The following is a 71,213-nucleotide window of genomic DNA, read 5'->3' on the forward strand; positions in this document are numbered from 1 at the left end:
GTAAGTCTCCACAAATTACTTGTTCACCAAGGTGCAGAGCTTTCTGACCTCTGTTGGCTGGAGACTGTGGTTGGAATTGAAAATGTTTAAGCAATTGTAATCTTGATTAATGTTTGAACAGAGTACATCTGCCTGGCTCCCACCTGACCTGGCACTGAGAACTGCCTGGGCTCTGGCCATTGGGCTGGGCCAAGAAAAGTGAGCCAGCTCCAACTGGAAGTTGGTGGGGTGGAGTACACTGGAAACTGCTTAAAGAGAAAATGATTCTTTAATGGGAAAATTGTGATTTTTCCAAGTAATTTGACCCGAGTGGAAACAAAGCTTGTCAGAGGCTGTATTACGTGAAAATGTTTGCAGAATGATGTCAGTGTGTTAGCACTGTTAGCAGACAGTTGGAGCTTTATTCACAAAAAGGGCACATTTTCACTGCATGTAGTAGGTTCATAAATGAGACTTTCTGTGCACAAGTGAGCTCCATGAAAATACAGCCCTTCCATTTTGACGAAAAACACATTTTTTGCATAGATGGGCCAAATTATTTCGTGGAACTCTGAATGCAAGTTATCAAAAGGCCTTCCAAGGTTTCTTCTCGGATGTGGATCCCTCTGAGCAAAGGTGCAGGGACAAGATTGGAGCAGAGGCTCCAAGGCACTTGCCAGGGATCAGGTTCAGCCCACTGCTCTCATCGAGGTGGCTCAGGTCACAGATCCCCTACCTCTGCCTCCCGTGTCCTTGGCGCTTATTTAGAGAAATGTGTAAGAAGCAAGGAATGCATGAAGTGATCCGTTCTCAGATATACTGCTGGCCCCTGACAGTGTCCACAGCAACCACACCACACAATCCTCTCCATAAGACAAATGGAAAAGGATGGTTTATTTGGGTGTTACCAGACCTTCTAGCTCAGTGATGTTTTCTGCTGGAGATGATAAACTTGAACACAGTGTGGACAAGCAGCAAGCACAGAGTGAGGGAATTGGAGGGATGCTTTGAAGAATCTGGGAAGTCTGGAGTCAGTCTCAAGCTGGGAGGCAGGCAGCCAGTACTTGGGAATATTTTGGCCATGCTCAGCCATCCATGTACACGTGAGTGGGAGTCTGTGAGTGCAGATTCACACAGGATGGAATTCACAGTGCTGGGTAGGGGAGGCAGAGGCTACTTGGTCAGCTACTGTCTTGGTCACTTATTTCAGTGCTCCTACTGTTCTTTGCCTCAAAACCAGCATTAAGGAGCTGTGGAGGAATTCTTCCAGGAAAATCTTCAGTAAAGCCTTTTAATTTTCTGAGCTGGCCCTTGCTCCTCCCTTTGGGAATGAGGAATGAATATTTCCTGTATCATTTTCAGCTTGCTGCCCTCAGTTTCTGTGGAATTAAATAATCCCCTTTCCCCTCTCCTCCAACTTTTCTGAAAAGAAATGATATATAATCTGCAGGTGGTCTGTGGGACGGTCCCTTGCCAGTGATTTCATTTTTGTTGCGGTGCAATACATTGCTATTGTTATTTGCACATCTTCAGTAGTAACATGCCAGGGAGATACAGATATTTTTATTAGAACAGGCTGAAGCATCTTAGCATTTGGGAATGATTTGGCTTTATGGTACTTGCTGTGCCACAGATTCAGTGCACACGTGTGCAAGCACATCTCTGACAGAAGGTAAAACTTACTTCTCCAGCATGATTCCTATGGATGATTCCTCCCATACAGGTTCCTATCCTGCTCTGTCCACTGGGGTCTGAAGCCAGTAGTGCATTAAGTGATGTGACTAACAGCTGTCATGAGTTGTGCTGCAAAGGAAAGTGTGTGTAGCAGATTTAAATTCCTCCTAAATGCACATGTATTTCATTTAAAAGTCTGACAAAAAAAAGTCAGCATATTCCTACCGTCACGGTTTAATTAGTTCTTATTGTATTCATAACCCATTTCCACTTCATTATTCAAAACTGTCAGTTCACTTTTTTTCTTTCCTTGTTTAATTAAAATTGTTTAAGAGAAATCAGAGCTAGGCAAGGGTGCCTGACTTCCAGGCTTGGGGACCAAATTCTTACTGCATAGGTCAAGTACAATATAGGCAGCTGCAGTGAAAGATGATCTCTAATAATCTGCCACAGACTATGATTAAGGGAAAAAAACTAAAGTAAAACTGCCTCAGAACTAATTTCTCCAGCCAAATTTCTTCTTCCTACCCTGGTTTGACTTGTGCCTGTTGATACCTGTGTTCAGTGCGTCAGGACTGTGCAGGAGAGCCTTGGCTCTCTGCTTTCCTCACATCTTCCTGAAAGACAGTATAAAACAAGCAAAAGTCAAACAGAAACCTGCACAGCAACCTCTTGGCAGAAATCATGAGCCAACAGGCTTCTGACAAAAACCAGATCTCTTTACTTGTATCTCTGTTGATCTGTGGCACAACTCTCATGGAGGCTGGAAGTCTGCTTCCCTGGAGAGAGGGCCCTGAAAATGGCAGCAGCGATTGCCCAGGAGTTAGCTGTGCTTCACAGGAGCCAGCTCCGCTTCTCTTCTTTGCTTTGTTTGCCAGGCATTTGGGGACACCACATCAGGAATACCCAGGTGAGATTTCTGCCTGTGTCACCAAGAGCAGCTGGTGCAGATGCAGGGCTCACCCCCTGCCCCCAGAGCTGGCCTGGAGCTCAGTGGGCAGCAGAGCAAAGGAGACAGACAGAGACAGGGCTGGGGGAGCCTGGGGAGAGGGCCTTGGGATGGGGCACTGCAGGGTGGCTCATCCTGTGCCACCAAGGCAGCAGGGCAAAGGAGACAGCCAGTGACAGGGCTGGGGGAGCCTGGGGAGAGGGCCTTGGGATCGGGCACTTGTCCACCTTGCATTCCCTGTGGGGCACTGAGAGGTGTTTCCAGGCAGGGCAGCCTGCAGGGTGCTCTTGGTCATTGATAACAGGATGAGAAGCTGTGAGCAGAGATAGCTAGGGGCAGAAAGGTGAGCCCAGCCTCTCAGGGTGACACCAGAGAAAAAGGATCTCTTCCTCTGTTAGTGCAGAGGAACAGTAGGAATGGGTTTGCTGGGGAGAGGATTGCAAGACTGTATGCAGGGTCTGGGATGGAGGGAGGGAGGGGAAAATGTGCAAAAATATGCGTGGGAGAGGACAACCATTGCTTTGCATGCAGCTCCCTCAGTCCTCCAGGGAGCAGCTCACACCAGTTTGTTGCCCATTTCCAAGCCTGGTTGACTGGCCAGAGAAATTGCCTGTGCTGTACCACATGTCTCTGTGGTATTGTAGCAGCTGAGGCAAAGATTTCATCTCAGCATCTGGGGGAAAGCATCCCTAGTGAAGAATCTTTATCTACTTTCATTTTCTCCTTCCTAAAATCTGAATGCGCCTGGTCCAGTAATACTGATAAAGTTTTATTGAGGGATAAGGGTAGCAATAGTTTATTGGCATAGGAGAGATTTGAAGGATTTGGGGGCGAGCAGGATTTAAATATTTTCTTATAACTTTGAGCTCCTCAAAACTAACAAGACTCTGGAGTCAGCACATTTCTTTGACCTCAAAAAGTCAATGAAACTGTTACCATTGTAAAGAGCTAAACTAGGACATTACTTGGCTTGTGTATTTTACAGTGAACGCCTTTTTTTGTGCCTTTTGCGCTGGCATAATTGGGCCGCTGTTCAGGTGCATATTGCTCTTCAGGAAGGACACATAAGCATGTGTTTAAGACCTATGAAATCACTAGCCTTTTTTGCCTTTCCTAAATCAACAGGACTTAAGCATGTGCCTAAAGTGCTTTTTCCGAAATGGGGCCTTAAAGAGCTGAGTTAGCTTATCCACCTTCCTATTTAAAAGATGGATGTGGAAAATTTCCCAGATTATACATCTGCTCTTCCAATTTACATCGCGGAGGGTAAGGCTGAGTACAGAGGGAGCAGAAAAGGGGAAAGAAAAGTAAAAACAATCCTGAGCTGGCTGCCTGGCAAAAAGAAAGTGAAACAGCTGCCTGCCAGATTGGGAGGGCTGCATACTGTGTGCACCATGGCAGGGCCATCTGCACGCCAGGCTTGCACCAGGTGCTGCATTTAGAATAGAAGGAGAGAGCATGTAGAGAGAAAGCAAACCAGTTTACAGTCAAAGGCTGTCTAACTTTTCAGCCTAACCTTGATGTTTGGCCTCAATCTGATACATTCCTTGCTTTTTCCCTGCAAACTCTTGCAATGTTAGCAGTCACAGAGAGAAATATGAGGAGGGCTTCTGCCTTGGTTTTGCTTTTTTCTCACCAGCGCCGTGTTGTAGCAGACCATGGAAGCACGAAGAGAACTCCTGGAATTTGAAGATGTGAAATTTGGGGTGCCCCACAGCCAAAAAGATTAATCTGCTACAAACCCAGCCTTTTTGGAGGAGTGGCTCCTCCTGGGGGTGGTGGCGCAGCTCAGGTGTGAGGAGCAAAGGCAGCTCTGTGCCTGTGGCTCTGCACACACTGCCCACAGCCTGCACCTTGGTCCCCTGCATGGGGAGCCTGCATCCCTGCATCCATGCTGCTGCATGGCCCAGGTGTGCTGATCTCCCTGCACTGGGAGGGAGGATGTGTCTGCTCCAGCTGTCACAGCCCTGCGTGGGTCAAGCCTCTAGAGAACAAGACACCCTAGATACAGTCTTTGATCCTCCAGCTTTGACCCTGATGTGGTTCTCATCCCAGACAGTTCCAGTGAAAGTTTTTTTGTTTACTTTCACTGTATTTCCACCCCCATTCCTGAAAATTTTCTTTCAATGCAATGAGGATTTGGCTAGTTTTTCACTGAGACTGAGACAAAATAAAATGGGGATCAATCCAAATTATGCCATAGTCAGTCTGAGTTCAATGTAGTCTGATAGGGCAAAATTTAGTGACCCAGAGCATGAACAAGAATGACACTCTGGCATCTCCTCTGCCCTTTAGCCTGGGGAATTTATGAGCCTTATCTTGGCTCCTAGGCCATCCTTCTCTTCCTTTACTTGTGCTTTACTTCCTTCCTATAAGTTTTAAAACTTTATCTGAACCTAGGCTGCTCTTTACATCACATACTCCCTCTTTGATTTCAAAGATGGAAGGGAAGTTATTTAAAAATAGGCTCCATCATTCCAGCATTCTGGCAATTAAGCACGGAGCTAGACCTCGTGAGTACATCTGTGACTATGAAGGAGGTCAGCATGGTTTCACTTTTGAGGCAGGGAAGAAAATCAAACTGTTCCACCATTTGTCTGGTGAGAGCCAGAGATCCCTTTATATGAATATCTCCATTTTGTTGTGCAGTTTGGGATTTTGTATTCAGGTTTCCATGTACTCTGACGAGGTAGTAGGATCAGATGGAATTCCAGGGAAGAGCACTCAGTGCTGATGGGGCTGTGTGGCTGCTTGGTGCTGTGGCTGCATTTGTACAGTTCCCCAAGAGTGACCAGAGTGCTGCTCTGAGGACACTTGTCTATTTGAAGCTGAGCTGAAACTGCCAATCTGATCTCTCACTAAACACCAGTTGGTCTCTCATTGTTCTCCTTTAATTATGCTGACTACGCACCGGGGCTGACTTTCTTTTTGATGCAGTATAAATCACTGAAACCAACCAACGTGTTTCTCCATCCTTTGCTTTTGCAGTAGCAAGGGGTTGTGGAGGAGTCAGCAATGTCAGATGGCAGGCTTTTGGTCCCAGCACAGGTCACTCAGCAGGATACTGCTCAAGCCAAGTTTTGCCACTAGGCTCCAGCTTGACCCATGGGATGAATCAGCTCACCTTTTGTGCCTCCATTTCCCATCTGCAACATAACATCAAGTGCTTTGCAATCAAAGATTGGACAGCTTCATAAAACAGACATAGATTATTACTGCTTTGCACATGGCACAAGCAGCAAAGAATCAGTCCCAGGGAAACAGTGGAGGTGAGAGCAACACGTGGCTATCTGTATGTCATTAGCTCTCCCCAGAGCCTCTGGTACTCCCAAAGCTCATAAATGGCAATATGAATGTTTCAAAAGTAACTTTTTAAAAATGTAAAAGGCTACTTTAATTAAATGAACATATCTTTTCTCTTAGATCATAACCTTGGATCTCAATAAGTATGTTGGGAATTCAGAAGCATTTCAAATAATTTAAAAAAATAAAGAGTGAGTATGATGTTCTTTTATAGTTGGCAATTTTACAGGCTTCTTATATTAAACTAGATTTTCATTTTTTTTAAAACAAGCTGAAAAGCTTTTGTAATAAGATATTAAAAAGTGTTTAGCATGCTGGGTCATCAACAGCAATGCTTGAACACAGACTTTAAGACTTTTTAAAAAAAGCAGCGCATATATATATATATATATATATATATATATATATATATAAAAGTTGCTTCAGCTTATATATAAGCTTTTTGTTTGACAGAACAGGATCTTGCAAAAATAAAGCTGTTGTGTGCCAATTTATTATTCAGTCTGAATAATAAATAGAAAAATTTGTCTTACTTTTTCATTGCTTAATCTACTGCCATCCTCAATGTAAAGATGATGAGCCATGAGGTGGTGGGCCCAGGTCCCCATGGTGGTGATCTCATAGGGCTGGGACAGCACCGAGTGGCCAAGCTGCCAGAGTGACACCCAGCACAGGCCAGGCCCTGCACATGGCTTTGTTCTGTTACAGCATCAGCTTGGAACATCTTGGGAAACAGAGAAATTCCACTTTGTTACCAACCTATAGCTCCTTTCCTTCCAGATCTAGAAGATCTGCTGCTGTCAGCCCCTTAAAAATTATAATAATGGTCAAAAGATGCTTGCTTCTTTGCCTCCTACTGAAACCACATGGTAGCCCTTTCTGTCTTTCACTGCACCACAATGAGACAAGAATCCTCTTGTTGCAGGCAGTAAGGCCTTGTCATCTGCATTTGCTTTCCTAATATTTATTTACTTATAGGCTGTCAAACTGCATTCTTTGCTGTGAAAACCTGGGAAGTATATGTGAACACTGAATACAACATTTCTGTGGGCTTCCCTATCTCATCAGGATTCAGGTCTGCACAACACACAAACAGGAGTGTTAAACTGATAATGTTATACTGTTGATATTTTTTAGGTGACCAGTAAAAGTAAGAGGCTTGTCAAGGTGGGTCTTATTTCCAGTTTAATTTTGGCTGAGCATTCCTCTTGTGTGTTCAGGATGCTCTCAACTATGTGTGGAAATTGAGGTGACTTATTTAGTGCATATCTTGACCCGGAAAAATCCCCTAATTGTACAGTCCAATTTTGATAGCTTGCTTAATATCTACTGTTAAGATGTCCAGAGACGTCTCCCTATAGACACCAAGAAATTGCAATCAGATTTGGATTATCCTGAAGGGCCTTGTTTCCCACTAAGTGGGTCATTACTCCCCTAAGTGTACCCTTCCATCAGGTACCTCCCTCCTTCATCAAGAAAGGCTAATGAATCATGATGCCTGGGACCTCTTTAAAGCCTGAACATCAGCATCATGCTTCTCTCCTGCTGGCAATCTGCTGTTCAGGACACAGATCTTTTTGTTCATCTTCAGTCATCAGTGCTTGTTGGTCACTGCCCCCCTCACAGCCACTGCAGCAGCTCAATTTAAGGGAGCAGTGCCACTGCCTAAATAGGAATCCATCTGCATCATATGTTTGCTGAACAGCTCTAAAGAAGCTCATTTATAAAAGTCAGCATGTTGGTAAATGGTAGCTAGTTCACAAATAAAAACAAAAAGAAGTTGGATCTACAAGTCACTACAAATTATTTCCTGTGTCCAGATTCATTTGCAACAATGGGCTTGGGTGCAAGAAAATCTTGAGCTTTGGCCAGAAATCACTTCTTTTGTTGTTAGCAGTTACATCTGCTGCTCCTTTCCTCTAGTGCTACACAGATCTCTTTAATCCCTAGAATGTGTTCCCAATTTGATTGTATTTACATATATGTCTATAGTTTTACTGAAAATACCAGCCTTACTCTTCATCACATTTCCATGCTGGGTTAGGGTTTTGTTTGGATAATGTCACTTCTCTTGTGCCTGGAAAATTTGGCTTCCTGTGAGGTTTTGGAATTTGACTTCTTGCTTTATATTTCCAGAGATTTTCAAAAATTTGTCTCTCTTTTTTTTCCTTTCCCCTCCTTTTTTTTTCTTTGTAGTTCTCTTTTCAGTCTACGAAGAGAAACAAGGATGCATACTGCATACCCTCTGGTCTGCCATGTTTCATTCAGATGAAGCTTCTGTATGAAAAGCTTACATGAGATTTTGCATTATGCTTGAAGTAGGTGCACGCCATGCTCCACAGCTGAAGGGGCGATCATGGAGATGCAGGCAGTGACAACGAATCAATCACGTCTGAACAAAATCCAGTCCAACCAAACAGAACCAAAAGAAGTCCAAACTTGTTGTATCTGACATTTTGATGTTTGATTGCTGTGGCCAGAGCTAGTGTCACCTCCGGCAGACTCCTGGCCCATGTCTTCCCCATAGGAAGTGCTGCTGGTTGCAAGCTAGCGCTCAGGACACGTGATGCCTCGGTGTCCCCCAAGGCCAGCCTGTGCCTCATTAGGAGATGAAGTCCAGAAGCCTAGCACTCATGTTAAATACAAGGTTGTGCTCTGATATCTGACACGGGCAGAGCAATGAAACCTCTCCTAGGGGCCTCAGGGCTGCAGACCCTGTGCGTGCTGGTGGCCCCGGGGCAGAGGTGGCTGTGCCATGCGCTGTGACTGTGCCATGCACTGTGGCTGTGCCATGTGCTGTGGCTGTGCCAGGCGCGGTGGCTGTGCCATTCACTGTGGCTGTGCCATGGGCTGTGGCTGTGCCATTCACTGTGGCTGTGCCATGGGCTGTGGCTGTGCCATTCACTGTGGCTGTGCCATGCGCTGTGACTGTGCCATGCACTGTGACTGTGCCAGGCGCGGTGGCTGTGCCATGGGCTGTGGCTGTGCCATTCACTGTGGCTGTGCCATTCACTGTGGCTGTGCCATGGCTGTGGCTGTGCCATGGCTGTGGCTGTGCCATGGGCTGTGGCTGTGCCATGCACTGTGGTTTGCCATGCACTGTGGCTGTGCCATTCACTGTGGCTGTGCCATTCACTGTGGCTGTGCCATGTGCTGTGGCTGTGCCAGGCGCGGTGGCTGTGCCATGCACTGTGGCTATGCCATGCACTGTGGCTGTGCCATGCACTGTTTGCCATGCACTGTGGCTGTGCCATGGCTGTGGCTGTGCCATGCGCTGTGGCTGTGCCATGCACTGTGGCTGTGCCATGTGCTGTGGTTTGCCATGCACTGTGGCTATGCCATGTGCTGTGGCTGTGCCATGGGCTGTGGCTGTGCCATGTGCTGTGGCTGTGCCATGCACTGTGGCTGTGCCATGGCTGTGGCTGTGCCATGCACTGTGGCTGTGCCATGGCTGTGGCTGTGCCATTCACTGTGGCTATGCCATGCACTGTGGTTTGCCATGCACTGTGGCTGTGCCATGCGTGGTGGCTGCGCCATGCGCTGTGGCTGTGCCATGCACTGTGGTTTGCCATGCACTGTGGCTGTGCCATGGCTGTGGCTGTGCCATGCACTGTGGCTGTGCCATGCACTGTGGTTTGCCATGCACTGTGGCTGTGCCATGGGCTGTGGCTGTGCCATGCACTGTGGTTTGCCATGCACTGTGGCTGTGCCATGTGCTGTGGCTGTGCCATTCACTGTGGCTGTGCCATGTTCTGTGGCTGTGCCATGGCTGTGGCTGTGCCATTCACTGTGGCTGTGCCATGGGCTGTGGCTGTGCCATGCACTGTGGTTTGCCATGCACTGTGGCTATGCCATGTGCTGTGGCTGTGCCATGTTCTGTGGCTCTCCCACCTCCTCCAGCCCCTGCTGGAAAAGGAGCTGGCTCAGCCCACGTGAGCCCCTGTGAGCAGAGGGCACTCAGCAGTGGCACAGGGGCCTCTCCAAATCCAGCCCCAAAGCAAGAAGCTGGGGTGGAGAACCGGCTGCTTCCCACTGTCCCCCTGGCTGAGTCCCCAAGGAGTCTTCTCCTCATTCCTCAAGTAAGGAAGGGCAATGAAGGTGCTGTTGCATCCCACACCAAACCTTTTTATTGCGGTAGGGCTTTTCCACATCAGGAGCTGCACACCCAGACTCCTGGGAGTGGGTTATCTAAGCATGCAAAGCCTCCAAAAAGATCAGTGCCAACAACTTCTGCAGAATTCAAACACATATCATTACAATCATGAGAGTATTTCTCAATATGTTTTTTTAACTGTTGGTACAGAAAACATAAAATATTTTTGTCTATGTGATCTTAAAATGTTACACTTAAAAGAGCTATGTTTTCAGAAAAAATAACTGCCTCGTCCCTCCAGGAAAATAATGACTAATCACAGCTGGTAGGGAAAAAACCCACCAACCCAGTTCTGTGCAAAACTACTAACCCAAGACTCATGGAGCAGATATAAAACTGCATCCAGTTGAAGGGATTTTTCCCAAGATTTACCACAGAGATTATGTAGTAAAGGTAGGTGAACTTTTTAAAGAAATTATCAACATTTTTTCACATTAAAAATCAACATATTATGCAACATCTCATTCCCTTGAAGTTTAAATAAGAACTTGGAGTTTTCCCCACTCAAAAGAAGCCATCCTGCTTCTATGGTTGAACAGATCTGTTGCACCAATTTACCATGGACATCCACTTGATTTGGTTGAAATAACACTTATAAAGTAATAAATGTTTAGTTTAAGAGAATGCTTAATGAACAAAGTTTATTACTTTCTGGAAAATCATTGAAATTGAAAGCCACATATATTTACATAAAGTGTGTGGCGTCTGAAAGAAATCCAAAGAATTTTGTTATTAATTTCCTGTGTTGTTTACATGTGTTAGAGCTATGTTTATTCCAGAAGAATCACTCACCAGGAGTGATAGAAATCAAAGTGCAAACTGGTTTATTTTTCTCAATAACTTATTAAGAACAGCAGCAGTTTCTCGCGTTAGATAGATGATATGCAACAGACACAGATATTTTTCATCAAATATATACACAATAAATGAGAAAATGAAGCAAAGAAATGTGCAGTCAAGTGAGTTTTTTATTAAACTAAATAAAATAAAAAAATTAAATACCATTTTTGCAGTCTTGAATTTTTTCTATTAATACTAAAAAGTATTGCATAAGTCACAACACAATTTACAGTGCAATATTTAGTGTATGTTTCAATAACCAAATTCTTACACAATGAAGCACTAATCAAGACAATAGACACATCAAGTGTTTCATTATGCTTTCTTAAGAACATATGAATTAAAAATCAGTATAAAATAGACAACAAATCAAATACTGTAGAATTTATAAAGCCGTCTTTTAAAGCTGGAAAGAGACGTGTATTTTTATGACAAGTTACGATATGTTAAGATAATTTCTCATTTTTCTTATTTGGCATGAAAATTTATCCTGCTTATTTCTAAACCTCAGACCATCTCCCCTTAATTTTGGCTTGACTGCAGAGAGCAGCTGGCTTTTTAAAACCAGCTATGAAGGAAGTCATTCGTGTCCTTTCCTTAGCTCCCAGTCCTAACTCCTCAGTCCTTAAGCCTTCAGAATCTTCCTCAAGGGCAGTTTTGCTATACATTAAATGCAACAGTGCAGGACTGGTCTGATCCACTTGTGGGCCTGGAACAAAAAAAAAAAAAAAAGAAAGATAATAAGGATTATGTGGCTTTTCCAAGAGTGCATATTGTAAGCCTTAGAACCAGCACTTTCTTGTTTTAGTAAAGGCAGGTATGGCCGGGGTTGAATCCTTGAAGAATGAGTCTTCTAACACCAGATAAATAGGTTATATTTGTGTTTTATTGTGCAAAATAAATGTGGAATCCTTCTTTTCTTCATCATCTGCCAAATGTTTCTGCATTTGGAGTTGGTCCTGCAACAGTCCCTCAGCTGCCAAGGGGCTGGCCAGCGCAAGGGGGGATGATGCACCCACCCTCCCGGGAGGGCCTGCAAGCAGGGAGCTGTGCTGCCAGTGAGAAATAAGGGTTTCAGTCCTGCCTGGGCTGCGCAAGGCAGAGCAAGGCTCCCAGCAGAGGCACAGGGCTGCAGATCCCCGGGGCTGGTGTGCCTCCGCGGAGCAGCGTCTGCGCACAGGGAGCAGACTCGCAGCTCCCAGCCCCGCTGCCCTGCAATCCCCGCTCTGCTGTGGGAGGTTCGACACTCCCTTAATGAGGACTGTGCGTGTGCATACATATGGATGTGTGTATATCTGTCTGCACATACACACAATATAAATTAACTAAACGTGTTACTAGGATACATCAGGAAAACCGCATCCAAACAAAGAGTCCAATATGGAAAAAGCTATTAAAAGATCCCAGCATTTTAGCTTGTTGTGTATAGGAATAAATACAATTACAGGATACCACTTTTGCATTTTGTTCCTTTCTCAATGGCATTTACAAGAGGTGTTGCCTTCTGGGGTTAGAGGAAAGATTGCAAATGAACAAAAGCAATTCTGATCTTTGCAAATAACCTGATGCTTGTAATTTAATTGCCCACCTCAAGAAAACCTGATTATGAACTCTATGGTTAAAATTAAGAGTATCAGCCCTTTCTTAAATGTCCAAGATGCCTCAACAAGACCCTGAGCTCTGCTCATAAAGCTTTTAAAAGAAATGCGGGAAAGAAAAACTTTTGTGCTCAAGATCAGGATACCCTCACACAAAATCAGTACTGAAAGATAAGATAAATACAATGTTTATAATCTCCTTTTCATCACAATTTTCATTTAGACTGACTAGTTAGCCTAAGTAATTTTACTCTTTCATCTTAAATACAAAGACCCTGATGCCTCCTGTACTACTTCACCCAAAATCTGCACTCTGCACATAAAGCTGTAAAGACAGCAAAACAGCCAAGGAACCAGAACTGTGCAAGGCAGGTTTCTATAGGAAAAAAGATCTGGGCAGTTAAAATAATTTTAAAAACAGAAAACTGTGTTGCAAATGTAGACTCATAGCAGTAAGTGACACAGGTCTGTGACTTCCCTGGGCACCTGGCCCTGCTCCTGTGCCTCAGATGACATGCTGCTGTAAGAGCTGCCACATCCACTGTATTCAGGCTGGTAACGTGCAATCTTTCTGGGCTACACCAAACGTGCTGTCCCCAGACACTCTGGAGTGTTAGGGCACGTAATTAAGTGCTAATTTAAATGGCACTAGTCATGTAACTAAAAGTCTATGATTTTTTTTTTTTCTAGTCATGATTTTCCACACTGGAATTCCTCTTGGAACTGACTTTGAAGTCGTTAACAAGCCTCCCATTGGGTTTAGTGCAAACAGAATCAGCCCTAGCTGGAGTTTTTAGTGGAGCAGAGAAAAACATTTTTCCTGTTAAAAGATTTTCTTATTAGTACAAACACATAAAAGACTTCTCAAAGTTATAGTGTTAAATATTTTAATGTCTTGCCAAACCTCATCAATTCTCATTGTTTAGCAAAAATGGCACTGACATTCTGAGTTGCTAGCTATGGCATTTTCTGCATATTAAGATCAATAATATGCTTCACAAGGAATAAAGGGTTGTCTAATGAAAAAAGTCTTTTAACAGTCAGGACAATTCCAACTGCTATGAATGATTATAAATTATGTGGTTATTTTTATGGGGGTGGGGTAGGGGGTGATTAAGGCTTTGGGCATATGAACCATACTTCCCCCACTTTCTTTCCTTACCAGAAACTGCACTTCCCAAAACCTCCCCTTATTATCAGCTATGTGAATTCTAGTTGTGATTGCCAGTGTCAGACACTAAGTTTTAAGTTTTAGCATCAACCCTGGGTTCTTAAAATATTTATTGGAGTAAACATCTTTGACAGGATCTAGTGACAGAAGGAAGGATTTGGTTCAGAAGAAAGTTTTAGTTTCAATTTTATTGCTTCAAAGATTTGGTTCAAATGTCTCAAAAGTTGTGCTTTTCAGACCTTATGCTCTACTGCCTATTCAAGCAGCCTCAGCAGATATCAGGTGCATGGCTTTGGGGCTTTGGGTTCCTTCATCCAGAGCACATTCAAAGGCCCCCTCACCTGTGCTGAGTTTGCCCTGGCTCCACAAAGACTGTACATGAGGCCAGATTAAACTACAAGGAATGTTTTTCTCAAATGTTAAGGGCAACATGAGCTCTGAAGAAGCAACCTAGGGAGGATGAGGAGCCACAGTGAGCACACAGCAGCATCTATGGGTGGCAGAGGAGGTGGCTGCACAGAGCCTGCAGGATTTGTCCCCAAGGACAGGTATCTGATGTGTGTGCACCCCCTGGGCACTCCAGCTCATGCCAACGATGCCTCCTTAGGTGGCATCCTGCTCTGGTGCTTTTGAGGACGCACTTCCAGCCACGTGGGCACAGTTACACACTGTCCTTACCCAGAACCGAAAAGTCCATCACGACTTCATGCAACCCAAAGAAAGCAGTCCAGTTTGGACCTTTGCCAAAGCATTGACTGATTCAGACTGACATATCAGAGGCTTAAAAATCTCCCTTCTTTTTTCCCTTGAGAACAAAATCTTCCATCACTTTCCTGCAAACATCTCAGCATTGTCCAGGTCTGTCAGGAATGTCTGCCCAGCTCAATGGCTTTTAGTCTTTTCTTTCATTGGGGTGGTGGAAAATAAATCTGTCTAGTCAGAAACTGAAAAATACTTTTTTTAAACTACAGATATGAGGCTCTGGGGACCTTATTCAACTCCTTAGGAGGGTCAGACTTCTACTGCTCACTCTCTGTAACAGTATGCTGATGTTTGGCCAGAAGCTGCTCTGGTGCAGCCACAGGAGAAGGGAAGAGGGACTGAATCATCAATCATGATATGGAGATTAGTGCAGTGCCAAGAGAAAGAAGACTGTTTCTCATCCCTATCCTTTAGATGCCTGATATTTTGTAAGCTACACAGCATGATTATGGGAAATGTGTCTGTGAACCCCCCAGAGCGGAGAGATGAAGATGGACACTGCTGGCTCCTGCAATACCTGCATGACTAACAGCCTGCTCTGAGAAGTGGGGCTGCTGGTGCCACCCTGTTTGTGTGAGCATGGATTACACTGTGCTGCCCTCCCAGGCTCCTCCAGGGAGGAGGCACACCTTGCCTGTGAATCCTGATGGGATTAGGTGCAAGATATACACTTAGCCCTGTCAAGACCAAAAGGCTTCAGCACATGTGTGGAGCAGAACTTCAGGAATCTTAGTGGCTTCCCTGGTGCTGAGGGAGTTACTTGGTAAAGACATGATGATATGAAAAAGATAGTCTAAATTTAAACACCAGATTTCCACCCAATCCCCAGTGTTGCTCTGTTTGAGAGCTGGGCTCGTGTCCCAGTTAAGTAATAGGAGCTTCCTAGGTGTAGACGGTATGAAGGATTGCAGTGACTCTTTCTGAATGCTGTGTCTTGGAATCTCTGCAAAAACTTAGCTTTACTCTAGATTTGTTATGGCAAGGAGAGATGAGCACACATAGGTACTCATGCTACACATATGTAGCATTTATTGTAGTGCTCAGACTGCAGTATGTTGATTTATGCACACTAACAGGCAGCTCTTTTTTTGTAACTTCTCAATATAACACAGTGTGAATGAATGCAAAATTTTAGAAAATAAGTAGAAACAAATAGTCATTAAAATGTGTTACAAATCCCCAGTTTCCTCCTAAATCAGAACTTTGTTTAAATTGTTACCTAAAATATTTATAAGATCTTTTTGAATCCTCATGCAGAGCCAAATGGTCTTAATTCCATTTACCATCTCCTATCTGCTCTCCAAAAGTCCAGATCCATAAAATCCTTCTCCATTTCCCATTACAACCAATGTGAGATGGCTCCATGTCCATGATTCCAGACCCTGGCAGATCACAGGACATGCCACATGCAGTCATTAAGCAGGGGCAAAGGAGCATCCATCAGCTTTTTGGACTTGAGGTAGAGATATTTGCTGTGTTTGGCTGAACTAGATGCTGACTGGAGGAGTGTAGATGCAAAGAAAGTCAGATATTGATTGCAAGGGATGAGTTTGGAAGTGGACTTTGAGCTGACACCTAATTTGTACAAGAAAATAGCAGGAGATGAGTTAAATCTGCAGAGGCCCAGAAAGATAATTAAAACCACCCCTGAATGACAATGGCTACTAATTTGCTGCAAGTCACTGTATCCTCATGGAGGAAAAAAGGGAAACTGGCAGCTCCCCGGGCCGCTTTGAGAAGCTGTATGTATGCTGTTGGTATTCACAGCTCATCTCTGCAGGTCCCTGCTGCTCCTTTGTGGCGCCGTGAGGGTGCTGGGGAGCCAGGTCTGATAGGGCAGGAAAACGCCAGGAAACACGTTTTGACAGGAAAGTCCTGCGAGCTCCCATGTGCGCTGCACATTGTCTGTGCTGTGCCTTTGATGTCGGGCCTGGCTCGTGGGAAGGCGTGAGGCCAGACCCTCATTCGGGCCGGGAGTGCCAGCCCCGCACAGCCACCGCACTGACAGACGGCCCAGGTGAGGATCCAACCTGCTGCCAGCACACAAGGCAGCCTTTTACGGTTTTTCCTTCCTTTTTCTTACCCTTTTTATCCCTCTTCTTTTTTTCTCTTTTATTTTTATTTCACTTTTAATTTTTTTCTTTCTTTCAGCATTTTTCTATTTTTATTTTTATTTTTCCCTTCTTGTATTTTTCTTTTTTCTTCTGTTTTTCTTTTTTCTTTTTTTTTTTTTTTTTTTTTTTTTTTTTTTTTGTGGGGGTGTTTCTCTTTTGTGGTTTTTTTTTTTTTTGTTTGTGGTTTTGGTTTTTTTTTTTGGTTTTTTTTTCCTTTCACTAATGACTAGGAGTTTGCTGTGTTTCTCGCTGCTAGTGCGGTTCTTTCCTCCCGAATGAAGCACAGTCTCTAATTGCTGTCTTCCCAGTAGGCGCAGGCCAGAGCGTGCCCCGGGCGCTGCCCCGCAGAGGGATCGTGCCCGGCGGGAATCCGGCCTGGCTGCTCGTACCTGGCCTGGAAAGCACTCCCCACCTTTCCGCAATCCCCACCTTCCTGCGGAGAGGAAGCGCTGCTCAACAGCTCTGAGCTTCCCTGCCTGCCTGCAGGGCTCGGCAGCTCCCTCTGCCTTGCTCTGCGTCCGCGCTCGGCTCTCCGTGCGAGGCACCGACGGCAAAATACTAATAATCAAAGCCATGGGAGTTCCTCTCCTCTCCTCTCCTCTCCTCTCCTCTCCTCTCCTCTCCTCTCCTCTCCTCTCCTCTCCTCTCCTCTCCTCTCCTCTCCTCTCCTCTCCTCTCCTCTCCTCTCCTCTCCTCTCCTCTCCTCTCCTCTCCTCTCCTCTCCTCTCCTCTCCTCTCCTCTCCTCTCCTCTCCTCTCCTCTCCTCTCCTCTCCTCTCATTATTTTTGTCATTTCTTTTAACTAAGAATCAGGTCTGAAATCATTGTTTTGTTGTGTTACACGGTGACTTCATACAAGATTATTAAAGGAGGGGAGGATTTATCCATAATTTTTGTACGCCACAACGTATAGTTATAGGAGAAAAGGAAAAAATCGGCAATTCCCTATTATTTTATAACGAGGTTTTTGAAAGCTCTGAACTGTGCCACGCGAATTTTGGAAACGAATTTAAGGCGCTTGAGTAAGTTTTGCAAAAAGAACACGAAGGAAAACCAGCCTCGCGTCTCCGCAGTGCACCCAGGAGAGATCTCATCCTGTTTGCCTACTGTCAGCTGGGAGCTCTCTCCTTCGAACAATTTTTATTTTTTCTTGAGGCCTGAAGGGGGGTGTTTGGTGTCTGCCCGCAACTCCAGGCACCCCTTGCACCCTCTGATAAATGGGATAGCTTTCTGCCGGGAAGCGCCGGAGGTGACACCGTGCTGGCCCTCAGACAAGGCATCCGTGTCTCGCTGCCCCACCTCGCCCGAGCAGAGACAGCGCCAGGGAAATCCTGGCCCTTTCCCACGGGATCAGGGGCAGGGGGCGAGCCACAGCTCACACCTGGGAGGGGGAGCTGGGCAGACCCCTCCGCGAGATCCACATCCAAAGGACACTCTTATCCCACCCCATCCAAAGGACTCTTATCACACCCCATCCAAAGGACTCTTATCACACCCCATCACACCGCAGCGCACGTCCCATCCTGCCCTATCAGCAAACCGGAACATTTCAGTAAAGCTCCCACCTGCATTTATGCATGCATGTTGATATGTGGTTACATATATATCGCATATTTGTGTATGATTTTATATTTGTAATATGTAAAATGTGTATTTAAATAGTCCTCACTCTGTGCTGCTTGTAGATCTGCAAGCTTATGAAACAAATGAAGGAAAATTACGGGACTAACTCACTATTCTTTAAAAAGGTAACTGGAACAATCTAATATATAATAATTGATCATTCATTAATGGTACGTGTGCGTGTAGGCACGGGCGGGGAGGAGCCGCTCCGCCCAGGGAAGCCCCTGGGGCAGGGGTGGGAAGCGGGGTGTGTGTGATCCCCTCGCTGCTGCCCGGGTGGCTGCGATATTCGGCTTCAAGCACGAGCTCGGCTCCTTCCCGCCCTGCCTGCGCCCCTGCAGTGACGGCGGCAGCCCCCTGCCCTCCCGGCTCCCGGCAAGGGGAGCAGGAAAGCTGTGGGGGGCACAGGGAATTCTGCATCCCGCCGATGCCGCCTGCCCCGCACAGGGCAGCCAGCGGGGACAGCTCCCCGCCGGTCACAGGGGCTGGCCCCGGTGACAGTGTGCGGTGTCCGCCGCTGCCGTGCTCGTCTCCCCGTGCTCTCAACCTGGTCTGAAAAGAGCATCCCTTCCCTGGATGTCCGCCCAGCTCTCGGCTTGGGACCCCATGTGCCATTGGAATAAATGGTAGCACCGAGATTAAACGCCCTCATCCTCGGGGTGGGCACGGTTCACACCTATCCCTGTCTCCGGCCAGCAGCTGGCCGCCAGGAGAGACCCTTGGAGGTCACACCTGGGCGGCGAGGGTGTCTGCATGGCTTGTGTGGCACCCCCCAAAGCAGGTCCTCCGATGCGACAGGACTTAGACGCCCGAGGGCCGTGAGGGAGGAGGTGGCTCTGTACCACACGGACATCCGCCCTGCCGAGATGGCCAGGAGTGTTTGGATCGGGCTGGGTGGACACGGGGAGGGAGGCACCGAGAGCAGGAACCAGCGGGCGATGGGGGAAAGCCAGGAGAGGCGGGAGAGCCGCCACTTTGCAAGCACAGCCCTACAGATGTAACCCGGGTGAGGTTCCTCCGGCCCCAGGAACGCGGGGAGAGGCTGCAGCCGGCCCGGACCTGCCTGGAGGGTTGGGCGTGTCCCGGGCAGGGACAGGGCCGGGGAAATCGCGTCCCTCGCCTGGGAATCAGCGTGTGCCTCGGGCGCTGCCCTGGCACCGCACCCGCAGTTTCTCCCCTTGCGGAACACTCCGCAGCCAGCCCGCAGGGCGTTTTCCGACGGTGAGGGAAAAAGCCTAATCAGGGCTGCGGGGTGTCCCGCCAAGTGCGCATTACCCATGGATTTCCCTTTCCCGCCACAAGAATTTAACGGGTTTTGAACAGAGAGCAAAGGCGAAGCTGAGGGATGCTGCTAAGCTTACAAGGCTGAGTGCTCGCCAGGGGCTGGGGATGAAACAGCTAAAGGTACATCCCGCTCACCTGGTGCCCACGGACCTGCTGTCCCAACCTTCCCAGCGCTATTGCAAATTAAAGGCTGATTATGAGCTGAGGGATGCAAGAAGAGGCACATCACGGTGCCTGGAGGCTGGAGGGGAGCACGGCAACTCTGCACCCCAGATGCAGAGAGAGATGCTCTCACTTTACCCCGGGCCCAAGTCCTTTGTTTTGTGAAGACAGACACGCCGGACAAATCCCTTCAGGCTCCGAATGACAGCCTACATGTCCCACTGCTTGGAAGGCCGGACACAGCTGGCCTGACCGCTGAACATTGCAGAGTTAGGTTTGCTGGGTGAATTTTGTGCTTCTCGGAGACCAGCGTTCTTGCTGCGGGCTCGGGACACCCCCGCCGAGCGGCTTTCCTAGGGACGGTGTTTGCACGTTTGGAAAGGAGTGGCAAGAAATCTCACCCGGCATTTTCCAGCCATTACTTCAGCAGGAAAATAGGACGGGAAATGCTCCCCCGATCGGCTCTTTCCTGCGGTGAGCGCTCGGTTATCGCATGGTCCCTGTGAGCTCGAGGAAAAAGCGGCCCTGTCCCTGCCTTGGCTTTGGGGGTGACTGGGGGCGCTGGACGAGGTCAGCGACCGCCGGAGCGGAGCGGGAGGGAGCGGCTGCTGCCTCGGGGGCACCCCCTGCCCACTGGGAAGGGCGGCGGCTGAAAGGTGCGAGGCTAAACCAAACCCTAAAAACAGCCCCCATTAAAAAAAAAAAATAAAATCCGTCAGCTACAGGTAAGATCCATTCTGTTTTGACGCACACAGCCTCCCTCCCTTCCCCCCCAGCAGCCCCGTGTGGCTTTCCTGCCGCCCGGAGCTGCTGGTTGCAGAGTCCAGGCCGCATAGCTGACCCCAGCCAGCTCTCCACGCCGAGACTGGCATCTGAAATATTACCCGGGGAGCATCCGGCAGCATCGCCCCTCTCTTCCCCAAAAGGGATCCGGGAAATCCCTCCCCTCCCTGCCCGCCGAAGCCCTTTCACAGAAACTCAGCGCGATGTGTTAGCCTAAGTACGAAGCATCCGAGGAATTTCCAGCGGGGAAAGGGCCCTTTCGGCTGGCTGGGGGCGCTCCCCGCCCTGCGGCCCGTCCTGCCCGGGGCTGGGGGCCGCCAGGAGCAGCCCCGGCCGGGCCGTACCTTCAGGCATGGAAGCGTTTAGCGGTTTCGGCGGTATTAACCCCTAACAGGGTGTGAAAAGTATTGGGGATTGAGAAAGCTGTGGGAAAGTGGATTCTTTCCAAGTCAGGCGGGCTGGAGCTTTCCTCTGCTCTACTGGCGGACACCTTGCGCTGCTCCTGCCGCAGGGCCCCCGAGGAGCAGCCCCTTCCCGGGGCTGGAGCCAGACAGCCCGGCAGGTGCGATGCCCCTCGCAGCTTCACCGTGAGCTTTTACGGGTGGAAAACACGGCATCGCGTTGGCCACCAGCCTGCCCACCCCTGTCACCCTGCCAGCGCCATGGGCGCGGGAGATGCCGCTCGGCGGCAGCTCCTCAGAAGGGGCCCTGGCCGCGCCAGGCAAGGTCTTCCCGTCTTTTGCTGCGGGAGCAGAGGCTGGGCCTTGCTCTGCTCCAGCCCCGCGGCCCCAGCCCCGGCGTTCTTTCATCCCAGCCCAGCGCCGCAAGCGGCTCAGCGGCCAAGGCACCGCCGGGATCGCAGGGACGCCCGCACAAAAGGACTCTTACCCCAACAACTTATTTATACTGTTTTTTAACCCCTTTTTAAATGTTTCACCAGTACGTCCGGGTTATTTTAAAGCGTGACGGGACTGGAAAATAACCACGGTACAAATATTCCAGACCTGTTCAAACTGAATCAGCCGCTAGCACTTGTTCTAATTAAAGCGGATATTCACACCACCAGCCCGGCCTCCCGAAGGAGCATTACGATGTGTAACCTGTGTCCGTGTTCAAATTCTACCTTCTCGCGGGGGCGGGAGATAGGGAGAAAAACACTGAAGTTTGAAAAAAAATCTTAAACCTCGGGTCCAAAAAAATAAGAATAATAAAGATGATGATAATAATGAAAATGATTATTCTAACTATATTGATGATGAAATAATAATAATAATAATAATAATAATAATAATAATAATAATAATAATAATAATAATAATAATAATAATAATAATGGTTGGTTGGTTTCTCCTCGCCATAGAAGACAGCGGATGGCCAAGAGTTAGCTCCTGCTAACCTGCGCTCGCCCTGACCATGCTGCCCCGGGGAGAGAAGGCAGCTGCAGGCTCCGGCGATGCCGGCCTGCCTCTGTCGCTGCCCTGCCCTCCTGCTCGCCCAGGGCGGGTCCCGGCGGTGGTACCGAGAGCGGGGCGGTGAAAGCCCTCCCCGGGAGGGAGCGGTGCGGGGCGAGCCGCTGGAGGGGAACCGTGCCTCGCATCGCTTACCTGGCATAGGCAAAAGACACAGCGAGAAAAACCCTTCTCTGGGAAAAAAAATAAGTACAAATCTTCCTCAAGCACTCCCGGGTGATGCTCTTGGCCAGCGGAGGGGAAAGGCACCGGCCACGGCTGCTCCGCCGAGCAGGGCGGGAGCGGCCGCAGCGTCTGGCTCGCTCAGCGGTTCCGAGAAACGCCGAGATAAAATGACAGGCTCTTTCTGTGGAGAAATCAATTTCTAAGCATCAGAGAGGGGTTTTAAACAAATAAACTAAAAAAAAAAAAAAAAAAAAAAAAAAAGCCCCCCTCCGACCTGTGGTTGAGAGACAGTTAAAAATAATTGCCCCTGTTAAGAGACAGGAGACCAGGTTACAGGGAAAACTACCTTCTTTCAAAGCCCGCTAATGGCCATACGATTCATTAGGTTACTTAATCCTAATAACCTTGCTAGCATCAGTCCCGGTGACCCAGCCCATTAAGCACCACCAGCGAAACCCTATAAAACAGGCAAGGGGAATGTCCAACATCTGAGCACATTTATTAGCATTATGTTTCTGAGATAACATGCCCCCGGCTCCCCTGCACGCTGCTGCGGGCAGGCTGGGGAAGGAGGGAGCTCTGTTTTCGGGAGGGCTGAGCGCAGGAGCAGCGCTCCGTGAGGCGGGTGGCTGGTCCCACCGTCACTGTCACCCACGGGCTCCCGTTCTCTCTGCTTTCCTGCCCCGGCCCCGTCTCTCCAGCCAAACAATAGCTACATTTGTGGCGAGCATTTTTTCCTCCTGATTAAACCCAGGCCAACCAATGGCAGCCAGAACGAAACAAAACGCAGAGAGCAACATTTCGATCATAAACGGGAGTTAACAACTCAAAAAAAGAAAAAAAAAAAAAAAAAAAAAAAGGGTGAGGGTGAGAGACAACGAGTCTCCCGTACACCTAAGCGTGCTGGTGAGTCAATGCCGTATCACCCTCCGTGGAGGAGTCGGCTGAGGGGGAGAGAGGGAAAAAAGAAGTGAGGGAAGCAGCAAGGCCGGCTCTTCCCGTGCCTTCCAGAGCTGCAGACAAACCGGACGCCTCCCCGGCATCTCCCTGCCAGGGTGAGGTCTCTGTAATTTACGACACGCGAGTTGTGACGGCATTTGCCGCTGCTCGGAGCGCGGCTGCTCAGGGCAGGCACATGCGAGCGATTAGAGGAGCGGAGGGCTCTCTCCAGCCGGGGGGGGACTCTCTCCGGCCGGGGGGGGACTCTCCCAGCGCGGTGTCACCCCCTGCCCCCGGCCCTGTCCGGCAGGCAGCTCCGCTCCGCTCCCCTTTGGGTGCTCCCCGCGGCCGGCGTGAAACCCTCCCAGGACCTGCAGAGGAGCAAACCATCTTCAGACTGACGCCCTACAATCCCCCTACCAACACTGTGCATTTTTCCTTTCCATCGCTGAAGAAGAACGCGCCCAGAGGCGGCGTTAGAGGCGCCGGCCGGGGTATCAAGGGCTGCGGGCGGACGGCGGTGCCAGGCTCTCGTCGCTGCCCACCCGGGCAGCAGGGAAGGGGCGGCTGCTGGAGCCGAAGGTGATACGGAGCATTCAGCCTCCACGCAGAGCTGACGTGACCCCTCGCTATTTTCGCAGTAGTTTTAACACACTGGCAGAGACAAAAGCAAGAAAAGCGGCGGGGAGGGCACGGCTGGCCCTGCCGAGCTGCCCATTCCCGGTGCTGCCGAGGGTTTGCCGGTGACGAACCCTGCGGGCTGCCCCTGCAAGCCCTCCTGCCCGGGAGAAGTGACCGCCGCCTTCGCCGGGGTGCGGGGCACGGACGGCTGCTTGCTGGGGCAAGGAGCGCCCTGAGCCCCGTCCCACACCTCCGCAACCGACCTCAGCCGTCCTGCTCTTAAACGCTTGGCCTCTTTTTTAAAATTTGCTTGTTCTTCCTCAAGGGCTATTTTAAGCCATAAAATGTTGGTCCGGTTTGGAACTTGTCATAACAGGAGCCTGCTTTATTTATTGGGTTATTTATTTCTTCTGCCGGCAACAATATCCCGAACACAGACCGGTTGAAAGAAGGAGTTTGCAAAAACAAGGGGGAAGGAAAATAGGGCGTGAGAGAGGGGAGCAGTAAGAGAGAGGAGAGAAGGGAGGGAAGAGAGGGAGAGGGTGGGAGAGCAAGGCAGAGAAAAAGCAAGTGATAAAGAGGGGAATCTAGAAGAAGGAGATAAGCAAAAAGTGGAAAAAAGCAAAAGAAAGTAAGAATGCAATCAAGAAAGAATGAAAGAATGAAGGAGGGAAAGAGAGAGGGAAAGAGAAAAAGAGAGGAGAGAAAGAGAGGAGAGAAAGAGAGAAAGAGGGAAAGAGAGAAAGCGAGAAAGAAAGAGAGAAAGAGAAAGAAAGAGAGAGAAAGAGAGAAAGAGAGAAAGAGAAAGAGAGAAAGAGAGAGAGAAAGAGAGAAAGAGAGAAAGAAGAGAAAGAAAGAAAGAAAGAAAGAAAGAAAGAAAGAAAGAAAGAAAGAAAGAAAGAAAGAAAGAAAGAAAGAAAGAAAGAAAGAAAGAAAGAAAGAAAGAAAGAAAGAAAGAAAGAAAGAAAGAAAGAAAGAAAGAAAGAAAGAAAGAAAGAAAGAAAGAAAGAAAGAAAGAAAGAAAGAAAGAAAGAAAAGAAAGCCCACACACGCCAGCTTTTCAAAATTAAAACAAGAAGGCCTGAAGTATTCATTTTGGTATTAATATTATTTAACATTAAAAACTCGGGGAACTTCAAACAAACTTCTTGCAGGGAAAAGAAAGAGAAAAGATCTATTCTCTGGAAACCATTTGTTCACAGCTCGAACTGTGCCGTTTTGGCTTAGAAACAAAACTCGAGACGCCCAACCCTGTCCCTCCTCCCCCCCCAGCATATATCTTTTCAGCACACATTTTAAAATAAATATCCTTCCGAGTCTTTCCAAAATGCGTCCTTGTTATGAATTGATAGGATAAAACATACGGCAGCTGTGTGCCTGGGAGCTGGGATTTAGCCCTTTAAATGCCAGGACAGCGTCTGGGGGAGAAAGAATTAGGGCGGCTTCGCTGGGTGCCGCCGGAGCTGAGGGGGCTCTGCGGGCACCCCGGGAGCAGCAGCCGCCACTCGGGGCTCTGGGTGCGGATAGCCCCGGCAGGGAGCCCCAAGCAGGCAAAGGGGAAAATGGTGCTTTCTCTGACTCTCCCAGCAAGCTCTTTCAATTTTACCGTGCTTTTCGTCCTACATACTGCAACATACTCAGCATCTAGTTTGCATAGAATGTTAATAAAATAGCGGAAAGGTTGTCAGGGATCTCCTCGGAGGCGTCCTGCTTGGGAAACAGGGGCCGAGCAGGCGCGTTTTTCGTCCCAACACAAAATTAATTCAACCTCGAAGGTATTTTCGTGGACGTTTACTTAATAAAGTTTTCCTGTAGCTATTTTGTCCCAGAAGAGTGCTTATAATTTAAAAAAAAAAAAAAAAAAAAAAAGTCGCAGGAAGGATTTACAGTGTGATCTTCTGTTCTGTTTTGGGGCTTCTTGCAACAGGTGTTAGAGCTCTCCACGGGGAGAAGGAAATATATTTATTTATATACATCAATCTACATATATATGTATACATATGCACACGTGTGTGTAGATCATTAAATAAAATGACCGCTTTTCTTTAAACAAAACAAAACAAAAAAAAAAGCAAAAGAAAAATGTTACCACTTTAAACACCTTCTATGCTCATACATCTTACACTCAAAATACATATATGATCTTATCATGTTTCAACCTTTATTTTCTTGTTGATTTTAATGAGGTGCTGTAGTGGGAAGCATCGCCGCCCATCTTTAATAAGATGTACACTTTTAGTCTTATGTTTGGGTACGTCTTCTTAGGGTTGGACAAGTAAAAAATACCTTTGTTTTCAGAAATAGGAAAGGCACGGGAGTAATGGCATTGCGAATGACGAAAGACTATGGACATATATTACAATTATGGGCCATGACAATTAAAAAAGCATGATGAAGCACATGTTTGAGGTGATCTACCTCTAGAAAATGAGTTACATTTAGTTACTGTCTCTTCTCGCCTCCCTGTGTCCAGCACGATATTACCTCCTCTCCGCCAAGAGCGGGGAGAAAAATTAATTTAAACAAACCCTGAACTCGTTGTCCTTGGGGGAGCGCAATTCTAACAGCTGTTTTACAGAGGAGGAGCCAGTGACCAAACGAACCCTGAGGAGCGAGCCCTTAACCCAAGGTGATGCACAGCTTTTTAATCCATGTCCTCACACATGTTTATGACCACACATCCCTACAGCTATTGCCTAATGCACCAGCAGCGCCTTACTCTGGGAGAGGGAGCGCGTTCGAAATCCTCACAGATCTAGTGATTTGAGGTTGCCGCTTGTTTCGGGGAAGCTGAAAACCCTTGTGTGGGGATATTTTTTCCATTCCTTTAGCACCGCCCGCTCGGCAGCGCAGACGCCGCCGCGCCAGGTACGGGCAGGGCAGAGGCAAGGGGCTCGGAGGCGGGCAGTGCCCGGCGGGCAGCCCCGGGATTCCCGGCCACCGCCTCCTCCCGCCCGCGGATGTGCGTGGCATGTGCCCGGGGGACCCCGGAGGGCCCCGTCCGGCGTTCCCGGCGCAGGGAACGGGCGCGGCCGCCTGCAGGAGCCCGAACTCCAAACCACGGGCTCGTCTCCCCTCCCTTGTACCCCCGGGGCTCGCACCGCAGCCAAGCCAGAGCCGCTTTCCTAAGAGCGAACTGCTTCTGCAGAGCCCTCTAAACGCCAGCCCGGGATCAGTGCACACGAGGATGCCGTACGGAGGGTGCCAAGGCAGCCCCGGCCCGCAGAGTGCGGTGGGTTCACGGGGGGAGAGCCGGGCAATGTTGGAAGCCCTCGCAGCTGGCAGCTCAGCGCAGCGCCCACGGCAGGAGGGGCTCGGGCCCAGACAGCGGGTCCCGGCCCGGGGCTGCTGCCCGAGACCACCGCACAGCCCCAGCCAGGGTGGCAGAGCAGCTCCGGCAACGGAGACAGAGCCTTTTTGTTTTGTTATTGTTGTTATTGTTGTTTTCTTGTTTTGAAATTTCCCCAGAAAGTGCGGAATTCACACGCAGGACACGGCAGCAGGGCAAAGAGAGGGTTCCCTGCCCCTGCGCTGCCCGAGCCCTCCTGCACCTCCCCGAGGATGGGTGTGCTTCGTGCCCCTGTCGCGCATGGAAACTCAGGCCGTCCTGCCAACGACGTGCTGCCTAAATAAAGATAAAACGCGCTATGCATCACAGGCTCTCCCGGCTATTCTCAATGACTTGTCGATTCCTCCCCCCTCCCCATCCATCCCCCTGCCTCCCCGGCACACGTGCAATGATAGAAAATGGTTTTAAACGGCGAAGGGTCACGTAGAGCCATCCTGATCGTTTAGCAAAAATAACAGAGCTATTATAGAGCCCGAGGAAGGAGCCAGGGGCACCCACACGTGCTTCAGCGCTGTGCCTCGACTGAACGCACACACATAGGCAAATGTATGCGTGTGTGTGTATTTATATACACACATATATATATATTTGTGTATATATATATATACAGGGGCACCGTCCCATGTGACGCGCAGGACTCTCTCATTAGGCCGTAAATGCGCGCACGGATGACGGTGAGCGCTCCTGTCGGGATGGGAGGAGGGGACGCAGAAGGGCTGCTTGTGTCTTTGGGATGGAAACGCACATAAAGCCTTTTATGAGAGCTCGGGAGACAGCAGTTGCTCACTAACCTACTTTTCTCTCTCTCTCTCTCTCTTTTTTTTTTTCATCTCTATTGCTGAAAACTGGAAATAATTAAATTCTTTAAAGGTTTACTTTCGAAACCGTCGCTGGAGTAAACTATGATTCAGGTGTAAATAATTACCAAAGTCATGAAAGCAGCAACTGCTACATGTGGTTTATTCATTGCTTGCCTTTTTTTCTTTTTGGTTCTTTTTTCTTAGTCGTTTGATCATTTTCATCCCTAACTGTCTGCCAAATTCACATATTTGTAATTTACTAAACTTTATCGTTCCTACCAGGATAGGGATGTTGTACATTAGTTTCCAGACCCGTCCTGCCCTGCCCCGGTGAAGAAGCCTGGCTGGATGCTCCTCAAGAAGGGATAACGCTATTACCCCGGTTTTAGAACCGAATAAAAGATGCTTCCCCTTTCATAAACGCTACCAGACCCACTCGATTTTAGGCTCCCGAGAAGAAATGAATTATTAAAGGAAAGAAATTGTTTAAACACAATAGCTACTTGGCTAAATGAAAGCAATCCCTGGGGTAAGACTAGCAGGGTTTGGCCAGAGAGCACAATAATATTAAGTATCCGTTAAACGAAAATCTTAGAGAAATAGGACAGACTTGGACGTATAATACACAGCATATAAACAAAAGCCCCAGATTTACTTCATGCCTATTTTCTTCAGCCTGCTCCTACTTTTTTTTTTTTCTTTTGCCTACACTGCAACTTCAACCCATTTGACTCTTCAAAAAAGCCATGGTGGACAAAAGGCAGGAAACCGATTTTTTTTTTTCTTGTCCGTGTCTTATTTTAAAAAGTAAATTTTGCGTAGTAACCCACCACTTGAACATGTTCTGGTGTTGTAAAAGTGTTTTTTATCAGGCTGTAAATTACTGCCACTCTGACAGAGCAGCCGGAAATGTAAATCACACCGTAGAACTGAAGTTATGAAAAAGTTTGTTCCCTTTTCCATGTCCCAGGAAGATCTCGGGGCTGCTGGGTTGGGAAGGGAGAGGAAAGGCTTGTTTACTATTTTCCTTCTTCACCAAAATGTTGGCTCCACGGTGCCTGGGACTTTGATGAGAAAGAATGGACAATGTGCAGAGTCCCTTGCTATGACACCCAGGCCACCGCCACTTGGGAGGTCCTTTGGCCTAATGCAGCCGCAGCTAACTGCTCCCAACAGGAGGCTCTGTGGATCAGGCAGGGTCACAATTATACTGCTGCTAAAGGCAAGAGTTGCCTTAAAAAAAAAAAAAAAAAAAAAAAGACAAAAGGGAAGGGGTGGGGGGGAGGGTGTGTGCGAGCGGTTGAATTAAAGCCTTTCAATTCATTTGGGGAAGGAAGGACCGAGAGAGGGGTTAGTTGGAGCCGTTTCCAGCAGGCACAAACGAAATGATGTTGCTTGCATCCAGAGGGAAATTAGGGGGAATGGGGTCCGGAGCGCTCCTCAAGGGGTTACTCCGACCCCGGGGCTGCCACACCAAAATCGCCCAACGGGAGCAGTGCGCCTTCCCGCGATCCTGAGAAGGGTTTTGGGGGCTCGCTCACGGACAGGAGTTCTCCCTGGTGCCGTACATTGCACGGGCATCGCCTCTCTAAGGCAGGGAGGAGAGAGCCACACAACCACGGTCCACAACGAGCCCTCAAGCACTGACCCATTTGCACGGAAGGGGAGAAGAGCTCCAGCAGACCCTCCAGCCGATTGCCTCTGATTTGGGCACTCGGGTGACATCAATATTTTACGGCAGTGGGAGAACGGGAATATTGCAATTCATTATAAGTCTCGGAGAGACAGAGCTGTTAAAACACGAGCCTCTTGCACTTAAGAGGTGAATAAAAGCGGGAAGGAGGGAAGAGGGGGGGATGTCCCGACCTCCGCCGCTTACCGGGACACCGGCTACCGGCCCCTGTGGACTCGCAGCTGGCCCGTCCTCCTGGCTCCTGGCAAGCCGGCCGGGGGTGCTCCCAGCTCCCGCCGGGCAGCTTCCCCCGCTCCTCCGGCTCTTCCTCCGGTGCCCCGTTCAGAGTCCCCAGAGCCATCCCCACAGCCCGAGTCCCGCCGGGTCCCGGCTGCTGGTGGGACACGGCCAGGGGTCTGCCTTGTCCCCCCATTCCCACCCCATCCCCGCGGCTGGGACATGGGCACACCTCAGCTTCGGGAAACTCCTTTCAGGCAGCCGGATCCGACCGGGGCAGGAGGGACCGGCCCCGGGATGGCCTCGGCCGGCGGCCCCGCTCCCGCCGCCCCCGCTTACCTGCACGGCGGTCCCCGGGCTCGGCGACGGGCTCCCGGAAGGACGGGGCTGAGAGGGGACCCCTCAGCCCCCCGGGCGCACAAGGACCCGGTCATGGCCCCCCGCGCACCCCAGAGAGATCCGGCAGGAGGAAGAGAGAGGGAGGAGAGAGGAAAAGCCTTTTTTGCCCCCTTTCTCTCCCCGTTTGAGCCGAAGTGACCCGCAGTATCTGGAGAAGGTTTTTGAAGACGTTTGGGAGGGAGGGAGAGAGTTTTCTGCTGAGAAACTCAATCTGCCATACAGTAGCGACGGCATCTGGGATCTGTCACTGCTGACAGCACCACAGGGCACAGACATGATCTTCCGCACAACACTGCAACTCCCCAAAATACCCTCCTCGCTCCCAAGGTATCTGCCGGGTTGCATCGCGCTCCTTTGCCAAAAGCGGGAAAGCAGCCTGAGCCCCCGCAAACAAATACACCGAGGGGAAGGCGAGAGAGAGCAACCCTGTCTCCCCCTTCCTCTTCGCCATGCTGAGCGCTCGGCCGCCGAGCCGAGGACGCAAGGCGAGAGACGCTGTCACGCTCGGAGGGCGCAAAGGCCATAAATGCAGGCTCTCGCGACGCCAGATTCCCGGGAATGACTTTAATGAATAATTTCGGAGACAGTTACGGCTTTAGGTAATTACTGCGCGGCTCTATGAAAACCAGATTCGGGAGCGGGGCAGTCAAGGCCGGGCCGTGCGCTCCGGCTCGCCGCTGCCAGAGAGCTGCCGACACCACCTCCTCCCTCCGTCCCCCATGGCCTCCCGAGCCCCCCGGGCCCGGGTCCTGCTGCGGGCAGCGCTGCCAAGGCTGCAGGCTTGTGCGGGGAGCACCCAATTTTTATTTTATTTTTTTAAAATCTCTTCCGCCTCCTGTATTTTCTGGCAGGACATTTCATTGTCTTTTAGGCCAGTTTTAGAAAGCTTCTCTGGGTTTGCACATGTATTTATCTTTTTAAAGGAGTTCATTATAAGCAGCTGTTGCAGCCCATAGCCACATACGGCATGCGAATAGAGACCCCTATAGGAGAGTCGGCCTCTCTATTACCCCCACATGTTCCCTCAACAGACGGGACCGGCGAAACCGCCCTACTGCTCCGCATTAAAATCGAATTGTACATTTTTCTACCGAGTCCTTTGGGCAACGGAGGGGCTTGTTGCTGCTTCCACGGCTAGCAGCGGAAGGGCTCGGGGATGCGGGCCCGCTGATCCCCATTGTTCCGCTCACACACCGCTGCTGTTCCCAGAGGGCCGCTCCGGGGCGGCCGCCCCTCGCCCGGGCAGGATCCGCACGGCCTCTCCCGGCGCGGAGACGGCTCCTGCCTCGGGACAGGGATCTGACTCCCCGGGGAGAGGTGCCGGGACCACAGCCCCAGCCCCGCCGCAGAGCCGCCACCAGTCAGGGGTCTCCCACAGAGGGAGAAAGAGGATTTTGCTGTGGTTTTATTTTTGTTTGTTTGGGGTTTTTTTTTGTTATATTTTTTTGTATGTTTTGGTTTTTTTCCCTTCACTTCAACAGCATTTTAAAAATTCACTTACTCCCGCCCGACTCCCTGGGCCGGCGGCTGTGGTGGGAAGCCGAGCCCACAGCATACCGTTCGCACTGATTCAGAAAGGAAATGTTCCTTTTCCTTTCGAGATTACAGATAGACACAGAGGAGCGTTGCGGTATCTTAGGGGGTTTATTTTATTTTATTCTGCTGGAACAAAGAAATGGAAGTATTTTTAAATTTATTTTTAGGGTCACATGGGGCTTTGTTTTTCTTTTCTCCCTCCTCTTGGCAAGCGTATTTTACCGCGAGAATTTAATCCTTCAGATAAATTGTCTAGCATTATCTTTTTCCTCTGGAGACGAGATCAACTGCTTTCTCATCCACCCCCTCGCCCGTCCTTCCTGCTAGTAGCACTGATTGTGATGTACAGCTGGACAAGTGTCAGCCGTCCAAGACTGCGGACAGCCAGTGGAGGCTTAAGTTGCATTTATTCAGTTGTTTTTTTTTTTAATCTCCTCGGGGGGAAAAAATAGAGTGATACGAAACATTAAAAAAAATCGTAAAATAAAAATTTTGTCAAAATAAGCGCATCGAACATGGTTTTGTGTCCCGCTGAGCCAAGGCTGGCTGTTCAGCGTGACCGTCAGCCAGCCCCCGCTCCCAATTAGAGGCGATTCATTAGGATTTAATAGCAGGTGCAAAGCCATCTCCCTGCCAGCAGCACTGCCCTTGGCTAGGAACAGTCTCGTTTCGCAGCAGCCTCCAGCTCTCCCGGCTCCTCCTAAACCTGAGCACCGCTTGGGATAACGGGGTGTCGGCGCGCCTGCGGCTGCCCGCACGCCAGCGCTGCGCTTTGTTTGGCTAATTTCTCCCTGCCAAAACACAAGGTGGAAATGTGCCGGGCTCGATATTTATTTTGGAAGACAGCGCCGTGAGCGAATGCGCTGGGAGAAATCGGGCTGAGATAAAGCAAGCGCTGGCCCGGGGGCTGGGGAAGCGGGGTGCATGGGGAGCAGGAATGCACGGCTTTTGCTTTCTCGAGCTCCCAAACAGACAAATAAAAAAACAACCTCGGCAGCAAACAAACTCAGAGGAGTCGGAGCCTTCGGGGCTCAGAACCGGGATGCGCCGAGGAGCCTCGGGGCCGGGGTGCCGCGTCCCACCGCACCCGCACCCGCATCCCGCATCCCGCATCCCGCATCCCGCATCCCGCATCCCGCATCCCAGCTGGTGCCGCGGCCCGGCCGGGCTTGGAAAGCGCGGCCGTGATTACACCCAAGCGGAGAGCAGGATGGCTCCGAGCCGTCTGATCTGACGTCAACATGTCTCTCGCTCCTCGCTGCAAGATAGAGGGAGCAGAGCCGGGGGAGGGACGGCTCTAATCATTCCCAGATGTCTCTAATAGCAGATATAAAGACTTATATAGTGTCTGAGAATAAATTTGTAATCAATGCTCTAAAATCGCATCATCAAAGCAATGGTATTTCTAGAGGAAAACGGGGTAGGGGGAGGGAAAACTGAGGAAGAGGGAGACACACACCACGCTGGTTTGGAAGGAGGCAGGCGCAGGGAACCTCAGAAATCCGCCGGCCCCGCGCATCACTCGGCTTTGCTAAAATTTATGTGAATATATAATTCAGATAACAACTCTGCTTTACTCGCCATTGTATGTGACAAGTTGAAACAGCTGAACAGTAATTGGCCAATTAGAAATAGAAAAGATGGGAGCTAGTTTGCAAAGGCATGTATTTCATGGACCGCGGGAAAAAGAAAAATCCCAAATTAAAAATATATAAAACATTGATAAGCCTTTGTTACAGCAGAGGCGATTATGTCTGTAGGCGTGCAAAACGCGTTTCCTTCCCATTGCTACTTGGAGATTTCTTCTGGGGGTATTTGTGAGTCGCTGGGAGAGTACGTGTGGAAAAGGAGGATTAAGGTTAGTTTTCCAAGCGCAAAAGGAGGATATTTTGCTTAGAGGTTTCACTATTAACCTTGTCTCCCCACCTCCCTGCCCACCTTTCAAGTTCATGCTGTCTCCATGGCATCCCCCAGTCCTGTTTATATCCCGCCATGGCCCAGCGCTCGCTCTGGGGGTGTCTGGCTCGGCCGAGAGGCCCCGTTGCACCTCTTTGACAACGATATCAAACGAGAAATAATTATTGCAATAGTCTTTTGAGGCAAAGAAGATCTCCTGGGAATCACGGGGCAGAGGGGAGTGTGTGTGGAAAAAAATTCCCCAGACCACAAAACTAAGCAAAACGAAGGAAAAAAAAGCCTCACCACATTTTTTTCTCTCTTGCTTGCCGGGGTGCAGGCATGGCGTACACATCCGATAGCAACGAGGTCCCGCGTGTTGCAGAGTCCCCCAAAACTCGGTGCTGCCAGCGCCCGATAGGCTCGCTGCCAGCAGCGGGGCGCGGCGCCGGGCCCCTCGCTGCGTCCCCGCTTCCCAAAATCCCGACGAGCTCTAAAATCCAGGCTGCTGTCTGCCTCGGGGCCCCAGGGGACACGCAGCCGCTGGGGGGGTCCCTGCCCCCTGCGAGGGGTGACGGCGCCGCTCCGGGGCCGCAGCCGGGCCCGCACCCCGGGAAGCGAGGGGCCGCTCCCGGGAGGGAAGGGAGAGGGACGGCACCCGGGGGAGCTGGGTCTCTCTTCCTTTCCAAGGGGAGAAAAAAATTAAAATGCTGTGCTCTCTTGAAAGATAGCAGAGGGCCTCGCTCCCTTCGCCGTGAAAAAAGGCTACAAGGCTAAAACACGGATCCGTGAGTCAATCTGAGGGGACAGGGCTTCAGCGACACGGGTGCTCTCCACCCTGCCCTCCCTTCTCTCTTCCTCCCTGCACCCACAGAGAAAAGTTGCAGGGTGGGAAAGGCTGCTATCCCTCCTCTTACGTGCCTTTAACCTCGGTAAAAGCTCCCAAAAATATTTTGGCCCCGAGGAATCACCGGAGAGACGGGCGGGATTCCGGTGCCCCCGGTGCGGGCAGGATGCGGAGCGCAGCTCTCCGCTGTTATCAGGCCCCGGCTCCGCCGGCGCAGAGCTGAGGCCAGGGCACTGACATCCCCATCTACCATCAATTTACCTTCTGCTTCCCCATTTAGCTTTTAACGTCAAAACCTACATTTTTGTCGGCTCCGGTCTGTCTAGGGCTCCTGTGATTTAGCTGCGGGAATGGCTGCTCCTGGGAAAATAGCAACATCCTCGTTAGTGAGCAATTAAGAGCAATCCTCCTTAGCGGATTCAGAGGGGCTCCCTGTTCTGATAAACTGACGTTACAAAACCATAAAATTATTAATGTGGAAATATTGGACAGGCGATTTCTCTCCAGTTCGGAGATTGGATACCGGAGCCGTCCGCCGGCCCTACCGCGCACCCCCCGGGGGAGTTGCAACCCGCTGACTCTGTCGAGGGAAGGAAGACACAGCATTTGCAGAGAGGCTGCCCATGGGGTGCCCCACCGCAGCATTCGCAGCCACCCCTCACCCCTTTAATTTTTTCCTGTGCCGCCACAAAAAAAACCAAAACCAAACCAAACAAAAAACCTGTTTGAGCAGGGAACGCAGAGTTGCGAGGAGCTCCAGATCATCAGCTGGGCAACTAATAGGCAAGGAAAAGCAAACAAGGGGGCAGATTCTTCTCCCCAAGTGTTATAAACAGAGGCAAGTGTCTGTAAACACAGACCCAGGCCGGATAGCAGAGCCGGGCTGCCTGACCCGACGGGAGGGAGGGCACATCACTTTTGTCTGGTTGTTGTAACCCCGCAACCTCCCCACTGTCAGCAGGGGCGGCGAAGCGGCGCAGGGGCTCCCTTATCTTTTTATGGGCAATTGCACATCTACCTACGCTTACTGCTGGGTCTGATTGGAACCACTTCCTTAGGCGCGGTGGCACGGGAAGGCCAGCAGGTATGCAGCCCTGGACCTGGAGAGAGACCCAGCTTGGTTTAAGCAGAGGTGATTTACGTAAAACGTTAAAATACGAGCCCTAATGTTATTACGGAAAAGGTGGAAAACATTGCCCTTAATCAGGAATGGACAAAAAACACCTAGACCAGCTTCCTTTAGTGAAAACCATTCATTTTCTCCTTGCATGCCTACGATACAGAAGGATGCCATGCATTTCCCAGCATTGAACTCTGCTGCTCGCCCTGGTACTGAGGAGCAGAAAAGCCATCAGACTGGCACTGGGATCCTTGTAAAGGAGTCGATAGACAGGGAGAAATATTTAAGGGAAGAAAGATCCTGTTGGCGAAGCAATCAACGTACTAAAAAGAGACAGCATGAGCTGCTGCAGTTTGCAGCTGGATAAAAAAAGGTTAGAAATAATTATACTCGCTGTGGCGTACTGGAAACGTGCAACCCAGGAGAGTTTTAGGAACCACAAAGTTAATATTAAGTTCATCGTAGCTCATTGTAAATCTTACCTATTCCCTACAGCACACCCTCCCCACCTCCCCCCCAGACCCCCGCAAATCCCTTGCCTTGTTCGCTCTTTCCTCCTTAACGTAAAATTCCCTGCTACACAAGCACTCCGCGCTCAGCCCGCCAGCCTCCCCGGCCTGCCCCGGCCCCTGTGCGGGCACCGCGGCCGCCCGCGCTCCGCGCACGGAAACCGCGCGGCTCCGCCGCCCCCGAGCCGCCGCCGCTTGCGCCCGGGTCCGCTTCCCGCTCCCAGTGGGTCCCCTGCATGGAGAACACCACCACAAGGAATTCCTATTGGGATGAACTGCCGGGTTCTGTTCAACACTCACGGGGGGCTGAGACGTCCCTCCCTCTAGCCCTCCTTTCATTCAGTCACTTGCTTAAAAATAAAATTAGGAGCCATCTTTATAATTTAGTTTACTTCCGAATATTTTAAATATTATGAAAAAAAAAAGCCATAAACAACGCTGTTATTCAAAACATTTTGAGGTATAAAACATAAAAAGATTTGGATTTTCTTTTCTTTTTTTTCCTTTTTCTTTTTTTTTGCTTTTGTTTTGTAAAAAACACACACAGTGGTTTATTGAGTACTTACAACGTTTACACCTTCAATATTAATTAGATTCCACTTTTTCCCTTACGGACGGAAGTGCACATAACCAATAACTGTTGAAAACATCTTCAAATACTGAACGACCACAACAAAATTACAACACTAAATACCGAGTCAATCGAAACATTGGTGCAACTGCTTTTGTTGAAATATAGCTTTATAATCCCATGAATATTTATATCCAAAAGGCCAAGTATTAAAGATACACTTCACATACACACTAATGCCAGGGAGGGATTTTTTTTTTTTCCTTTTCTACGGTTCTGTTTTCCCCACGTGTTTTATACAGAGCAAATAACATTCACGAAACATTTAGAGACGTTACCCCTTACCAAGCTGGAGTTTCCTCTTCATATATGGAATGCTTTTTCCCTCTCCTTCAAATATCCACATTTTGGGGGGTTGGGGGAGAAATTGCACATAAATAAACTGGATTATTCCAAATACAAAGAGTCCTCAGAGGAGAGCTCACTACCGAGACTAAGAGGACGGCTCCTCCAGTCCTGCCGTGCTCACTGCTTGAGCTCCAAAGCCCAGACATGCTGCGGCCAGCCAGTCCTCCCTTTGGTTTTCTTATCGTTGCTGCTAACTGTGCTTTTCAAGATTTCGTTCTGGGGAGACAGGATGCGAGGGGAGAGAGAGAGAGAGAGAAACAGAAGGGGGAGAGGAGAGAAAAAAAAGTTAGATATATTCCTCCCCTTTCTAGGTCGCATCTGCTCTGCTTCGACATCGAAAGCTACGAGGAGACCCGAGCCCATCGAGGCCTGCGGGCTTCGAGAGGCATCACGGGGACCTCCATCCACGGCCCCTCGCCGCGGGAGAAGCCGCCGCCGGGCCCGTGGCGGGGCAATTCCCGCTCCGCGCCACCCCGCTGCTCTGCCGGGCCGGAGCGCGGGGCTGGGGGCTGAGAAGCGCCAGCCGTCCACGGGGATTGCGATAAGGCCTCCCCTAAACCAGGCTCTCCCTGAGTGCGGGGAGAAGCTGGGCACCGGTATGTACCGGGGCAAAGCCGGTAACGCATGCGAGCGCGCCGCGGGGCCTGCACGGAACTGGGCTTGCGCTGCCCGGCCTAAACCGACCCTCCCGTTAAAAATCGAAAAGGCTGAAGCGCGGAGTGCAGAGGCAGGAAAGCCTCTCGCTGCGAACCTCGGACTTGCCGAAGGCTTAAAGCCGGGCTGGGCTTAGCAGGTAATCGTGCCGACACATTTCCATTTAAGAGAGCAGAGGCTTGCCTCCTGCGAGATCAGAGTTTGGGATACGGGACAAGCAGCAGCCCGGGAACAGCCTCCCCGGGGGCCCCTACTGCGGCCGCCTTTTCCCCGCGGCTGCTCTCAGCCGACGGCCGCTCCCGGCTGTGCACGGTCCCGCTTTAGGCTCGCAGCTACGGCCAGGGGCCGGGGGACCGAGGTGTCCCCCATGGACATTCCCCGGCGGCTCTGCCCAGAGAGGAGCCGGGTGCGCTCGCATGGGGCGCCGAAGGGCGACCGAGCAGCCTCCCCTGCGCGGCTCCCCCGCCCCGTCCCGCCCCGAACCGCTCCGAGGCACTGACCAGCTCTTTCTTCCTCTTCTCTTCCTTCACGTCTGTCTTCTTGATCTCTGCCTTGAAAGCCTCCGCCTCCCCGTTCTGGTCGTCCTTCGCCAGCAGGTCCATGAGGTAGGCGATGTAGCTGGTGGCCAGACGGAGGGTTTTGATCTTGGAGAGCTTGGTGTCTGCGGGCACGTTGGGGATGCACTCCCTCAGCTCCGCGAAGGCGCTGTTGATGCTCTGAGTCCTGCGCCGCTCCTTGCGGTTCGCCGTGCCCCTGCGTTTCACCGGCCGGGGCCCCCCGAGCCCGGGCGGGCCGTTCCCGGGCGGCACCCCCCCGTAATGGGAGTGGTCCATGCCCGGCGCCCCGTTGGCGTACTCGGGGCTGTAGGACAGAGCCATGCTGTAGTCGGGGGGGGACATCTCCGGGTGGCTGCTGATGAGCCAGCCGTGGAAGTAGGGGTTCTCCTCGTGGCCACAGCGGGTGGCGGCGGCGGCGGCGGCGGCGGCGGCGGCAGCGAAAGGGTAGCCCTCATGGTGCACCACCGGGTGGTGGGGGAAGCCGCCCACTAGACTCATCCCCGCTCCCTAGAGCACCCCACCCCGCCCCCCCGGGCCCCAAAACAAAGGCTTCCCCTCCCCGCCCGCCCCCCACCCCGTCGCAGCGGCGGGAGATGCTGCCCGCCGCTCACCCCTCAGCACTGCCCCGCTGCCCGCTGCCTCTCCATAGGGCGCTGCTGCAGAGTCCCCGCGGGTGCCCGAGCGATCCCCCCTCCCCGGGCGCCGCCGCCGCCGCTCATGCGTTGTGCCTCCACCTCCTCCTCCTCCTCGCCCGGGGCCGGGTCTTCGAGGAAGCGCGCACAGAAAAAAAAAAAAAAAAAAAAAAAGGAAAAAAAAAAGAGCAAAACTACGGAGAGATGTCGACCAAAACAAAAACGGCTTGGCTTCCCAGCTTGGGATCTTCCTCGCCTCTTGCTTCCCTCCGCTCTCGCCAAGTCCGCCGCGGCCCGGCCGGGTGGTACTTACACGCGGCCCCCCTCCATGCGCCCCCGGCTCGGGGCGGGCGGCGCTGGCTCTGCCCTGCGCGGCGGCGGGGCCGTCAGTGCTGGGCGGGCGCTCGCATCCCTGCCCGCCGCGCCGCGCTGCTCGGCGCCCCGGCGCTCCTCTGGGGCATCCGCGCCGCTCGGCCGGGCGCTGCGGCGGGGCTCGGCGCGGCGCGGGGCACTGGCAGGGCTCCCCGGCCCGATCTCCATGTACAGCTACATGTTTAGGGCCGCTCGGGTTAATATATGTCGTCAGAAGCGGCGGCCGCCAATGGCCGGGGCGGGGGCGGAGCCCGCCGCCCTCCGCAATAAAACTTTTTGATGTTCGCTCTGCTAATTGCCGAGCTCCTCTTTTAGGATTGGCTGCCCCTCCGCATCCCTAATGTAATTAAAACAAGGGGGGAAAAATTATCATGGAGGCAGAGGTTAATGCAAGTGTTTAGCAGATGCCTTACAGTAAAATCTGCATTAAAAAAAATTTAAAAACCCCGAACAACAAAACCCCCCTACAAACTCGTTTAAACTTAAATATCGGATAATCTCAAACCAGGTACAGTATGGATCCCAGAAGTTTATTGGCAAAAGTCTATGTGAATGGGCTCTGAGGTTGCTTCGGCAAAGCGTTTTGTGCCGGTCCGGGAGGAACAAATTAAACCGGCTCGGAGGGCACTTCATCGGTGCCCGGCTGCTGCAGGCATGCCCAGCAGCCCTCCGGCTCCTGGCCGTATCGCTGTTAATGCACACCACGAGATCACTGTTTCCGTGAGGAGGGCGGCGGAGCGGCTCTGCCTCGCCTGTCACCCGCCTGGCGACCCGGCTGGCCGGGGCAGGGAGCGCTCGGGGCTTGGACGGGGGTGGCCCTGTAAGAATTGTTTTGAGTCAATAACAATAAGCCCGACTCTAACTGATTCTTTTCCAGTTTACTGCCTGTCCTGTGCACCTCCACCAGCCTTCACGCGAGTGGCTCAAAAATCGCCTGAAGTCGGTCTCATGCTTTTTGAGCTGGTATGATCGGTAAGTAACCGAATATTTTTTCCAGCATGTTCCGAGCTAATTTTCTAGCTTTTACTAACAAATATATAAATATTTCTCAGCATTCCTGCTTCTGCGATAAAAAGACCAGCATCTGCGGAAAGCAGATGTTATCGAAAGGGAATAGTTAAATGTTTGCTTAGCATCCAGGCCAAGGAGGAAATCTCCTGTAGCTATTTAGGTGCTTTGCTTTAGTAAGCTTGAAGATATTACAAAAGAAAAATTAATCTCAAGCTGTAGCTCATGGATAACTCGGAGGCGAGGTGCATTTGTTGCCATCCTCAGATGGAGCAGAGCATTACTAAATAGCTGCGAAATACCAAATACCCACTCTTATTTGTGCTGGCTGACGCCTGGGCTGATTCGGCGTATATTGTAACGCAGTTCTGCAACATAGGCCGTGTGGAAAACTGTGTCAACAGGAGCTGAGAGGTCATAAATTAAAGAAGGAGAAAGATAGAGATGGAGGAGTCTGCGAAAGAAGGCAGCAAGAACTGTGGTCCAATTTCTGCAGCAGCTTAAGGCGCTGTCCGGCCCCTCTGCAGAGGCTGCGGGGGTGCCTCGGGGGAAGAGCTGGGTGTTGGGAAGAGAGCGAAAATCAGCTCGATGCCCGGGGAGAGGAGGCAGGCTGAGCTCGGGCGGTCCCGGTGTGAGAGGGCTGCTTGGTACAGGGCCGCTTGTTGGGACCGGGGGCTTTGCGGGTGCGTCTGCCGGCTCCCGGCCGGGAATGCCCTGCAGGCAGCGGACGGTCCCCGCGGGTGAGGCCGGCAGCCAAGGAGCAGCCTGCTGTCCTAGCCGGGGCTGCTTCCTCGGGGGAATGCTAAAGGCGAGGGACAGTGCTGGCCCCGCGGTTCGGCAAGAACGGGGAGCGCGGAGCCGGACCCAAAGGGGAGACGCGCACGGAGCACAGACATGCAGGCGTAGGTTTTTATAAGCATATACGCATATGTGTGAGCGTCTGGGTGTAAACTGAGTACGAAAGTGAAAAACTAGTCCAGATGTAGAATTGATGTATATACACATATATCTTATACGTACACACACATGCTTGTAGCCAGCTGATGGATATCTGTATCTATATATGCACAAGCACACGTGTATTTATTGTGTTGTCCCGAGGAAAGGACGTGTCTGCAGTGTGGATTTTTAAATGTAAGGAAGGCCGTGGGCAGACCGTGCAGGCAGAGCCCTGGAGCGGCCAGGCAGCGTGTCCCCGCCGTTTGGGATGATATGTCTGCAGGGCGCAGCCTGGAAACCCACCCTGTTCCTCCAGCTTTGTTTTGCTGCGATATATTCCTGATGGGAAGAAGAACTGGACCTTGTCGAGGCCGGAAAGTTATACTGGCTTGTAAACGGGCGTGTGTTTCTTTATACTCTCCCTGCTTGTGTACGAGCTTTGCGACACACTGCAGGTTAGACTGCAACTGTGACAGGCTCTGTGACAAGACACTACTGTCGCTCTGATAGCATCTCCAATGATGAAGGAAACGGAAAACATGAGACAGAGAAAAAGTAATAAAATATACAGGAGATATCGATCAGAACACCAGTCTCCAAAGCTAGAGTCGTGATTGCTTAATTAACTTTGGAGAAAGAGGATGTCTAGATAAAGCACCCAGAAGGATCTTATATATATATTTCCCTCTTATCCCAGCAGTTATTTATGAGTTTTATTAAGCGAGTTTCAGAGCAAATGCAACTCTCTTGTCCTCCCTCAGTTTTTAAATGCTCAGGATTTCCCATCATGTGTTATAGCCTTTTCTGTTGGGAAAAGGCTACAAGCCATGATGGGAAAAACGTTGAAAAACGCTGCAGCTCAAAGTACCCTTCCCGATACTATGCTCAAAGTCCGCTAAAAGCACCATCATTTATACCAATCTTACACTTATTGATTTGATTGGATTTTTTTTCGTGCACAAATCATATGGTTTAAAAAAAAAAAAAAGAAAAAAAAAGAACCCAAGGGAAAAAAAAATAAAAACAGAAAAGAAAAAGAAACCTTAGTCTTATGTCAGTTTATTTCCCTGCCAAAATAGTTGCATGTTAGGCGGCGATTTATTTGGATTCTGCTGCCAAACAGGACTCTCCTAGCCCGCTATAATAAAGAAATTTCGGTGGAGACTGTGCCGAGGCTGGTTTTCTCTTCCTCTACCCGCTGCTTAGAATTTATTTTCTTTTATTTTTTCGGGAATCGGTGCGCGTGGGGGCTGTATCGTTAGCTGTGCCCTGCGTTCTCGCCCCCCGAGCCCTGCCGCCCTCGGCGGGGCCGGCGGGAGGAAGGGGCTGCCCTCGGCCCCGGTGTGTGCCGGGGAGCGGGGCCGGAGCCCTGGCGGGGCCGGCGGGGCCGGGGATCGCTCCGCTCCCGCCGCCGGGGCCGCCCCTGGCCTGCCCTGCCCTGCCCTGGCCCGGCGCTCCGCCGCCGCCGCCGTGCCGCTTATCGCCAGGTCACTCCTCTGCTCCGGGCCGGGAGCGGGGTGGGAGCTGGGATAACAGAACAACAGAGCCGCGCTCCCCCCTCCTCCCCGCCGGGCTTGTGTGAATTAAGCTAAATTGCAAATTAAGCTAATTTCTCCGAATCGGTCGGGGAAAACCGTATGGAAACGGGGAAGAGATGCCGACGCTGGGTGGTCGGAAAGCCACATCTGCTGGGGACTCCCGGGCTGGCTGACCTGGGAACAGTGCGCCGGGCCAGGCCTGTGAGCAGCAGGCCAGGGGCAGAGAGGCGCCTCGCCGGTGCCTGGGCAGCGAGCCCGCTCATTGCTGCTGGAGCGCACCTTCCTTTTGAGGAGCGCCCGAAACCCGTGGGACAATGATGCGGACAGGGCAGCGGCGGGAGCCGCAGGCACCGCTGAGGTGCCCGGTACCGACGCCAGACATACCCATCCCTGCTCCGTGCAGCAGCACCGGGATGTCCCTCCACAATTTTCATTAAAGCCGAGAAATAATCAGACACACGGAAGCACCCCGAGGACACCCCGTCCTGTGCTTTTGATGCGCTGCCCTGGCCGTGCTGCTCCCTCGGCGTCTCTCCCTCCCGCAGCTCCCTGAGTGCCCGGGTGCCGATTCTCCCTTTCCCCCGGCTGCCCACCGCATCGCTCAGCCGCCCGGTGCTCGGCTTGAAAAGCCGAGACGGGTTTGAATTTATAGAGTGCATGATGTCATTGACCCGGGACCAAGCGTATCAGAAAAGGGGGTATCATTCTCGGGTGGATTCAGGGATGCTGGACCATCCCGTGTCCCAGGGATGCCATGCATCCTATATCTGGGGCGTCGCTTAGGAGCTCGTGAAAGAGCATAAACATACAAGAAAAGGCATTTTTGAAAAGAGGCACGGAGAAATATGATTTGGAGGTCAACCTGTCAGTGCGGGTTAATGAAAAGGACTTGCGCCTAATGGGCCTGGCTTGCACCCTCTCTTGTGCTCACACAACCTGTATTTCAACGCCCTGGGCAGAGGGCGGGATCGGGCCCAGCAGGCCCGAATTAATCGCTGCCCTTGGAGGTGAAGGAACCCTGGTTTACGTTACTATTATCGGTAAAGAACGCCCACATATTTCAGGCATGATAATCTCTCAGCCGTTGTGTATTAAAATAAAAAAAAAAAAAAAAAAAAAAAGAAAAAAAGAGGGAAAAATAAAAAAGAAAAAAAGAAAAAAAGAAGACCAGGGATGAGAAAAAACAAGACACCAAGACACTGATCATTTCGTAAGTTGCAATGATTGGCAGTAAGCGCAGGACCCTACGCGTTTTACCACTGCATGTGCAAGCAATTATTCGAGGATTGCTTATATTTGTGACTGAGCATCCAGAGTTGCATTTAGACCCTGGACAGGAATCAGGGAAAGAAAAGGAAAACATAACGAGTTCCAACCAAGAGCCCTTCTTTGTCAGAAGAATAGTAATAAAGACCTTACAAAAGTCTGCAGTGAACACAGTGTGTCTCTATTTATTGGAATTGTTATGTGCATCTCCTACACATGCACGCGTGTGTATAAACACGAACACGCAAACAGACAAACACGCTATTTTCCCACTTAATATTTGTTTGTATTCCCGGGAAATAACATCTTAATTTGCTCTTGAGCTCGACTCTGACGAAATAGCTCGCGAATGTAATTGCCTTCATTAACGAATATTTTGTCGTCCAGCATCTGAAGTTCAGACGGTGGAGGAAGGAGAAGGCTAGGCTGGCATCGTTTTGTGTTTAGGTTAACAAAAATCAACACTTCTATTGTCATTCTTCATGGAAAGTCTCCATTTAACGAGGCTGGGGTTTAGGGAGCCTTCATAGATCAAAGGTAACCTCGCTTGGCTTAGGAGAAAAATCCCTCTGGAGCAGTGAAAATTAGCCGCAATTTGGCCCTAACTACACCCCCAAAATGTCGCTGTGGTCCTGCCGCTGTCCCTCGCTCCGCGTGCCCGCAGCGCTGCGCCCGCTCCCGCCTGCCCGGGTTCGGCTGCGGCACACGGGCTCGTCCGAAAATTCAGCAGCTGAGTCCCACAAATGCCGGCTGCACACTTGTTGCGAGCCAGCATCAGCCCGTGCGGCAGTTCCTATATGCGTATCTCGGCGTAATTGATCTGGCTGAGTGAGGTCTTTTTGGTAATTTGGATACACCAAGTCTCCAGTTAATGACATATAATCAGCCTTTAGGTCACTTGGTCATTCTCTTATTACAAACCCCTCCTGCTCTCTCTGATCTCCTTTCAAACTAAATTTCACACAAACAAATAAAGCAAGACAGGGACAAGTCCTTAAAATGCAAGAATGAAATATTGGAGAATTGCTCTTGGGGAACTATAAACATTTTTTGAAAGAAAAAAGCGAAAAGATAGGACAGAACATCTTATCGAGAAAGAGAGCATTGTGTACAAAACACGGAGGGAAAACCGGTCTGGCTTGTGTTAAAAGTGACATAAAATTAAAATAAAATAATTACAAACAGAAATGGTATCATGTAAACAGAATATAGGAGATTTTACTAGAAATGCACGGCCGCATACCGTAATTTGTTCGTTCAGATGATGCGATGGTACAACCTATTTGTGGATACACCAAATATTTATTTGCTGCGCTTTAGAAGGAAAAAAAAATATAATTCTTTATTCTTCTTTTCAGGAAAGTTAAGAAGCTGGAAAAGGGAGAGGTGAATGCCATGTACCTCCCCAGACCTGGAGGGGAACAGAGCTGCGGCCAAAAGGAGTGGGTGTAAATGCGACAACAAAAATAAATACTTTATATCACCCTGCAGAACTTATTTTACTAAGTCAACACTTTGTTTTTCTGCAGCTCACCTTTTCCTTCCTCTAGGGAGAGACAGTGCTCACTTTTTATTAGGTATTCCCTAAAAGTTTATTTTGATCTCCGTCCAGGTGTGTGTATACACACACACACACACACACACACACATATATATATATACACACATGCACACACATAAATACAATCAACAGGCAGAGGTTCACGTGTGAGCAGAGGCTGACACCCAGGGAAAAGGGGCGTTCAGATGCTCTAGGTAAGATCCCAGGGCCCTACAGGCTGCAGGCAACCAGGCAACTCATTGCAAAGCCAAGCCCCGTTGTTCGGAGCTAAAGCTGACTTATAAAATCGAGAACGGGGAGATATCAATGTGGTTCAAGTGTTAGCACATTGAGAAAGCAGCCTGCGGAAGAGGGCTGCGATCCACATTCCCTCACAGGCATTAGCGCCTTTCAAAATATCACGGACATTTTTAGCGGAGGTCTCGTTCGTGTGTAACGCGGGGCTCAGACAGGCGCTAATTGAGCCCGAAGCGTGTGCGAGGTTGCGAGAACGAGCGTCGGGGCAGGCTCGCACAGCAGCAGAAATGGGAGCGATGGATGGAGGGGAAGGAGTGCCACAGGCCCCCGCGCAGGGCGTGTTGCTGTGACACATCTCGTTATTAATTCAGTAAGTTCCCTGTCTTTTCGGCATTTCTAAGGGCCGTTTGGAATTTTTTTTTTTGCCCCGCCCGCCTCTGGGCTACTGTGTTGAAGCACCAGCCCGCAGATCGGCGATCCGGCCCACTGCATCAAAGGGCGCGGGGGGTCAGGCCCCGACACTGTTCCCCTCTCGGGCACCCGGGCCGCCCCTCGGGAGCCGCCGGGGATGCTCAGCCCGGCCCGGCACGGCCCGGCACCCCTCCCAGAGGCCGGGGGCAGGCGGCGGGCCGGCCCCTGCCCATGGCACCGCCGGGCTGGGGGCGGCTGGAAAGGGTTAAGCGCTTCCCCTCCTCCTGCTGCAGCCCCCTGAATGCCGCTGCTTTCCTCTAGAGGTCTCATTAGGGAAACCCTAACTGCTATTTTCAACGTTTCCTCAATCAAGCGCCTTTAAATAGAGCTCCACAAACAAATTGGCGGCAAAAAGAGCAGATCTTGTCACGGGCGAGGCCGATTCGATATTTCACCTTGTTTGCTTAGTAATTAGAGCCTGGCTTGTGGCTACCTGCGCGCTGGGGCGAGTTCCCCTCGCCAGACCGCCCGCCCGCCCCTGCCTGCCCTGCTCTGCCGTACGGCCCCGCACACACCTTTCCCTTTCCCTTTCCCTTTCCCTTTCCCTTTCCTTGCGCTGGGAACCGAGCGGCACCGCCCGCGGGAGCCACCGAGCCAGCGGTGTCCGCCAAAACTAAAAAATCATCCGCAATCTCCCCGGCTAAATGATGACCAAAAAAAAAAAAAAAAAAAGTTTAGGTTTTTTTTGTTTTTGTTTTTTGGTTTTTTTTTTGTTTTTTTTTGGTTTTTTTTTTTTTTTTTTTTTTTTTGGCGTGTTTTGCAGCTTCTGCTCCGAAGGCACTATCTTTCCAGCGGGAGGGATTTTCCCCAGAGCCGCCTTGCCCGCTCATGTCGGGGTCAGGGAGCCGGCGGGCGGCCCGCCTGTCCCCGCAGGGCAGCCCGAGCAGTCGGGTCCGTTTGCCGCACCCGCTCCCTCTCTCTGCCTTAAACCCCTCTTAGGATTTGTTGTATTTTCCACAGATGATTATTCTAGTTTGGCTGCTGTACAGAGCCGCTTTAAATGTTCCTCAGGAAGAATAAAATTTGGGAGTGCCTGGGCGGGTTCCCGCAGGCTTGCGGGCGGTGCGGGTCCGCCTCGGTGCCTGCCCTCGGACCCCTCTGAACACGCAGGGCTCGATAAGCCTCGGTACGGCGGCATCAGCACAGGTCGGAGCTAATTCGATCATGTCTGAAAGCCCGAGTGTAACAGAGAAGAATTTGGCGTTTATGAACTAAGCTGCTATATTTGCTTTGCTATAAACCGGCTAGAATATTTTATGGTGGAGTGGAACAGTGCAACGCAAAGAGGAAATATGACAATAAATCTCCTTTTATGGATTCTCTTTAGCAGCAAAACTTAAGGATTCAACGGTTTTATGGCTCAACTATTTTGCAGGTACATGTAAAGATACCTAAAGAGAAAAGAATAATCCATAGTCCCCCTCCCAGCTCCCCTGGAACAGAGAAATCCAACTCTGTGCCCTTCAGTTCAATGAGAAATTAAAGTGAAATTCCCTGAGATTTCCATGGGAGCAATGCTGGCACAAGAGTTTACATCTGATCACTGCACGGATGTGATTTGATTATTTATGGTGCCACTGGCACTACCCTTTCATAGTTTACTGATACACAAAACTTTTAGCCAGAAGTAATGATCCACCTTCCTTCTCAGAATGAGCACATCAGGCTGCTTTCCTTCTAGTTACTCTAGTACTATTAAGGTTTGAGATAATTGGTGCATCCATAGAGCTAAAATACACCTTTAGTTTTGAAGAGACTTTTTTTTTTTTTTTTAATGGGAATGATTCACATGCTAAAATAAAGATAGGTACTTCAGGGAGAGGATTTCCAAGTGGCAAAGAGTCGAATGTTCCTTGAAATAAGTGCAAGTTCTGCACTTTGAGGATTTAAATCCAATATGTTTTTTCAGAGTCATGTTCCACTGTAAAAACCCAAAACCATTAATACATCCTCAAAGTGTTTTGTATAATGCAAACATATTTGTATCTAAGGTGCTAAGCATATTTTTTTCACCTATCTCCATGCCTTGTTTTAGTTCCTTCTTATGACTAACTCCTGATTTTGCTTACCCTGAGCACCTAGATCCAGGTTAAGTCACCTAGAGATCAAGGAATGACTGGTAGGTCCAGTGGTCTGCTGCTGGGCTGCAGTGATTTGGGAGTGTGGATTTTGAAACACTTGCTCCACAACACACAGTGCCGAGCTTTTCCCATCTCAGCCTGCACACATGCACAAAGTAGGCACTCTAAGAGATTGGTCACTTGAAACCTAGCAGCTATGAAAGCAGAATGCAGACGCAGCATATGCAGTTAAACATATTCTTTTCAAATAAGTCCTTTTAGTTGAATTTTTTTTCTCACATAAAGCTAAATGAAAGTCACATTGTTTTTTTTTTTTTTTTTTTTCCCGTGTTTGTGAGTTGTGGGTTTTTTTTCTTTTTTTTTTTTTTTTTTTTAATTTAAATAAAAGAGGTAAGTGGATTCAGAGCCCTGATTTTATTAAGAAATGTTTTAGAACAATCAGTTCAGATATGTCAATCCAAATTCAATCCAAATAATGTGTGGAACAACATCTACAAAAGACATCCATGGGAAAAAGATCACAAAAACTTACAAATACAAACCTCATCAGTACAAGTTGTTCTGCTTAGGACAACTTTTCATCAGAGTGGCGCCTATTTGTATGAATTGAAGTTTTGCATGTGCTTACTGTTGGTGGAAAAAAAATCGTACATAGTCAAGTTAGCCTATCTACCATTACCAGTCTTGCCTGGGAAGGCAGACCACTGTGCAGGCTGGTTTTACTGCTTTCCATTGAGAAAAGCAGCCTGGACTGAGCTCCATTCTGTTACACTAAAGGACTGCAATCACTTTTTTGCAGTCACTTCAATGACGGCGACAGCAGCCTGCACTGTGGACAGAGTAGTGGGAACAGTGAGCACTGCACATGCAGGCACCTTGTTTTACCTGGAGTCCAGGGACTCTGCCCTGCATACCCTGCAGTCCAAAAGGGCTTCCCCTCTCTCCATTTGTGTGCTATTCATAAAGATATGTCCTAGCTTGTAAAAACAGTACATGCCCGTTTTGTGTGATATGTGCGTGCGCACATCTGGGCTGCATGTGTGGAAAAGTAAAGGCACACACTACAAAAAATTTTACATGTGCAATTTTCCAAGTATGGGTCTATGGGTCTATAATATCACATCTACAGTGAAGAAAATGTCATTCTTCTGCACAGGAGGACATTTTAAATGGCTTTCAAAGAAAAAAAAAATGTAGAAGTGTTCTTGGTAGCACAGTTAGAAGTTTATTTCTCCTGGTTGCTCCTGATGTTTTCTGCAAACCCATTACGATGGAGCGTTACTCCTCAACAGCAACATGCACTCAGTGATCAGAATATTTCAGATATTCATTACTATAGGCTGATGTTATTAAAATTAAAAACATCTGCTTCGAGGAATGCAGATTTTTTGGATGTAAATACTTCTCTACTCCCACAGTAGTTTCAGCTACTCAGGGAAACAAAACGTAATGCTAAACAGTCGTCTTATTGTTTGACACAGAAGCAAACGGAACAATGTCGCTCTTAATGTTGTTGCTGTTCAGTGGACAATTGAAATTGGATAAAGGCTTTCATCTGGGAACACTTTTCTAATACCCCTGCAGGTAATGGGAGTCCTGTTGCCCTGCACACTGGGCAGGGTTCACCCCATCTCGCCAAGACAGCTACTGAGGAGGAGAGGGGTTTGTGCCTGCAATAGGATTTGAAGCGCTTGTCTGTTATCAGTTCACCGACGCGGTTTTGCAGCTGAGGGGAGCGGCGAGCGGAGCCCCAGCTGCCCGTGCCTCAGATGCTATCGCCTAATCCTGGTTAAAGGCGCCCCGCGCTACAAATTCCTCCGCAAAGCCACGTGAGAGAAAACCCCTCCCTTTCGCACGCCCCTTAAAGATCACTGGGAATATCCTCGATGCTTGTGTCGGCCTCCCTAACGCTGAAGCTGAGCTGGGCATGCTTGTTTGAGAAAGAGTAATGATGTGTATTGACTGCCACACAGCGCCCCGATTGCTGCGCTAACGACATGAGCGCCACCAATGTCAGAGGTGGAGCTGCGGCGAGTACCGTGCTATTTCCATGAGGTGTTTTGTCGCTTTTGCCCGTCACGCTGACTCTAAACAGAGAAAAACACCAAACGGGGGGTTGCAAATGGGAAGTATCGATTCTGATCATATGGGAATAAAGAAAAATGGAAGATAATCCAGGGGAGGACATTTCCCTAAACTACACGCAGTGTGTGACTGAGAAAGCATTGTGTGACATAGGAGCGTGCATGGTGCTACCCAGAATAATAGCAGTTAATGTCATTTTCTTACTCAGATTCCTTAGAAATCTGCCACTCTGTAAATCTGAGTGTATCAGAAATTATTTGTGAGTGGAGCCCATGAACACGCAGATTCACTGCAGTCATGGGGATGCTATCTAGGAGGATAGATTCAACTAAAAAAAAAAAACAAACAAAAAAACCCCCAAACCCCAAACCTTGGTAAAATTAAAAAAAGTTTTTTCAGTGACTTAAAAATACTACAATTAAAACCATTATTAAACTAGATTAAGTGAAGCGGAAATTTGCTTTCAGGCTTTAGAGCCAAGAATGTTCTTTGTGCCTCTGTCCATTTTTGTGCTCTGTGTACCCTGTGCTGTTTACATGAGGATTATCTTGTTTATTTTACAGATATTATGCTTCATAGAAACTAATCAAGAGAATATTTCTTTTTTTATGACAAAAAGTGGATGTCAAATTGCTCAAGTTGCTTTTATACAACATTCTTTGGTTTGTGATAGTGTGATATTTAATAAAGTGTTTATAAAGTCAGATATAATAGTTTATCAGATCTTGGGCAGTCATAATAACAAAACTGCCCTTACCCTGAGTGCTGTGTACTGTACTTTGTAATTTACAACACAGCACTTGCTAAATTACTTCATAAACCAAGAAAGTTGCCTACCAAAGAATCAATGTTATAAGAACTAAGAAATATTTTCCTTTTTTTTTTTTCTGTTACTTAGTCTCCATACAAATCTTTTGGACTCAGGCAAACACTGCACTCCCTGTAGCACACAACACATGCCTGCTGTGAAATATTTTCCTACAGTACAATCTATTTGAATTTCCAGAGGAATACACCTTTCAGCTTAAAATATTACATGTCTAAAATGCTATCCTGCACAAGCAGTTGGATAAAGTGAAGGGAAAAGACCAAAAGAAAGCTGAAGATTTTACAGTGGGAATCGAATGGAACAATTCAAGTGGGAGTTAATAGTTTATGAGGCCATGAATGGACAATGGAGCCTTTCATTTCTGTGTTGCTAGTCCTAGTCCCCTCCATCTTATGTCGAGTGTGTTTGGTGGATTTGCTGTAGCAGCATGTGTACAGGCTTCTTGAGCAGGAAGCAAAGTCTGTGCCAATGAGCTCAGTCTTCCTCTCTGCTGCAGGACCTGCCCTGAGAAACCCATCTGGCAAACAGCAGAGGAGCTGGGTGTGCATCCCCGCCTGAAACTGGCCTCTCCCCACTCTTCCTCACATTCCTGTCTTGTTATTCCCTATGCACAATCTGTCTGCTCTTGCATGGGAAAGAAAGAGAAGATAGACATTTACAAACTCTTATTTGGAACTCATGACTGATTTTTGGTCTGCAAATAGGCAACTACCTCCTTGATAGTCTAGCATTTTCTTAATCCTCATACTTTCAGCAGCTTCTGCAGTTATTCCTGACATGCATTTCTAGATAAAAAACATCCTAATGGTCACTATGCAACCATCATCCAATTACACCTTCTATATAGTTTTCATTTTACCCTCTATATAGTTAAGACAGAAAAGTATAATTCATATTTACATTGCTAATTGTGTCATTTTTATGAAGCATAAATAAACATCAAATTCACATTCCCTTCTAAGCAGGTGTGTCTTCTATCTGGACAAATCTAGTCTTTGTATTTCTAACAAGAAGTCTGAATGCACAAAAATGGTATCACTCTTTTCAAAAAGAAATGTGAATTTTGATTATTGATAAGATTTTGATCTGAGAGAAGTGAAGAAATTACACTCTGTTGTTGTTTTCTCTCACAAAAAAAAAAAAAATCAAGAATGATTAAGGGCTTCTTTACACATCTAAGAATTTCTTGTCAAATAGCAAGAAATCTAGAAAAGATGAGTGATTTTTCTCCTTATTTCTAATTTTAGAGGAGAGGTATGGTAGCCCAGGGGAATTATTTGATATCAGAGAGAAGGAGCAGAGAAAGGGTAAGGTTTTGTGGTTGAACATGACATAGGCAGATAAACATTTTTCACCCACAAGACTTGATAAATCATATTCCTAAAGGGTTTTGAGGGAGACTGTCAAATACATCTGATTTGTCTAATGATTTTTAGAAATCAAGGATTGCACTCAAGATCCTATCAGGATGAGGAGTCAGATGCTTGGTTTCTTGCAGCATTTCTATGGATTCATGTCACATTGTTACCAGCAGACACACTGAACTACAAGCATCAACACTTTACATGGCATCTCTGAGGAGGGTCTCCAAAACACCAGGTGTATGAACAGGTGTTTTTCTTATCCTCCATGGAAAGATATGCAATTGAAAAGTTGCAGACTTAAAATTTGTTCATAGATAATTTCTTACAAAGCCATATATACTTCAAAGCTTTGTTTTCCCAAGTTTATACAATCTGGTTAGAAAAATATAATTATTTCCCCATTCTATATCTACTGTTAATTTTGCAACAGAATGATTATTCCACAACATTTATAGCAGAAAATACTTGTGATAATCAAACCCCTTCAATTCCAGACAGAAAATACATAGGATTCCTGATTAATTCCATGGCAAAATTGCCTTTGTCTTAGACTTCTTGAGCAATAAGAGTTCTTGCATATCAGGAGGTTAAAAAATGTAGGCAACAGATAAATTTTTCCTGATGGGGAAGGCACAGAAGAGAACTGCAGAGGATTTGATGACAACTTTGAAGATTTTTTGAGTAAATTTATCATGGCATGCTGTTTCCTTTAAGAACTGAGGGGATGGAGTAGCAGAGCAGGTTGTGAGTGAGGCACCATCAGATGAACACATACCATAACAGTAGAGAAGAAGGTGACATTTGGAACTGGGTAGAGTGTGACGATTTAGAATTTAAAAAATGAGACTTGAGGATGCAAAACAGAGAAATTACGAATTTTGGTGAAAGCCAAAATTGTAATTAAAGTGCAGACTGAAAGGAGCAGAAAATAATTGATTTATTGAGTGGTAGTGAGATTACAGACTTTGAAGAGAGAGTTGGAGACAGAAACTGAGTCAAAAAAAGGAAGAGGAAATAAGAATAAAGAGAGAAAAGAGCAAAGACTGAAGACTGAAGAAAAGTTAAAGTGCTATAAGGAAAGGACAGGAAAAATATAGATAAGATCTGAAACATGGGAAGAGGATATGGTGTTAAAACTGGGAAAAGTGGGGGAAGTGATGAAGAGCTGAAGCTAAGGCTTAAGCTGCTCCTACCTGGGGTGTGCCCATGGGATACTGGGCAAGCCTGCTCACACAGTGCCTGCCACAGGGCACTGGGCCCCTGGTCTGTGTACCCACCTGATTGCTTGTGTCCCAGCTCCATGGCAGCTACTGTGCAGCATTTCCTATTTGAAACCTGGCTGGCCCTTGCTGTAAGCTCTATCAGTTCTATGCTTGCTCTGATAAGGTCACCACTGTGGACACCAAAGACCATTCCCACCTTGAGAACCACAAATCCACAGTCTGGCTTCTGTTTTTTGGTGGCGCTGTGGAACTGGTATTAGCAATGAAATAAACCAATCACCACTGCTACTCCTTCTGTGGGCCCTCTTTCAAGCCATTGTAATTCCTCAGTCCTTGGATAATCCACTGTATCTGGTGCTGCTGGTTCAGAGTAGTCCCAGAACCATTAATAATATGCCCAGTACAAGTATTTAACATTTCTTCTGGCTGCCTGATTCTGTGGAAGGTGATTCCTCTTCCCTTACACAGAGCTTTGCTATCTGCCACATGAAGTAAAGCAGTATCTCCACTGTGCCCCCCACTCCCTGTGCACAGTCCTTGCTGGCTTCCTGGGCAGTGGCACAACCATGGTCAAACACCTCTGGGCACTGCAGCAGAACCACTGACGGTAACTCCAGCACAGACAGCCTTCCAGGAAAGTTCAGTCCTTCACCCGAGGTGCTGATTTTCATCAAGATGAGAAAATTAGTCTGTGGAAGAGGCAGAGTTTTCTTGGGCAAGAGACTCCTGTGAGAATTTTTCCGTTTGTAACTGTTTCCACAGCAACAAAGTTCATCAGAAAGGTGAACCCACCAGCTCTAATATATAAAATTTCCTTCCTTTTTTGCTCCTTCAGATCTCACCCCTTAACACATGTAGCCTTAGAAACAAAATAGCATTAAAAATCTCCTGCTGAAAAGTCTAATACAGGAGACAAGATGAAAATTGCTTGGTCTTTTGGGCAACAAAATTGTTAGCCTGGGACACTCCAGTTCTGCTCCAGAGATTCTCTGCTATTTTGGGATGAGCGCGCCACTTTGGGCAAGCCAAAATACAAGAGCCTAAATTCTCCAGCCAATATTTATTAGCCTGGAAATCATTCTTAGTTTATAATTAGGCAGAGTCCTGAACAAGTGCTGTAGGTATTTATTTGAATGCAAGAGTTGCCAATCCTTCCACTGATGTTATTTTTCAGAAATGTCCTCCAAACTGGGAAAAATCAGCTTTCTTCACTCCCCAAAATGGTGTTTAGACAATGAAGATGGGGGTAGAGGGCCGCTTATCCCAGGGTGAGAAAAGAGGTGCAAGTGCAAGGGCTCAAGAGGAGACTGTAAACTTAAGGGACAACCTAGTAAATTTAGGCTTTGTAGTCTAAAGGCTACCAAACGGTTGGATTTCCTGAACACATTCTATTTTTCAGCCCAGAAACATTGTCTGGGCAGATGTTGATAAATTTATACACTTGTTACCATTTCAAGCTGTTTGGAAGCTGTGGCAGGTCAGATTCTCTGCCCAGGATGCTCTACAACAGGTTGTATTCAGCCTGGTGATAACCACAAGCCTGCAAGAGCCCTCATAGTCAGGCCAACACTTTAAGAGCACCTCATATTTATTATGCACATGTGATGAAGTCACTGCATGCCTGCACAGTAAGACTCACACTTCTGGGGATTGTCTGATGGCCCTGGTGCCCATGTGCTGCCCAGTCCCTGGGAACACGCACGGAAAAGCCTCTGGGAGTCAGATTTACGGGGAATCCGCAGAGCAGCGAAACGCTGCATGTGCAACAGGACGTGCTGCTTCCTGAAGGGTGGCGTGGAGAGCACATACGCTGCACAGATTTCTCAGGCTGAAATGTGGGATTTCTATGCTGGCCAAGCACTCAGGTCTTGATGAGGGGCAAAATCCTAAGGTCTGTAGTGCACGAGTGCCACGGGGAGCTTGCTGCTTGGCACGGCGCTTCTGTCGACCTTGTTGCAAGGTGCTCCATGTGCACCGAGAAAAAGATGCTCAGTGCCTGACTTGTCCTGGTAGATTCAGATTCCTCTATCAGGTAGGCATTGCAGCTATAGGAGATGCAGAGTTTGCGTTGCTCTGTGGCATCGATCCATTTATGGGGAAATTTCCCTTCTGAACAGGAATATATGGGTTCACGATAACAAGGATGCCTAATAAAATGCTGTTAACATAAATAAAGATTATGAGTCTTTTGGATTTCATACTGAGTAGGCACTATACAAATTATTTTTATTTCAAGAACAGCAACAGTGCCTGAAAAGCTGAGAACACCTTTATGGTAATCCTCAACCCCTTATAAGGTAGCATTTGGTTACAATTAAAGAGAAAGTCTCCAACTACTAATTCTTACCTTCCTGAACTTCAGACAAAAAAGGATCCTGATGTGAACCACCTCAGGGTATTTGTTTTACAAAAGAAAAATAAAATTAATGAAATTTTTTAAACCCAAACCGTCCCAACTTTTGATTACCTTCAGTTCCAATACAATTTGCTATTTCTGTTTTACTATTTTTGTGCCCACATAAGAAAAATGAGCAGACTACAAGTTAGGTTGATTCTTTGAGGTTGAGCTGAGGTCAGTGAAAAATTGATAGCAACTTTTGAGAAGAAAAAAATCATCAAAGCTAAAGGAAGTTTCTCAAAGTGGGATTTAATAGCAGCTATCATATTGCCTTCAATGGCTTGACCATTTCTTCTGCAGCTGTTTTATTTTAAAAGATTTCACCCCCATCCCACATGTATAGGCCTATACACTGACCTAAGTACGCACATCCAAGTGCTTTGGTCACTCATGATAACTATAAACCCTTCAGTGAACTACCAGAAAGGTAGTTCAAATGGAAGTGGTGAAATTCAATATAGCATTTAACTAAGTCACTGTCTAAGGTTAAGCCCAAGGAACAATTAGTAACACTGGAAGGGAAGACAAATATATTAATTAGTGTGCAGACACCAGATATGTGTCTCTTCTGGAAGCTGTAAAACAACCACAGGGGTGTTTCAATGTGAGTGGAGCAAATGAGTCTATTCAAACAGTTTAACTCATTTCTACCTCTCTGTATGTGCATGTGTGTGTGTGTGCATCTGTGTGTGTATATGTGTGTTTGTGAGTGCAAAACCACCAAGATTCAGATTCAGGAATCAGAAGAAAAATTAAAAGAAGCAGAAGAAGCAGAAGAAAAATTAAAAGACAAGAGGGCAAGTTTAGCTGGTAGTTCTGCTGCTTTTCTGCATGTCTAATCACAGATAGAGTCAAGTTCTCAAAAAATCCTATGTAGCAGGTGATCCAGCTCCATTGCCTCTGGGCGGACTAGATTTCTGACAATATGGGCTTTTTGAAAGCTGATTTTGTGTGTTATTCATGCCATAACTGAGAGCCTTATCTGTGTCTCATACAAAAGTATCACCTTTTATAACAGTAAACATAGTTTAAGTAAGGCAGAGAGAGATTATCAGGATGATAAGATGATGGAAAGCATATGCATGCCAATGGAAAATAATGGGTCCATATATGTATTTATTATGGAATATTTCCGTTGCTGTATATTGTTAAAAGGTTGGCAAGCAGCATTCCTTAATCTCAGTGAAGGATTAGCAAAATTTAAAATACACATTTGATTAACTAAAAAAAATGATACTGTTTACTATTTATTTATGATATGAAAAACATAGCAGTAATTTTGATGCAGTCTTGCACATGGAAATAGGATGGCACAATGTCTGCCATAAAGCTGAGGCTAGAAGAAGAACTGAGAAATGACCTCTTCACTACAAACTGATGGGTCTCTGAACTTTTTTTCCATTGTGCAATGCCTCCTTTTACAGCCAAATCTTTATCAGAGGCAAAAACAAAAAAATAATTTCTAACTAATTTTGAAATTAATTTAAAAAATTAATTCCTAATTTCTAAATGAATTTCTAACTCGTTGCTTATTCTCCACTTCAAAATCAAACAGCACTCCTACAAAGTCAGCTGTTAGTTTCTGCTTTAAAAATGGGAATTATAGTGTCCTGTGAAAAGTAAACAAATTGTAGAATCATTGTAGAAAGAATGGTATGCCAACAAATAGACAAATACTCTCAAGGCTAGATTTTTTTCAGGGCATTATTGTTTCTTCCTGCACATCCAAGTGAGCTGCTTGCATGTGATGGAAAATCTGTGAAACATCTGACCTGTTTCCTCGTTTCCCATGTGAGTGAGTTTATAAATTGTCTAAGATGACTTGAGATTTCTTCATGATCATTGTGTTGTTGAGATGCTACTGATTGCTACTATCTGCAGTCATCTGCAACCAGATGACTTGAAGAGTCAGGGCTGGAAAAGCTTATGGAGCTCTGTAGCCCAAACTCTGTCCCAAGGCAGAATGAACTGTGGGGGCAGAACAGCATGCTCAGGGCTTTGTCCACTTGGGCCTGAAAACCCTTGAGAACAGACTGCACATCTTCCTTGCTCAACCCACCCCACTGTTTAACTCTCTTAATATCATCTTTTTTGCCCACAACATCCAGAACATCCTGTGCTTCAGTCCTCTTCAAGAAATAGTTTTGGTGCCCTTTTCCTGGACAGAGGTGTCTTCATTGGCTGTGCTATTACTCTATATTCTCCTATTCATTTCTGAATGGTAAGATTTGCCAGCTTGAAATACATTGAACTTGAGTACATGAACCAGGCTAAGCTAATTTGAGAGGTGTTTTTTCTTCTTTCCCCTGCCCTGTGCTTCTGGGATTGCTCAGCTGCTGATCTAGCCAGCTTACTCTCACTCAGAACCCAGAACATAACAACTTAGAGGGTACCAGGAAACACCATTGTCATTCAGCTTGTTAAATGATTGTGGTGACCAAGGTAAACAAAATCATTGATCTCCATCATGCCAACTTTTTAATCCTTACAACATAACAAGAGGAGTATCTCACAAAGAGGTGGGAGGATTGTATTTATGTTCACTTTTTATTCTACTTTACACCTAGTAGAAAGATACTTTACTGCAGCTGAACATTTCCTTCACTCTGAATGGAAGCAGACTCATCTTGCTGGTTACTATTTGTGGAGTATAACACATTATAGAAGAGACCACTGAGTCTTGCTTAGTTTTGTCAGAAAGGGCACCTAGATCTAGGTAGTGCAGGCATCTCTCTCACTCTGTAAGTACAGCAGATATATTCCTCAAAATAAGCTGCCTCCTGAGACCATCTGTGTCGGGATTGGTATATTTGGCCTTATTTGTAGCAGGAAGAATGATTAGTGATGCTAGGGAAAACAGGAGCCTAACCCTGTTTAATTGGAACTAACTGAATCTGCCCATTCACAAACATGATTTTTAAAAAGGTCAGAACAAAAGATTCTATTTGATAAAATAATAAACTTTTTTTCCTGTGTGCCATGTAGTGCTTTCAAAATACATGACAGAGCTTTGTGTAAGACACTGCATGTGTGGAAACCACATGGAGCAGAATCTTCCAACCTGTAATTTAGCACCTAAGCTTTGAGTCCTTTCTTTTTCGATTCTTATGCATTTGTGGAGTGCATTAATGTCAGAAAATCTTAGGTAATACAGCCACCAAAACTTTCCTCTTTGTGAAATCCTGTCTCTAGTATAAGACTAGATGGTGCTTTGTTTTCACTCAGTAGTTTACTCATAAGCTCTCTAACATTTTTTATAAAATAAACAATTCAAGTTAATGCTTAATGCATAATTATTTTAAAATTACCTTGCTATATATTAGTTCTTCTGTTCACATATTTGTTACTGTTTGTGATGAGATTTACAGGTCAAAATGTTTTTAGAAGTCATGTATAAATACCAGAGGGACCTAATTTGTCGCTTGGAAGACTGACTAATAAAATCTGAGATTTGGATGCACAAGAAATGCAGTTATTTAATAGCTGAGATGTTATGAAGTAATGATATTTTCTTTGATATCTGATTTTCAAATAACAAAAGATGTCTCACCTTGGTTTATAGGTCTTTTTTACAATCACAGTGAGAGCCACTAGTAGCATCCCTTCAGTGCTTTCAGCTATTTGCAGGGCTTTTATGAAGTTTTAAAAATAGCATCTTGTGGCTGTTCCCAACTGAGCAGCAAACTGACTGTGTGATAGTTATCTGTGTTTAAAGATAAAACTGTGAAGTTATTAAGCTACATTTATCTAAACAGCCCGAGAAGATGACATAGATTTAAAGGGGCAGGCCAAGATCAAAGAACACAATAAATGATGCAGGAAATAACAATTTAAATGGGAAAATTTCTGTAAAGCAAAAGCTCATTTGTTAACATGAAGACTGGTTTTACGGTGAAGAAGAGATACAATTTTTAATAGGACTTTAAAAAAAAAAACCCTATTTTTTCTGTGCAAGTTATTCAGTATTAGACTTGTACTTTTTGTAGAAGTAGGATTCTGTCATAGTTTTTCATTTCAATTTCTAAGGCACTTTGAAGCTGCTCCAACAGCCACTGATGACCAGAGGGTGACATCAAACCTTTTGAAAGGGCCCCTTGAAGCTCAGGGCTGTTTTCCCTTTGCTTTGCTGGAGGCTGGGGAGCTGCCCTGTTTCTCTGCTCTCCTGGCTACTGGTGCCTGGGGAAGAGAGCATGCAAGCATGGTGGTGGAGTAGCTGAAGGCTTGGTAAAGTCAGGCTGACCAGCGTCCATCTCACTGCTGGACAAACAGCAGCACCCAGGGAGCACGCAGTGGCAGCTGTGGCATGCTGCAGGATTAGCCTGTTCTTGGGCAGGATGAGCTACCATTCTTCCACTGAGAGAGAAATGAACATTTCATAGGGTCTAGATGGAAAGTATTTACTCCAAAATAGTCTAAGATCTTGGAGAACCTGCACTGTGTTTTTCACGTGGCCTGATGAAAATTCTTTCATTTCTTCAGCTTTTAGAAATGTGATGAATTTGTGTCTACACAAATTTCCCATTTTTTGCCATATATAAATGGTGTTTCAGGTATGTGTTGAGAGCTGAGCACAAAAAGACATACAAAAATGTTTATGCTTATTTTTCCTAGGCTAGGTGCAAGCTTGACTTCTCTCTATTGACCTCTCCTCTTGTGAGCCCAGTGACCAAAATCCAGTGAGAAGTTATTAGGCTATGCTTATCGACCAACAAATAGAAACACTGATTATTTAGTTTTCCTGAGTTTTAATCACTGTTTGAATTACTCTGGTTTGCTGTAGATGCTGCTGAGGTCTTTAACATACTCAAGGAATCTCTTTTCAGCTTTCATTTTAGCTCTGAACTTGTTAATCCACTGCTCAATCTGTTGCCAGTTTTGTGTCTATGGTTATGCTGTCCTCAAGCCTAGGTCATTCTCTTTTCTTTTTCCCTGACAAAAGGTATTTCTCTGTTTCGCTACAGCTGGAACAGTTTTGGGACAATAACTGCTTTTCTTCATATATCTGTAAATGCAATGTAAATTTGGCACTGGCTGTAATAAATGTATGATATTCTACTGGCAAGAGATAGGATGATTTTTTTCCTGGAACCACTATTCTCATATGACAGATCAAATGTACTGAAGTTCTCCCGTGTCTTTGAACCTGCCATTCTGATGTATATCAGTACCATTTGGGAACTCTTTATCTGTGCTAGTAATTGTTTAATGTTTCGCTGACTGAGATTTACAATGTTTTAATATTAGAAAACAGTAAAATATTTGCAGAAATAAATTGGCAATTCTGTTAAAATCCAGATGTCTCATCAGGCCAGCTGGGTGAAGGCACGTCAGTTTGGTAGGAAGTGGCATAGACAGGATTGCTGTAGGTGGTACAGTGTCCTTTAATCACAGAATCATTAAGGTTGGAAAAGACCTCCAAGATCATTGAGCCTGACATTTGAGTGATCACCAACATGTCAACAAAGCCATGGCACTAAGTGTCATGTCCAGTCATTTCTTGAACACTTCCTGGGATGGTAACTCCACTACCTCCCAGGACAGTCTGTTCCAATGTCTGACCATGCTAACAGTGAAGAAATTCTTCCTGATAACCAAAGTGAATTTCCTCTGGCACAGCTCAAGGCCATTTTGTCTTGTCCTGTTGCTTGTTTCTTGGGAGAAGAGTCCAATGCCCACCTGGCTAAATCTCCTCTTCAGAGAGTTGTGGAGTGATAAACTGTCCCCCTAAGCCTCCTTTTCTCCAGACTAAACACCCCCAGCTCTCTCAGCTGCTCCTCATGTCTTACTCTCTAGACCCTTCACCGGCTCATTTGGTGCCTCTCTGGACTCACTTCAGCACCTCAATGCCTTTCTTGCAGTGGGGGGCCCAGAACTGGACACAGGATTCAGGATGTGGCTCCACCCATGCCAAATACAGGGGGAAGATCACTGCCCTGGACCACTGCCCTGGTCCTGCTGCTCACACTATTGCTGATACAGGCCAGGGTGCCAGTGGCTTTCTTGGCCACCTGGGCACACACGGGCTCATGTTCAGCCAGCAGTTGGCCAGCACCCTCAGGTTCCTTTCTGCTGGGCCACTCTTGCCCCAGTCTGTGGCTCTGTCTGGGGTTGTTGTGACTGAAGTGCAGGATTTGGCACTTTTCCTTATTGAATGAGATATTAAACAGGACACAGGACTGGCCACCAACTGTATGTGAATCCATTCACCACCACTCTCTGGGCTGGGCCATCCAACCAGAGAGATGACCAGTGATGACTGTACCTGTCCAGTGTTTGACTGCCCAGTGCCTGATACATCTTGATGACCAAAAATCAATTAATTAATGCAATATGTGAAAGCAACCTTCTGCAGAAGTTTGGAGACTAACTTTGGTGCATGCTTCAGGATCCATAGGGAGATTCATCAAGAACAAAGGCATATATTTAAATCAAGAACATACATTGGGTGATGGGCATGGGAAAAGAAATAAAAAATACAAGTTTAACTTGTATGTGTGGATAAAGTGACTTATTGTAATTTCACCTGCTTAAAAGGTAACAGTATGAAATTACTACTTCTGTAACTTTCTGCTCTATAATTAGTTAAATCTGCCATTTGTTTCAGCACTAGTCTAAATATTTCTGGGCTTTATTTTTTTGCAGTTATTCTGCAGTGTGCAGAACTACATAAATACATTTGAAGACCCATTCTTCTCATATGTCTGTTTTTCCTTTGTCGAATTATCTTCACTCTTATCCTAATGTAGATATTATTTGTGGTTAATTCTCCCCAGAATTTTAACGTGTAGCCTATTTTTTTATTACAACTACAAAATCTACTTTTGAAATACAAATAACCAACTCATCATCCCAAAAATATGCTACCTCCTTTGACTTCTAGTGTCCATTCAGTCTGCTTTTTTCAAAATTGTTTAGCTTCACACATTCTGTAGGTGAGCTTTAATTTGCGTTATGTAAAAGGGGTTTGCAGTAACTCCAATTGCCTTGGCACGTGGATATATTGTACCACTTCAAGCAGAAAATGCTTTTGTCTTCCTTCTGACTACTACAGAAGTTAATAATACATCCCCATTTTCTGTTTTTAAATAATGGCTTAATAAGGTTGGATAAAAGATGCGATAAAACAGATGGTCCTGGATGAGGTCCTAAGTGTGCCAGATCTGATCTCTGTTTGACTGCAAGAAGGAGTACAGTGTACAATAATAAGGAATTCACTGAGAGGGCTTAGCGGGAGGAACGGAGCTCGTGGATATTTAATATCAGCAAGAACAAAAGATTACAGAGGAAGAGTAAAGGACTTAAGGCAGGATTGATGATGGTGGGTAAGGGCTAAAAGGGGAACTAGGAGTATACTTGTGACTGTAAGTAAACAAAAACTGCACCAAAGTTTTATTCTCAGTGTAGAATCTTCATGGACAAAATTACAAATGATTGTTGATTGTTGAATGCAGAGAGCAAAAAAAAAATCAATTCCTGATTAAGAGGAACAACGTGTAAGATAGGGAGAAGAATATTTTAGGCAAGAAAAAAAAGTAAAAAAAGGAGACAAACATTTGCTTCCAGTTGGCAATAACCTCCTCTAGGTCTATTCTGAGCAACATAAAATATTTTTCAAATGTTTCAAACACTCTGCAAAGCTGTTGCTACAGAATACATAGTCAGGCTTCTCATGAACACTTTACAGTTCCATAGCATAAAAATTACTGGGATGTAGGTATGACTGTATGTAGCAATGGGTGCATTTATTTGTCATTCAATTTTTACTATTAGAGACTTGAACTATACTACACCTAAGCAATATATTATAGTGCTCTTACAATTAACATTTGTTGAATATGATAAATCAGATTTATCTTCTTGTTTTATACCGAGCATGGCAGAACCACAAGTACCATGAAATGGAAACAATCTTTGTTGAAATTGATTTTGTAAGTAAAAGAAGACCTTTTTATTGTAGCTATTATCTCAGGGCTAAGCCAACTGCAAGTGTTAGGGGAAAATTAGTAGAGTCCTTCAAGAGAAAGGTAATGGCTGTAACCTGCAAAATATTTTCTGCTTGTACCATTCTAAGGGAAATTAGAATCGTCCTTCATTCATCTTATTTGTGAGACATGCTGATCTTAAGGGAATTGCACAGGAGCCCAATGTTCCAAAAGATATTTTATATGAGGTGTCTTTGAACATCTGATATTTCACATCTTGCATATGAAGGAAAGAGCTGAAGTGAACTTGCAAGCAATGAGATCCACTCTCAGAGCTATCCACTGTTAGATCTATTAAATTTATGAAGTTTTTCTGTATTAAATGACTAGGCAGTATATTTTTTGCTGATTTGACAATAAAGAAATAATTTGTCTCTTCCTTTCAAAAAGTGCTGTCTCTATTTCCTCCCTGTACAACAAATCTTGAAGAGGTAGTTAAAGCATCAACACCTGTTAGAGAAAATGGAAAGAATACATCACTGGAAATCTTGGAAACATTTCAGCAGCATGTTTGTTTCAGAATAAATTAAGATCTCTGAACTAATCTTCAGATGAAAAGAGGTTCATATACGTCTTTAATTAGATCATGTTATTGGAACACAATATTGTGATAAAGAAGATTTAATAAAGCATTTTGTCTTTTTATTACTTTCGTTTCATGCAACATATCTCCTTATCCAAGAAAGATGTTTCACTTCAAAGCAAGTGCTATCCACCCTCCCTTTGCTCAATAAATAACTCCCAGAGGAGTAAGAACAATAAATGTTTGTAGCTTTGCTGATGCTGCTGAGTGGTGAGAAGATCAATCGTTGTTCTTCTCTGTAGCTGTTGGTTTAAGATTAATCTCTTCCTTAAAGAAATTTCTGTATACTTTGGTGTGTCATTAACCCCTCACCTTCATGAGAGAGTGCCTTAATAATAAAATGAAATCAAGTGATTTCTATTGCTGGAGAACTTTATTCTGAGCTGGGCATGACCCTGAGCAGAGAGCCTGTTCAAAATTAATACTTATACAGGGACTGAGAGGTAGCTGAAGAAATGTGTTGGATATATGGGCAGAAAATGATGACAATCTCGTTTTTCTTTACTATGAAAATGTTGACTATGCTATCACCATGCCAAAATAGTCCTCCTCTTCAATTTTCAAACAAACAAAGCTGGAGCATTTTCAGAAAGAAAGATTGGACTCTAAAGTTGCCAGTGCTAAAGTTGGTTTGACAAGGTATCTCAGCTTACACTGTAAAGCCTAAAAGGAGCCAGAGGAAACACAAGGCTGGATGGTGTCTGAAGAGGCAAGTGTTTCACCTTTTGGTGCAAGATATTTTCAACTATCAAAACCAGCATTCCTGGCAGTGGCTTGTATACTCACAGATTTCCGGAGATTATTCCTTTCTTCTACAGGACATTTATTTAAGTATTTAAGCACATTTATTTCAATATTTATTTCTCTCTTGCAATAGCTGTTTCCAAATTTTCACTGAGTTTTCTGCTGCTGTGACTGAAGCTCATTTTGTTTTCTAGTTGCTGTCAACATGGAGCATGGTTCATTCTTTTCTTCGTTATGTATGCCTTCCATGTATTTGATTAGCATGCCTCTCCTTAGCATTCTTTTCTGTGCACCACTACACAAGAAAACGAATGTTTTATTTTTAATAATTATTATTATTACACTTCTGAAATATCTAGTGTGTTTTCCTGGTGCTTTAATTAAGCTCTACTTGTATTTCTTGAAACAGTGTAGCTAGTGTGACCTCTCCTGCCCTGAGCAGAATTGGAGGTTTACCTCACCTGTGTTATAGCCCGCATCTTTGTTAATATCTACTCACTCTTTTTTTTAGTGGTAACTCGATAATGATAGTTTATGTTCAGCCTGTGTTCCACAATAACCAGCAAATCATTCCCTAAAAGGTTTCCCCAGTCTGGGATATCACCTTCTTATTATGCAATTGATTACTCAGAAAAGTGTAATTACTTTCTATTGTCTCCCCAACAACATCTTCATTTTATTGAGATACTTTTGAATTCCAGCCTTGCCCTTTGATCTACATTGTGTTCTTGGTAGCTTGATGCCACCTTCTGTGTATAAAATATATGCAAGAAGTGTATGCATATTCTTTAATTTATAATTTGGATAACTCATGAAGGGCTGACAAGAATCAATTCCTGGATGAATCTCTTCAGAATTCCACTTGATCCACCTTTCTGTTTGCAAAACAAACTATTGTTAACTATTCTGTGGATACCATTTTCCAGCCACTGAAACCTAAAAGTCAGGAATGCAGGGAAATGAACACCCATCTACCATGTGATTAATGAAAATTTCCAGATAAAGTGGTTTGAAAACATACTCTGTAAAAAGCTCAAACTGAAGAAGATTTTTCATGCTCAGCTTTTGTACCTCAGCTCTGCAGTTCCCCAGGACTTTCATGCACTTTGGAAGATTTGGCTAATTATTTGTACATAATAATGTTTGTGGAATGGAAAAATATATAGGTATAAACCCGTCGTTACCATTGGGGATTTTTCAGTCTAAATTAGGTACAAGATTGCATCTGAGAGAGATACATGATGTCAGACAAACAGGAGTGAAAGAAGATTATGAGCTGGTTGATTTGAGATTGTGATTTTCCATTCTTTGTTTTACAGTTTGCTTTTAAATGATGTAGAATTTGGCAGGGTTTTCTCTGAGGGAGTGTGTGTTTTGGCAGAGGATTTCAAGGAGGAAACAGGATGGAAGAATGAAATTACCTATTACAATTTAACTAGAACTAGAGGAAGAAGAAGTAAATTCTGCTTTTAGTTGTTTTAGTAGGAATTTCAGATCTTGTATAGGTGTGCTAAACTCCTGTGTCATTTCATGTTTGTTGCTTAAATTAAAACTCCTATCAAATTTTAATTTACCTGTAATCCTCAAAATCGATTGCAATAAGGTAAACTTTTTTAAGGCATCCTTGTGTATTACTTTTCCTCATTTATTCAGGTTGTTTTAATATTTGCTTTTCACTTTGCATTTTAACAAGCTTGCTCTTCAGTTTTAGAGTAATTTGTGATCAGCTCCAAATGGAAGTTTATTTTATTTTAGTGTTTCTTTCACAACTAATTTGAACTTACGTCTGGATTTAAAGAAATATTTACACAGAAATAACAGAAAATTGCATGGTATAAATGTAGTGCCATTCAACTATGTAAATAGCAGCAAATATGTTTTATTGATTATAAAACTCTGGCAAAATGTAAACATTACTTGGTTTGTTTCCAGTTGCTTTATCCTTGAACTTTATTATACAAATGAGGAGCACTAATTGATATTGGAAGTTACAATTTGATGTGTGTTCTCAAAACTACACTTTGCACATAGAAATATATTCTGCAAATGCCAGTTCCCCTCTTTCCACTGTCTTTAGGGTATTCAGTTCCCAATTTATATATCATATAATCATATTTACATACAATATACATATCTACATAATATATATATATATTTTATATTTATAACTAGTCATCACAGTGCAAAGTCGTGCACTACCTGTTTGGTTTTATGCAAACCTGGGCCCAGCCACCCAGCCTTTTCGAAGTTGTGTGCTGAAGTACCAAAAGCTTCAAGATGCAGATGATTCTATGACCAATTTTTAAACATCTTCTTAATTGCATCTACCAAATTTAAGGATAGATAAAACCCGAGGATTACAGCTGAAGGGAAAGTTGGCCAAACAAAAGCACTAAAATCTGGGCTTCTGACAGTTAGTGAAGATTGTCACCTTGTGCTGAGGTCACTTTAGGCACCACAGTCTAAATTTTTGGAGTCAGAGGGGCCAGTACTGTGAGAGATGATTACGACCCTAAGCACTGTGATCCAGAGGAAAATCTCTGCTTTTAATTGAAGGTTTCACCCATTAGTTTTACCTTGCTGAAAAGCATATCCACCTCTTTGACCTGGGAGGGTCTTTTGTTGCACAGGACTGGCAATCAGACTTCTTTTTCTGTCTGTCTGCACTCATGTCTCATCACTGCTGTGATTCATGGCATGATTTTCACAGCTTCAAAGGAAAGTTTAGAGACATCTGAAGGCAGTGAAGTGTGGAGCTGTCAGGTTAGGCAGCTCCATCATGGAAGAGGAAGGAAAAAATGAGGGCAGAAGACCAAGGGCAAAGTGTGTCAGTACATACTCATTCCCTCTCCCAGCCCTCTTCTTTCCCAGCAGCTCTACCAATGACACTGGCTGGCATGTCAAGGTGCTGTGCCTGCTTGTGGTATGAGTGAAACACGAGGAAGGATCAGAACACAGAACAGAACTACAAATGGAAGGCTCACAGGGCAGGACAGGGCACCCATCTGTACCAGGGCTTATGGATTTCCAGCCAAACCAGCTTCTGGTGAGGCTGATTAACCCAAGGGCAGAACCCCAGCAGAACATTTAGAAAGTATTTACTTACTTTCATATTTATGCTCAAATTTTGTGCTTAAACCTATTCACATTCTTACCTAGCAATCGACATATTTTTTGCCAAGAAATAGAATTTTCTGATTAAAAAGTTATCTCAGAAACTTTTACTTGTTACTTCACTTCTAAACCTCTCTTTTTTCTTTAATCTTTTCTTTAAGTCCTGCAATATTCAATTTACAGTATTCCTTCATCTTCATACTATCATTCCTCTTTGCACATTGGAAAGCTGTTCATTAGGCTTTCAGCTGCTGCCACAGTAAATGGCACAACTCAGTGTGGCAGGCACAGAATTACTGCAGGAAAGAAAATGCCAGTGTGTGCTGTTCTTTGTCCAGTTGATTTAGAGCAGGGGAAAAGACACTGGGCAAGGCAGTGCAGCACCATAGTTATTACCAAAGTTTAACAATTATTGAATTTTTTTCCCCTTGTGATAACTGGCTTTGATGTTTACATGAATAAACATCACACTGTTAATTCTCCTTCAATTAAACCTACATGGAAGCTCTGACCAGACAGATACACAGACCCATTACACAGCCTCCACACTGAAGTATCATTTTCCAGGGGATGTTCTAACGAACAATATTTCCTGAAAGATGGCTTCTTAAAGTGAAAATTATTCAATAATCACAACTTTTTAGAACTGGATGTGAAATTCTGTCATGATAAATTAATTCAGAAAATTGTAATCACCTATCAGGTCACATTGTTACTACTGCAGTGCTTCTAACTGAAGCCTTTTTTTGCTGTATAAAGTATGGAAAATTCATCCCTCTACATCACACAAGAATAGTGTAAGACAAGACTTAAGATATGCATGGAAATGAGAAGATGAAGCAAAGACAAATAGATCTCTTAAGCAAAAAATTATAATAAATCATAAAAGAAAGGTAAGTTAATCGTATCAAATCATGCAGCTTGGTCATAAAAATATGGTTGGTGCATAACCACACTAGCTTCCAGTTTTGTGTTTTACATGCTACATGTGGAAAACTTACTAAGTAATTGGTGAAGAAAACAGATTATGAATTTTAAATAATATTAATCAAGTAATTTTGAGAAATGAATATTGTTTAAATCAATAACATCTATTTTGTGGATTAATTTAAAAGACAAAATTAAATTGAATTGTGTCAAAGTATTTTTGCCTATTACTTACCCATATCTAGTTAAGATTTATCAGCTATGATATTCTTTCAAATTAGAAGTTATATAAACACTTAAAAACTATTAAAACTAAGATGTTTACAGATGCTTTTATTCTCGACATCTATGCCCAATTGTTTCTACCTTTACTATTATACAAGGTACTTCTTCTATGCTTTTTTTCCTTTCTGACATTTTGTATATCTAGACACCAAGAAAAAATGTGTAGAGGGCAACTAAAATGTTGGCTTTATTAAGATTATTGACCTTAGCCCAGAGAAGCAATCCCATTCAAAATTAAGACTGCAACTTGATGTTTTACCAGTGCAATTGTATCTTAACAGAACAGAAACTATAAAAAGAAGTGATTTTCCAAGCTTTATTAGTCTTTCAGAAAATGGATTTCAAACAGAGTGAATCAAGGATAAAGTTGTGTATTTCCCTTAATTTCTTTCAGCTTTTCTAGCATTTGTCAATCTTTGCATTATGTGAAGAGTAATTAAATTTATAGATGATTTTAAAGCATGTGTTTAAAAAACAGCATGTCTGTGGTGATGTTATTAGTTTGGGTAAATGCAGATAATTCTGCATGTCAAAGCCAATTAACACATATCCTGTGGTCTTAATTACCAGGTTCAAGGAAATTCTGCCCAGAAGAAATTTTGGTAAAGCCTCATGGAAACTTAAAGGCCTGTGCCCTACAATTAAAAGGGGAAGGTAACAGACCCCCCACTTTTTTGGTGATTGACTATAAACCTTGGCTTGAGGGACTTTTCTTAGAGGTTGGGATTAAAGCAGTCAAGAATAAAAAGAGTTTGTTTCAGTTGTGAATGTTTCTATATCCCTTGGTTGCTCTTCTTACAAAAACCCCAAAACCTTAAAAATTAAAGTAGATGATGCCGCACTAAGTCTTACACAGGAAGAACAGGCAGGAGGGGCACCAAATGTGGGTTAGGCACATTTGTACTTGGACTGTATGAAAAGTCTTTTTTTTCTGTTCTACACATAAAAGTAAATCACTTTATATACCTGTTCCAGAATAAAGAGTCCATTTCTCATAAGCCCTTGAAAAAGTTAAATCATTAACTGACATTAAAAGAAAACAATCTAGAATACCTCTTCCATGGCTAATATTGTTTTAGCCCATTGGCAATAATTAATCCTGAAGTGTGCAGAGAAGACACCCTAAAAACTGAATCCTTGCCTTTGTGAGTCAGGAGCCAACTGGGCTGTTTCCAGGCCTTTTTGCTGTTGGGAAACTGCTCTAGTCCATGGCAGGATGATGTCGGCTGCAGGAGTTCAGCTCCTCTTCTGCACAGGGTTATGCTCTGCTTATTTTGCCTGATGTTAGAAATCTAACGTAGAATTAGTGCGGGTCAACCTGGCCAGCCTGGAAGAGCTGAGTATCAGATAAGACAACAACAATTATTTTCAATGTGAATTGCTTTATAGTGAAGGGAGATAAGGTCAGGAGGTTTGGAGAAAGCTTTAGGT

General features: G+C 46.5%; 1 protein-coding gene and 2 long non-coding RNA genes across 3 annotated transcripts; 1 reads left to right on the forward strand and 2 right to left on the reverse strand.

The window, feature by feature from the left end:
• Positions 1 to 11,008: 11,008 nt before the first annotated feature.
• On the reverse strand, positions 11,009 to 30,214 carry LOC132072654 (uncharacterized). Its single transcript, XR_009418363.1, has 2 exons — positions 29,986 to 30,214; positions 11,009 to 11,607 (listed from the first exon to the last, which is right to left on the reverse strand). It is a non-coding gene; the product is annotated as an uncharacterized LOC132072654 (long non-coding RNA).
• Positions 30,215 to 36,328: 6,114 nt separating this feature from the next.
• On the reverse strand, positions 36,329 to 38,641 carry HAND2 (heart and neural crest derivatives expressed 2). The gene is made up of 2 exons (XM_059470504.1): positions 38,087 to 38,641; positions 36,329 to 37,148 (listed from the first exon to the last, which is right to left on the reverse strand). The coding sequence occupies exons 1-2, from the start codon at positions 38,639 to 38,641 to the stop codon at positions 37,050 to 37,052; spliced, it is 654 nt and encodes a 217-aa protein (XP_059326487.1). The 3' UTR covers positions 36,329 to 37,049.
• Positions 38,642 to 39,346: 705 nt separating this feature from the next.
• On the forward strand, positions 39,347 to 45,391 carry LOC132072868 (uncharacterized). Its single transcript, XR_009418419.1, has 3 exons — positions 39,347 to 39,655; positions 40,025 to 40,119; positions 45,257 to 45,391. It is a non-coding gene; the product is annotated as an uncharacterized LOC132072868 (long non-coding RNA).
• The last annotated feature ends 25,822 nt before the right edge of the window (positions 45,392 to 71,213 follow it).

This window comes from Ammospiza nelsoni, chromosome 4 (genome assembly GCF_027579445.1).
Source record: "Ammospiza nelsoni isolate bAmmNel1 chromosome 4, bAmmNel1.pri, whole genome shotgun sequence".
Taxonomy (NCBI): domain Eukaryota; kingdom Metazoa; phylum Chordata; class Aves; order Passeriformes; family Passerellidae; genus Ammospiza; species Ammospiza nelsoni.

What these genes read in the sequence shown, in the direction of transcription:
- HAND2 (XM_059470504.1), bottom strand. Translation starts at nt 38,641, where the DNA reads ATGAGTCTAGTGGGCGGCTTCCCCCACCACCCGGTGGTGCACCATGAG. An exon ending in AGAAGAGGAAGAAAGAGCTG is followed by an intron (nt 37,149 to 38,086) that starts GTCAGTGCCTCG and finishes CTGTCTCCCCAG; the next exon opens with AACGAAATCTTGAAAAGCAC.